The sequence below is a fragment of the Vitis vinifera genome, chromosome 1 (assembly GCF_030704535.1).
Source record: "Vitis vinifera cultivar Pinot Noir 40024 chromosome 1, ASM3070453v1".
NCBI classification, from domain to species: domain Eukaryota; kingdom Viridiplantae; phylum Streptophyta; class Magnoliopsida; order Vitales; family Vitaceae; genus Vitis; species Vitis vinifera.
The window spans coordinates 12,781,721-12,853,809 of record NC_081805.1 but is presented as its reverse complement, the minus strand read 5'-3'; the positions used below and the strand labels follow the sequence as shown (position 1 = coordinate 12,853,809).

Genomic DNA, 72,089 nt, shown 5'->3' with positions numbered 1-72,089 from the left:
TTTAAAATTTGATTGTTTTAGATTGAATTGTTTTTTTTTTTTTTTTCTCGATTTGAACTCATTGTCATTTTCATCTTTTATCATGATTGTCACATTTTCACTTGATTACACTCTTTTCTTTCTTCCCATTCAAGTCTTTTTATTATGATTAATCCATCCTAGTGGATAATACCTAAGACTACTATACTACCGTAGCTTTTGCTAAAAACCATTTTTGATCAGGTAAAAGTTACCTTAACATAGTTGAATTAGGTTTAAAATTTTGCTTTAATTTGATAAAAAAAAAAAAAAATCCATTGATCAATGGGTGTCTTAGAGTGCTTAGTGGATTTAAGGCCAAATTTCTTTTCTAACTCCCTAACATATTTAGACTGAGACAAAAAGATATCATCTTTAAGTTGCCTAATTTGCAACCCTAGGAAGAAGTTAAGTTCAACTACCATACTCATTTTGAATTCTGATTTTATTTCCTTGGCAAAGCTAAGGGCAAGATCACTTGAGGTGGCTCTAAAAACTATATCATTGACATATATTTGAGCCACTAAGAGTTGAGACTTAGTCTTATGAATGAAAAGAGTACGATCATCCCCCTCTCTCAAAATCTTTCTCCAAAAGATAAGAAGTAAGCCTCCCATACCAAGCTCTAGGAGCTTGTTTTAGATCATAGAGGGCTTTCTTCAATTTATACACATGATTGGGGAATTTACGATTCTCGAAACCCTTAGGTCGTTTTACATATACTTCCTCACTAAGAATCCCATTTAGAAAAGCATGTTGAACATCCATTTGAAATAGTTTCATTCTCAATGAGCATGCAATGGCTAAGAGGATTCTAATAGATTCTAACCTAGCTACAGGTACAAAAGTTTCCTCAAAATTAGTCCTTTCAATTTGAGAATCCTTTGGCTACTAGTCTAGCTTTGCTTCTCACAATGACCCCATTTGCATCCTACTTATTCTTAAAAATTCATTTAGTATCTATCACATATTTATCTTTAGGCCTAGGGACTAAGTACCATACATCATTCCTAACAAATTGATTTAATTCTTCTTGAAGTGCGGTAGTCCAAGATTCATCTCTTATGCTTCCTTCACATTCTTTGGCTTTAATGGGAAGGTATAGCAAACAAAGCCTATCTCATTTTTTTTTAAAATTGTTTCCTTGTGACCATGGAATAATCTATGTTAACTATTACATTTGAGATAGGGTGATTTTTGGGTATTCTAAATTTGTGTTTATTTCCCATTTCACTTGATTTAGAAATTTTGAGAGCCTCTTTATCCTTGTCAATCACCTTTTTAGGGATATTGTCTAAGCTATCCACATTTTTAGGATTATCTTCAATTGATTACGAGTCTAAATTTTCAGAGTCAACCACTTCCTAATCATACCTAAAGTCATTTATAACCACATTTGAAGATTCATAGATAACTTTCGAACTCAAATTGTAAACCCTAAAGCTTTACTTTTATTGGAATAACTTAGGAATATAGCACTCATTGCTAATGGTCCTAAAATAGTTAACAGAAGGTTTTCTCTGTGTCCATAATTCATAGGATTTTTCTTTCTTCCAAACCTAAGGAAAACCTTTTGGCAAAATAGCAAGTTGTGTTAATTACTTTAGTCTAAAAATGTACAGGGGTATCGTGAATGTAAAACATGACTTTGACCATTTCTTGAAGAACTAGGTTCTTTCTTTCAACCACTCTATTCGGTTAAGGACTTCTAGGGGCTGAATATTTGTGTTTAAACCCATTTGAACCACAAAATAGATCAACTTCTATGTTGTCAAACTCTTTTCCCTATCATTCCTAATCTTAACAATGGGATGCCCTATTTCCACCTAAATTCTAGTACACAAGGACTTAAAGTGCTCAATGGTTTCAATTTTTTCCCTTAGAAAACAAAGAAATACTTGGAAAAGTCATCCACTATGACAAGAACATATCTTTTTTGACCTTCACTCTCAATGTGCATGGGACCCATGAGATCCCTATGGAAGAGGTCTAAAGGCCTAGCAGTGTTAATCTCTTGAATCTTTTTATGTGAGTTTTTTAGTTGCTTATTTTTCATGCACTCACCATAAAGAGTTTTGGGTTGACCACTTAACACAGGGATTCCTCTAACTCTATCTTTATTCATGATGTGAACAAGACCCCTATAGTTAATGTGACCTAACCTTTTGTGCCAAAGTTTAGTGATATCTAGCTTAGCCTTGCTACAAACTAGAGATGTTTTAGAATTAAGATTAATTGCATAGTAATTATCTATAGTTCTATGCCCTATGAAAATGATTTCTCTTTCTTAGTTGATCACTTCACACAAGTCCTAAGAGAAACTAACCTTAAAGTTATTGTCACAAATTTGGCTGATACTGAGGGGATTAGCCTTGAGTCCATCAACATAAAGGATTTCATCTAGCTATGGGCATCCAAGGATAGAAATATTGCCCCTGCCTCTCACCTAGGCTACACTACCATTCCTAAAGGTGATGTTTCTTCCATTAAAATCCTCAAGAGAGGTTAATAAGGACTTATTGTCTATCAAATGCTTGGACTACCCACTATCAAAATACCATTCACTAGAGGCTCTAGCTCTAAGGGTTGTGAAAAAAATTTGACTTTTAGACCTTTCTTTTCTCATCCAAACTTGTTTTACTTTTGGTGGTGACTTAGAAGAGCTTTGCTGAGTCTTAAACTTTGGATTAATTTTCTTCCATTTTCTAATGTTTAGAATATTGTTCTTTAGAGAATTAAAATAATTCAAAAGCCTATTTAGATGAGGCTCTTATCTCTTAAGAAATCTAGTGTGACACCTATTTTGAGTATGTTCATACTTCTTATAGTGAGTGCAAAATGAGGAAGTGCAAGAAGGTGTTGCTTAGCTAGAGGTTTCTTCCTCATCTTTAATAAAAATTATGTCTCCACTACTAGGAGTTTCAGTCCGGTTAACATACCCCATGCCTCTCTTATCTCCATGGGACTTGTATTTTTCAAGGATTTCATCTAACATTTTAGTCCCAAGGTGAAAAACCTCATTGATAGGAGAAGATGATTTAATTTTCTCAATTTTTATTTTTATTTTTATTTTTTGAGTTAGAATTGTTTATCTTAAGGAGAAATTGATGTTAAAACTTAAGAAATTGAGTTTTTTCAAGATAATTAGTCATTTTTTCATTAAGCAATTCAATTTTAGCTTTGTGTGAGTCAAGAATATCATGATTTCTTAAATATTTTTTAATTAGATTTTGATATTCAACAGAAAGATTATCAATAAGAGCATAATTCTACTCAATAGTATATTCACACTCACTATCACTATCATGCACAAAACAATAGATGCAATAATAGTCAAATAACCATTTTGTTCATACCTTGCATTTTCAAAAGTTGTGGAGCCACTGTCTTTAGAATCTATGTCACACCAAGTGGCTTGCATGGATTTTTTAATGTCTTTAGGACTAGGATAGTCAGTAAAAAAAAATCACAAACTTCCACAATTAAAACACTATGTTTTTTTACCTTTGGAGAATCCTTTGTCTTTTTCTTTAGAAGATTTATTATTCGTTTTCCCTTTCTTTTAGTTTCATGGTTTGTTTAATTTGTTTAGCCATATAAGTTCATCCCTATTTAAAATCTTAGGATTTTCAATTTCTTTTTCCTCATTCTCAAAAACCCTAGGCCTAAGACTCTCTGGAAAGGATCTTAAAATTTTCTTATCACTTTAGAATTAGAGATTTGTTTCCTAGGTTAAAAGAAGAGTTGACAATGTTGTTTAACTTTGCATAGGATGTAGATAAATTCTTATTCTCTTGCATTTTAAGGCTTTCAAATTTAGAAGTGAGCATTTTTAATTTAGACAACTTCACAACATAAGTGACTTTATAAGTAACTTAGAGAATGTCCCAAGCTTTCTTAGCACATGTACAATTTGCTATCCTATGAAATTCATCAGGACTTGCCCCATAACATATGCTAAAGAGAGCATGAGCATTGGTCTCACTTCTTTTATTATCTAATTTATCCTATTTTAGTTTGGGTTTTAATTCACCAATAGATTTTTCATTCACATCTAGTTTCAATGGGAGTCCTTATCTATATTCCATTGAATTCTAAAACCTTTTTTCCTTGTTTTTTTAGAAAAAATTTCATTCGGGCCTTCCATTAGGGAAAATTACTCCCACCAAAGTATGATGGATTGTTTAGGGGAACCTTAAATCTCTTTTTTTTCCATACTAGATTTGTAGGATCAATAAAAATTTGATTTTTATTTTGAAAAGTCTACTCTGATACCAATTGAAAAACTGTTGTCCAATAGGGTAACACCTAAAGGGAGGTGAATGGGTATATTTAAAAAGATTATAATTTAAGAGTTAAATTATTAACCCAAATTAATTCTAGGATGATATTAGGGATAAACAAAATAACCAAAATCAAACAAATAAGCAAGAAATATATGAAATTTTGACATGGAAAACCCTCACACTAACTATGAAGATAAAAAAATTATGAGGCTTAAGACCTCTAATCTAAAATCCACTATTTGAGATCAAGTCATACAAAATTACCTCTCGAGAGATTGGGAATGGTAGGACAAGTTAGGCTAAACTTCGCTGCAAGTGTTCCCCTTAAAAAGGGGTTATAGAAAGGTTTATATATAAGCCTTAAGAGATTGATATCTCAAATTCTTTAAATACAATATTTATGAATTTTCAAAAAATATTATGCCACATTCTAGTAGATTCAAGATGAGCACTCGAGCACACTTACCCACTACTTGAGTGCCTCGAGAACTTAAGCTTTGGATAAGCTCTTAAGCATTGTTTCCACCACTCGAGCATTTCCTGTTTTTCCAAAACAACAATTTAAGCATTTTTAATTTATCGAAAATATACTGATCCACTTTTAACCCTTTAGTTACCTAACTCGCCACCAACCATACCTTTTTAGACTTACGTGTGACTTTTCGGTTGAACCAAAAACAACGTTGGATCTTTAGTGGAGAGTAAGTCATTATCTAAAAAGTTTCCTAAGCTAGAATATAAATTGGAACAAAAAGGCCAACATATAAAGTACTAGGCTCATTCCTAACAAGTGGGATTTATACTTAAGGATTGGAGAGGTAACTTGATAGGTGATAACATTACCTTATTAGCTTACGGATATCAGCTCATGCGGGGTTTGCATGAAGTGGATAATAGGTCACCGACTCGAGTTTCATCTCATTGTTATTTACATAAGATACTAGAGTACAATTGATTATCTATAGTGGGATGTTGAATCAACTTCAAAATTGGATTATGAGAGAGCTAGTACTCTTATGGGTCATAGTAGTCCCCACTTTGAGCTCATATACCATGATGACACGGTTTATGAGGATTGGATTGACTCTAAGTTCACTCTTATGCATAAGGGTGTTTTGGTAATTACATAGAGTTGCACAGGGGATAGTGAGCAAGGTCTTTGGATTGGCTAATTGATTAATGAGATGACCCTTTATGTTTAATTAATTAATTAGGATCTAGCATGAGCTAGATTAAGTGATCTAAGTATGTATGGGCTCAAGTCACTTAAGCTAATAGGGAACCCTATAGATACCTTCTTAAGGGTTAAGGGTTAGGGTTTCTAAGGGACTTTTGTTGTACTATAATTTTCCACCTCTAGAGAAAGAACTAAAACTTCCTCTTTTCTAAAGCCTACCATTTGAAGTGTCAAGGTCATGGTCAAAATCATATGGTAGAAGACTTTGGGTATACGAGATCTCCACAAACTATAGATTTTTTCTTCACCATACGAATTTGATCTTGGAACATCTAGTTCCACGTATGAGTCTCTCAATATCTAGATTTTTATTTTAATATGGTTTTTGATATCATACTTTTCCACTACGTTAAATTTAGAGAACCCAAAGGATAAATGCATATGCTCTATGAGATCCAGGGCTTAGGAACAAAGTAATCTAAAATTCCCAAAAATTGGTATCAAAGCCCTAAGTTAGGATTTTACATATTAGATTTATTCCAAAGTGTGGTCATGTCTTTTTTTGTAGGGTTAGTTATTCATCCCATGGTCCAAATGGATGAATGTATTTTTTTATTTTTATTTTTACATTTCAAATATTCTAATGATTGTTCATATAATGAATCTATGGTTATTTGGTGGTTTTCATTATGTTGTTTTCTAGTTTGGGTTGTAAGTTCCATGATTAGGAGCTTAGGAATTTCTTTTTGGACGTAAAAGATTTTTCTTTTGGCTAGATTGATTGTAAACTCCCATTTTGAGGAGTATATGACTTTTGATTATGTAAAAGTTCAGGTTTTTGTCAATCTTATAACCTAAAGAGAGCAAGGAAGCATTCTGACCAATCAAAGGGGATCCATGGACATTCCCCAACCAGAAAAAAATGAGCCTTCTAAGCTTAAGGTGGCCAAAAAAAGTATAGAAGTAGCCTTGGGTGTGCAGCTCAGGGATGCAATGCTCAAGTGCTTAGATTAATGTCCGAGCACTTAGATTAATGCTCGAGAGTTATAGCATTTGAGCTGTTGTAACACTCAAGTGGCTAGATTGAAAATTTCCAAAATATTTATTAATATTTGATAGAAATAAATTTATTTGAAGTATTTCCTAGATAAAATATTTATTAATTGGATTTATGTAAAAGAAGGAGAATTTATGAAAATAGATTTTAAAATTTTGAGAGTATATATTTTGTCAAAATTTATTTTCGAAAAATACTCTCATGGAAATTTTAAATTTTTCATGTTGACATTATTTTATTATATTGTGTTTCCAATTAGAAAATAAATATTTTTAGAAATTCTCAAAGTAAATAATTTATTCATGAAGATAATTACTAATTATTTAAAATTCTTTTATTTATTTCACAAGATTAAGTAGAAGAGAGCCCTAGGCAAGCCCATGGACTCCATTATTGAGCCCATCTTGATTTGGGTTCAGCACCACCTCATCGATAAGTTATGTCCTAGGAATCAAGGGATATGGACTCTTCATTAGGATGAGACCACACATATCTATAGTGGGAGCAACCACCTCACCGGTGGGGTTCCTTACTTGGTGACATTGATAGTTCAAGGACAATGATTATACACTTATGATTCGAGCTAAAATATGTGCTCTAATGGCACAAATATGACATGATTTATGGAATATAAAAACTCAAATCATCCAACTTAAATCTCACTGATGCTAAGACCCTAGCTATGGATCTAACTTCTATTTTGATCATAATTTCAGGTTTAATAGGTGAAAGGAATGCTAAGTGCAAATTTCATTCTCAACTTAGGGAGTAAAAAAGGTTAAATATGAATAAATGAGAGACTCTGAACTTGTGAACCATGAAGAGTCCAAGAAAAGGCATAATGAGCAAGCCATAGGCATGAAATACTAGCAATGGATGTTATGAAGTGAGATAGAGGGCAAACAACCATAATGGACGAGGTTTGAAGCAAATGCAATCAAGTTCACATGGAAATTTGGAGCTCAAAATCTATCCATAACATATACTTTGATTTTGAGGTGAAATTTAAAGCCCTTCGTAATGTCATTTTTAGGCATGCTATATATCATTTCGAACTTCAAGAAGTCAAGAGTCCAAAGCATCAAATAGTGTGTAAATTAGAGGTGAAATGAGGAAGTTATGCACATTAGAAACCAAGTAGCAGTGGGTGAGTTTAAATTCATAGTGAACTTCGAACTCACTTCCTTAATTTCAAATTGAGAAATCTTCCTCCACTTATGAATTCAAAAATTTGGAACTCACCCTAATTTTTAACTCAACCACTAGTGATCGAGTTTTGAGTTACAAAACACGTCAAAACAAATTCCAAATGCCTTCATTCAATTCAAAATGCATGATACTCATTTAAAACTCATAATATTTTTAGTCGTTTAGGTTGTTTATGACTTTTCTTTGTAATAAGCTGCCAATGGAAGTGTGCCACATGTTAGGTTATTGAATTTATTATATAAACCCTTTTAGTTCTAGGTTTTTAAGAGAGAAGAAGAAAAATGAACAAAAAGAGGAAGATTGATCTCTTCTTTTGAAATTCATAATAAAGTTTTAGGTTTTATTTTTATTTTTTTTATTTCAATGTTTCTATTTTTTTTTCTTAGCAATCAAACATGGGTCATGAGGAGAAATCCTCCACCATGTTTGGCTAAACTTGAATTATCTAGAGATGCTAACATGAAGGTGAAGAATTCAAAGAAGAGTAGCAAGAATAAGGTAAAGCTATGGTTTTCTTTTATGTTTTCAAGAATTAATTGATAGGAATAATCCTCTTTTGTGAGATCACCCTAGATAAACTACAAAGGATTCTTATCAACATACTAGTGATTCTTGGGAAGACCTTGATCACTAGTTACTATAATTTGATCCTACTATTAATAACCCTAATAGTCAAATTTATAAAGATGGATATAGGCTTTTGATTGAATAAAATTGAAAATAAAAATTAACCATCACCTATCCTTGTGAGTTGTATTAAGGAAAGATATGATACATTTTTTGCCTGATACTAGTGATTCTTGGTAACTTTTGATCATTAGTTATCCTTGTATTCCCTATCGTTATTTGTCTCAAAGTAAAACTATAAGTAGAAAGAGTTAAAAAGTCAAACCTTTAACAATTAATTAATCTCATTCACTTAAAGGTTTTAGGAAGGAAAAATCTAAGTTTCAAATGTAATATTGGTCTTAAGATTCAATTTGATTACGAATTGACTTTGATCTTAAACATTAGATTTTATAATATTCTCTCTATTTCTTTAAAAAGTTGACACTAGATTGTAAACTCTTCGGAACATTCTCTCTTTGTTTGATTTATTTCATTAAATATTTTAGGAAATATTTATTCATATTTTATCCTCATGTATTTAATTTTAGATTTCAATATCTTTAGCAAATAGTTAATCCTTTTAATAAAAACAAAAAAAAAAACAAATAAACACATTGGATCTGATCCCAGAAGATGACAACCTAGAAAACTATAAAGTCATGGTAACTATATCTTTGGCCAGAGTTATTTTGTATTTAGGCTTTAGTATTTTATTATCAATAGAGATTTGTAGTTCGAGATCACTACATTTTTGTTAAATTAATTACCAATTGCCTTGAATACTCAATTATGTCATATGCATGGTTATTTTCTGTGTTACAGATATCATTTTAGTTTAGTTATCACTCTCTTTCTCACTTTAGACCAAGCCTAACTATTCTTTAGGACTGATTTGAATATAGTAACTAATTACATAGAAGCTAGTTTAGGTAGAACTAGTTATTCTTGATAAACTAACCTAACAAAAAAAATAGTGGTATATCAAAGGTGGCATTAGATGGATCCAAAGACCAAGTGCTTAATACTTGGATCTTTGAATAATGTGTTGCAATAGCAACATATGTCTATTACTAAGGACTTCGGTATTCTCTTTCAACTCTGTAACGGTTATTTGGTGATAAGGGCAGGTCAACTTAGACAAGTTGCCCTTAGGACTATTATGAATACCAAAGTTCATATGATCTTAAAAACTTTGTCAACTTTCTTTAGGATAGCTAAGGGAATTCTCAAATACCATAAGGGTGTTTATATGAGAGTTAAGGGTTTTTCGAGTTCTTTTACCAAGAAGAAGAAAAACAACATCAAATAAAGAAAGTTCAGAAAAAGGAACAAGAGAGCAAGGTTAAGGGCAAGTGATTCCTTCGTGACCTTTTAGGACACTAGAAAATGAATACCTGGTTCATCTAAGTAAAAAAATGAAAGTACACATCACATTCTCATTATAGAATGTGTAGTTGTGGATTTCACCATTTATGGTGGATAGATTCTTGGCCCATTATTTGTAAGTCCTTATAAGGTATTCAACAAGTGAGAAGGTTACATGATGAGATTGTACTTACCTTAGCTTCAATTGCAAGGCTAGTTATGCATGTTAGTGGAAGTTATCACTTTTTCTTTTATGTGTGCCCATTATCACTTTACTAAGTAATAAGAATAGTTAGATCTCAAGATTAAACCTAACACTAATCAAACATTTAGTATCTATACTTAGGTCATATTAATCTAAATAAGATTCAAAGACTACTCATGTTTGGACTTTGTGATTTTATAAGATCTTTTGGTTTGTGAATCCTGTATAGATGGTAAAATGACTAAGAGGTCATAGTGCTAAGGAGTGTTTGGAGTTTGTGCATATTGATGGGTATGGTCATTTTTATGTTTATACATGGAAAGTGTGGGTATTTCATCATTTTACTAATGAGTACTCTAGGTTTGAATATGTGTATAGAAAATTGATGCCTTGGATAAATTCTTTAAATTTAAGGTCGAATTAGATAACCTATTAGTAAACATATCAAACACTTAGGTTAGATCGAGGAGGTATCTCTAATATGTTTGATTCTTTTCTTAGGAGCATGAGATTGTTTCCAAGTTGTGTGCACCAAGAGTTCCATTACAAAATGGAGTAATGGAAAAAAGATATTGAACTTTGATAGAGATAGTGAGATAAGTGATTGAATTCTCATTACTTCTCATATTGTTTTGAGGGTATGTCTTAGAAACTATGTAATACCTTCTTTTTTTTCTTAAGAGGTATATCAATTTATAAGATATGTAAAAGGATTTTTGGGTTATTACCTTAGAGCCATGACCATTAAAAGATATTTGTTAGCACAAATTTCATATTTCTGATAAAGACTTATGATAACGAATAAGACAAAGAGTGATATAGATTAGAGGGTACATTAGAAGACAATTTCACTTTTGCACAAGATACTATGGATTTAGAGAGTTAGAGATATACCATTCCTATGATTTCTCGGACACCAATACCTCATCGTAGTAAAAGGTTTATATCCTATAGATTATGATGTGGTGAGTAGTGTTTGTGCTCATTTTAGGAAAAAATGTATGAAGACACAATTAGAATCTTTGTATTCTAACATATTTGGGTCTTATAGAAGCACTTGAAGGGATAAAACTCATAAGTTGGTTTACAAGATGAACAAAGGAGTATGTGGAAAGCTTAAGTTTTATATGGCTAATCTGTAGTTAAGGGTTACGATTTGAAACTTTATTTCAATTATAGAAAACCTTTCCAACAATAGTCCTACTCAAATCTATCAAAGTAATCATAACAACTGAACATTTTCATAGCAAATGGCCTTATGTGTATAAGAAGATGCAAGGAAGCATGGTAGTGATCTAAAATCTTACAGGGAAATGACAATCTACTCATTGGGAATGATGTAGAGACATTATCATCATTCAAGATCTTCTCTTCTACTTAGTTTAAATGAAAATCTAGAAGTGGTGCAATATATGCTTGGGTTTAAGGTTCTTTGGGACTACAAAAATAAGGAAATTGTAATATATTACCTACATTAACGAGCATTTGGTCAAGTGTATGATGCCAAACTTCAAGAAGGGTTTGACACCCTTTAGGTTTGGAATTGTCTTTCTTAGGATCAATGTTCTTAGATATTTGAGAAAAGAAATCACATTAAGGCAATACCTTATGTATTTGCTATGGATAGCTTTATGTATGTGATGATATGTACTAGATCGGATATTTGCTTTATTGTAGGAATGGTGAGTAGATATTAGTCCAATTTAGGATTAAAGTTTTTGGAGGATGTCAAACATATACTCAAGTATACTTGGAGAATGAGGAATAATATGTTTACGAGTCTCTACGATGAATTGGTATTCATTAGGTATCAGGAATTAGACCTTCAATTTGATGAGGAATCTTGTAGGTCTACCTCTAGATATGTGTATATTGTAAGTGGTTTTTGTTCCTTCTAAAACAACAAAGGAAACCATTTGGCTTAAGGGTAGTTTCCTTGGTTGTATTGTCCAAGATCCTATTTTTTATAATAGTGGGATGGTGGCACAATATAAAGAAACAAGGTACCACTAGTAGAGAAAACACATAAAAATGAAGTACTACTTACTTTGCTAGATAGTTAAAAGAAGTGATGTGACTATGGAGCAAATTCTTTCTACGGTGCCTAGTTTAATTTTGTTGTTGGTAGGAATTTGTTAGAATTAAGCCCTTAAAAGCAAAACATGATGTAATAAAGTTAGACTTCACTATCCCAAGTTTATCTCTTTTACGCATTGACATTGATTTGAGCATTCAAATGACATATGATCATATAATATGTGGTCGTAATAATTACTTAATGGAATTTGATATATGCTCCTTAGAGCTAGAATATGTCAATTGATCACATAATAAGTGAGATCTATAACTCAAATATTTGAAAAGTAATCTTGATAGGTGATAACATTATTTTGTTAGATTACGAATATTAATTCATGGGGAGTTTGCATGTAATGGATAGTTGATTACTACTCAAAAAGTGCTATTTTGTAGCTTGTAATTAACTCTTTTAAACACTCTTGAGTAGTAATTATTACCTTTTAACTCAATTGACATGTTAAGGACCCTTGCAATCGTTTCTAATCAAATTGTGTTAAGTTTTGGTGTTTTTGATAGCTTTTAGCTACACCAAAGCAATCCAAGAATGAGGGAGAGCTATATATAGTTCATGGCAAAGCTTTTGGAAGCTCAAATTCATGAAGAACCAAGCTTTGGAGCTCCATAGCCCTTTGCCAAATTCGTTCAAAGTATGCAAGGAAAGAACAACGGAGAGAGGAAAAACAGAGTGAAGAAAACAGAGACAGCAGCTGCAGTCTTCTTTTGCACTTTTGGAGCACTTCCTGAAGTCCATTTTCTACATGCTATATACCATTTCAAAGCTCAGGAAGTCAAGAATCCAACACTTCAAATGGTGTACGAATTGGAGCTGAAATGAGGAAGATATGGCCTTCGCAAGACAACTGCATCCAGCTGAAGGACAAATTCGCATCTTGCGAATTTGGAACTCCAATGTGCGAAATTAAAGCCTACCTTGCGAAATGGAAATGGAATACAACCGCACAGTCACAGAGAAGCCCAACTTGAGAAAGTGATTTTGCAACTTGCGAACTTGGAGCTCAACTTGCGAAAATGGATTCCAAGTTGCGAAATCAACTTGCGAGATTTTCGCAAGTCACCATGCAACGTGCGAAATCTACATGCGAATTGGGATATTTGTGCACCAACTCTTTTAGATATTTTCTTCAGATATTTTTGTATAAATTTCCATTCTTCTCCTTGTAATCCACCAACCATAAGATTTCTTAGCTAGGAAGGTTGGAAAAACTTCTCTATATATATTCTCTTGCATCCATTGTAAAAATATAGAGATATAGAAGTATGTAGAATCGATCAATATATAGAATATACAGAGCCTTGCTCTGTTTTTCCTTCTCTTTCATTTTCATTTTCTTGCTAGCCAAACATTCTCTGAGATATTTTCTCAGAGGATGAGTGGCTAGGCTTTTTGTTTCTTGGGTGAAGGAAGCTAAGTAAGGTTCCGACTACATAAGTGTGAGATTTTGTTGTTTCCGTTTTTAATGAAGAGAAAGTGTGATCCATTTTTGGTTTTTACATTTTTAGTTAACTAGGATTACCATGAATAGTCAATACTTGGTAAGCTTTCGGATTCCATGGATTCTTATTGCTTGCAATCTTGCTCCATGGAGGTCTAATTGTTATCTCTTGTTCGCTTGTGAAGGATGATCCGATGGTAAGGATCACCTTGAATGGCAAATACTAGGTGAGAGGTACGAGCCATTGCAAGGTGTATCAGTGAGAGGAATTTAGCGTTGAAACCATTAATGGCAAGCATCTGTATCACACCGGTTCGGGAAATAACTATAGGTTAAAATTCCGAATGCGAGGAAAAGATTCAAGTGACCGGAATCTCCCTCTTTGTAGTTGGCACCTGATCCTAGTAACCTGAAATCCCAAGAAACATCTTTCTTTCTAATTTCTTTCTAGTTAATTTTAGTTACTTTATGTTAGGTTAGCTTAATACCATCTGTTTTCATTCAAACTTATGTCTTCTTTTAAAGCTAACAAAGAGAAGAAAAAGCACCAATTCAGTTTTTGAACTAATATCAATTGTGAAGTGAAAACCCATCTCTATGAACGATCCTAGAGCCACTATACTATGCTAGCTAAATGCTACCCCGGTATATGATGAAATAGGTTTATAAATTTTGTTGATTACTCTCGTATGAGGATTCAGATCAAAACACATCAATTGAGTTGAATCAATTAGAACACCAATCGGGCACGAATCAAATGGCGCCGTTGCCGGGGATGGTGCCACTTTGCAGTGATATGATATTTTGAGAACACTTGTGATCTTCATCACAAGTTTGGTGATTTTACTTTTCTTTTACTAATTCTTTTTAATTGTTCTTTTTCTTTATTTATGTTTTAGTTTACCTTTCAGCTAGTTTTAGTTAGTCTTAATTTTTTTTAGAATTGTTTTTCTTTTGTTTTCTCTGTTTTTAATTCACAAATTGCTAGTTGTGCATGTCATATTGAATACGAGATAGTAGAGGAAGCCATGAACTTCTTGAGTTATGTGGCTGAACTTTCAAGAGGATGAGATGAACCAAATGCTAGAGATATGGGAAGAATGACATCTCAACCTAATGCTAAGGCTGAGATGTATATTTTGAAGGAAGAAATCAACATGAAGGCAAAGATTGCAGCTATGGCAAGGAGATTGGAAGAGCTAGAAATGAAAAAAATGCAAGAAATGCAAGCCATCTCTCAAACACCATTGCAAGTTATGACTTGGGCCATTTGTCTATCTTATGAGCACTTGGTGGAAGAGTGTCCTACCATTCCAATGGTGAGGGAAATGTTTGGTGATTACAACACCTACAATTCCAATTGGAGGGGCCATCCAAATTTCTCTTGGAAACCACAACCACCTCAATACCAGCAACCTGCTCAAGCACCTCAGCAAGCCTCGAACCTTGAACAAGCTATAGTGAATCTTAGCAAGGTCGGGGGAGACTTTGTTGGAGCTCAGAAATCCATCAATGTTCAGCTCAGTCAAAGAATTGACAGTGTAGAGAGTTCATTGAATAAAAGGATGGATGAAATACAAAATGATCTATCTCAAAAGATAGATAATCTCCAATACTCAATCTCAAGGCTCACTAATCTCAAGGCTCATAAGAGAGAATTGATTACTATTCAAAAAGTGCTCTTTGGTAGCTTGTATTAAACCCTTTTAAACACTTTTGAGTAGTATTTTTGGCCTTTTAACTCAATTGGCATGTTAAGGACCCTTGAAAGCAATTTTAATCACTTTGTGTAAGTTTTGGTGTTTTTGTTAGTAATTTGATCACCAAAGCAATCCAAGATTGAGGAGAGTTATGAGGAATCTTGGGCAAAGCTTGGAAGTCATTTGCCAAGAGTAAATCCGGAATGCAAGGAGAAGAAGTAAAGAGAATTTGCCATGAAGTATATTCTTGATGATAGTTGTGGCAGCCACTTTTGGAGCACTTTCTGAAGTCCAATTGATGCATGCTATATACCATTTCAAAGCACAGGAAGTCAACAATCCAATGCTTCAAACGGTGCACAATTCGGAGTTGAAACGAAGAAGTTACAGCCATTGCAAATCAATTACTCCAAGCTGAAGGAAGCATTTTGCAAAGTGTTGCGAAATCACCCTTTTGTTGCGAAGTGATTTCACAGCCTTTTTGTACAGTGTGGTGTATTTCCTCCTGAAGTTGCCCGATATATGCCGCAAGTGGGAAGCTGAGAACCTCAAGGTGGAAGCCAACTTCGTAGCCCTGCGAGAATAACCTTTTGCTGCGAAGTGATTTCGCAGCCCTTTTGTGTGTTTGCGAAATCTCGCAGACATCATTTTCGCTTGCGAAATGGTCCGTAGTGCTTCCCGATATTTGCTACCGACATTGGGAGATATTTTCCATCAGATTTTTGTTGTCTAAATCCCAAAATACTCCTTGTAAGCCACCAATTACAAGATTCCTTAGCTTTTAAGTTAGTAAAAAGAGAAAATATCTATATAATAATTAGTTTTGTATTATGTTCATATATACCTCTAGAGAGCCTGTTCTCAAAGAAGGAACCTTTTTGTAAAAGTTTGGAAGCAAGTAAAGTTCAAGCCCTTTGTTTTGCCTTACCTTCTCACTTTGTATTTTTATTTTCTTACTAAGTTATGCACTCTCTGAGGAATTTTCCCCAGAGAATGAGTAACTAAAACCTTTAGTTCCTTGAAGCTAAGGTTGCCGGGGAAGGTTCCAAGTGCAAGAATGCAAAGCTTTGTGGTTTCATCCATCAATGAAGAGGAAGTGAAATCCTTTAGTGATTTCTATGTTTTTAGTTAACTTAAAACACCTTAGAGTCACCTGGGCCAACACTTGGTAAGGCAAGTGATCTCCAACCAAGGAGATGCACTAGTTTACCCCTTGCGAGCCTCTGGGAGGTGACTTTAAGGTAGGATTTTTTGGAATTGCCAACACTTGGTAAGCTTTTGGACTCCAAGGAGACATCTATTAGTTATCTCTTGCGAGCTTGAGAAGGGAATTCCAAGGTTAAAGATCACCTTGAATGGTTAAGGCTTAGTGAGAGGCTTGAACCATTGCAAGTTGCATCAGTGAGAGAATTAAAGTTGAAATCTAATTAAAGGATGTATCTGTACAACATCGGTTAGATAATTGATTATATGTTGAATCTCTAACGCGAGGAAATGAACCATCTGACCGGAGCTAGGTCTTTTGCATGATGAACCACCCCAGTGAACCTGACCCTCCAAGGAATGTTTTTCTTCCTAAGTTATTCCCATTACTTGTTTTGTAGTTAGTTTAAATCTAAATCTTTACCAATTAAAGTTTGTGTTTTATTTCTTAAGCTAACCTTGAAATGAAACAAGACCAATTCACTTTGAATTGGTATCATTGATAATTTGCTAATCCTTCCCAGTGAACGATCCTAGAGCCGCTATACTATAATAGCTTTTTCTTTGCTACCCTAGTATATGGTGTAATAGGTTATAAATTTTGTTGATTACTCCCTCATCCAAGGAGCACCAGCTGGACATGAATCAGCTGAGACACCAATTGGGCATGAATCAAGAATCTTCACAAGTGAGAGACGTTAAAGCCGTGATCACTCTAAGGAGTGGTAAAGAGTTTGATTTGGCCACATCCAAATAAGAGCATGAAATAGAGAAAAAGAAGAGGGAGGAAATAAAAGGAAAGAGAAAGGGAATTGTTTCCATTGCCATCATACAATGCAAATCTCTAATGAAGGATGCTAACTTCATATGGGATCCGGGCAAGCTGAAACAGGACAACATTTTTTTGATGGACTTAGTCTTTCTAAATACTAGCTAGTCCATATCTTTTTGCTTTATTACTTGTTTTAATTTTGATTTCAATGCTTTAATTTTAATTAGTTTTGATTTAACATAAGTTTTTGGATGATCATTGCAGGAGGGACTGCAAAACAGTTGGGTGTACTGTCAAAAAAAAAATGATGAAAGAAAAGGAAGAGAAGAGAGAATTCTGGCCATTGGTTCTATTGCCACTTTGGGACATATTTGGAGCACTTACTTGAGTCCATTTTATACATACTATATACTGTTTTGAAGCTCGGGAAGTCAGGAGTCCAACGCTTCAAACGATGTCTAAATCAGAGTTGAAACAAAAAAGTTATGGTCATTGCAATAAAACTGCGATGAGTTGAAAGAAAATTTCGCACAGTGCGAATCAAGGTGCGAAAGTTTCGCACTGTGCGAATCAAGGTGCGAAACACCCTCCTGGCACACGAGTGGCATTTCGCACAGCCCAAACCAATTTTCGCACTGTGCGAAACAACTTGCAAAATTTTTTTTTTCAGCGAAACAACTTCCAAAAGTGGGGGAACTTGTGAAACAACTTCTGAAAAGGCAAATCAACTTGCGAAAATCCATCCAAGTTGCGAAAATCCAAAATCCAAATTCGCATGGCTACTGTTCCTGGTGCGAAAAATTTCGCACAGTGCGAAACCACCTGCTGCCACACGAGTGCCATCACCTCAAGTAGCGAAACTGTTTCGCACGGTGCGAAACAAGGTGCGAAAAATTTCGCACGGTGCGAATTCGAGTGCGAAAATCAAAACATGGTGTGAAAATTTCGCACCTTGAAATCCAAAGTGCAAAAAATCCTTTCCAAGGTGCGAAATTTTTTTTTTTAAAGTGCGAAAATGACCAACTGTCTTTTAAACTTATTTTTAAACACCCAAGACTCTGTTTTTCATTCCTAAAAGCCATTTTCGACTTCCGAAAGAGTTTTTAAACGTGTGACCATCCAAATTCCGCCTCTCCCTCTCTATTTGAAGCCTCAGGAACATGCATTAGAGGAGATAACACCCCCGTGCACCATTTGAGAACTCTTTGGAAATCATGAACAACCATCTCTCTCCATTTCAGCCATGGCCAAGACTAGAGGAGAACCCCGTGCACCCTGGGATCACACACCTGAAGCCTCTCACTCCATTTTTGACCTCCCTAAACCATCACAACCCATAACTCCAGCTGAGAGCTCCAGTTGAGAAGACTACGCCACCATAGAGCCATTATCTCCACAGGACCCTACCACTACTTGATCATCTCTTCAATTTTTGTATTTGCTTATTATATTAATATAGATAATTCCATGTTTTGATGTTTTATATTCTGGGATTGGATGTATTGCATGATCATATATTATATTCTATTTTCTCAGATTAATATATAGACATCATTTTTGTTTAAACTTGGCATTTTTCTATTTCCTCTACTCACTGAATCTTTTGTTTTTTTTTTAACATGTGGTTTCTCCTATACGACCCAGACTCCATGCCACTCAGGAGGTACCACTTCCCCCCTTTATTTTTTTAATCGCTCTTGAAACATTGAGGACAATGTTCAGCTTGGTTGGGCGGAGAGTTGAGGAAGGAAGTTTTGTTATTAATGCTAAGTTATTTTGGTAATTTAGTTGCTTTTTGCTTAATTTTTAAAATTTTTTAAAAGTTTTTTAACTACTCTCCATGGTTATTAAGGAAAAAAAATTCAAAATGAAATGGGAGAAATTAAATTTTTGTCTTTTTACTTGAAACTTAGAGTTTGTATTATGTTTATTAAAGTTGATGAATTATTGAACTCCTATTGATTCACTCCCCCCAACCGACATATTGCTAGTCCCTTAGCAATGAAGGAGAGAAAAAATAAAAATAAAAGTAATAAATTTACAAAATCATGCTGATCACTCCAAAAAATGTTTAAGTGGCATGACTGATCAAACTCTCACATGGAACATGAAAGAAATAAAACTCAAACTTCAATAGGAGCTATCAAATAATTTGTCTAGTCACAATTCATAAAGAGTAGGCATTATGCAAATTTAAGCTTCAAAATAATTTCCACTCCCAAAGGTCCAATCCTTACTCTTCCACAAAAATCTATGTGTTATTTATTAGTTTCCGGATATAGTATTGTGGACCCCGCATTTCGGCTCATGCGTTTCCCACTCGATAGCGAGCTCGATTTTTATTTGAAAAAATGATTTTTATTTGATTAAGAAAAATGACTTGGAGTCGCCACTTATTTTTGTTTTATTTTTAAAAGGGTAAACAAAATAAGAAAGAAAAACCCTAAGTGTGACTCCTTATTTTGGAAAAGGTGATCTACGAAAAACCGGATCGGGTTCGGGGGTTAAGTTACTTATCGGGAAGGTACGGCAAAAACCGTAGCACCCCTCTAAGCCCCTGAAGTCGGGTCTCTACTAATAAAATGAAGCTGACATGGCAATTAATGAGAAAGTCAATGGATACCTAAGTCAAATCATGCATATGAGAATCGGAACATGCGTAGAGAATGATCAAGATGAAAGTGCATGCGTACCTGGGCCACGAGCCAGAATGCGCTATCAAGAAACGGGATTAGTACACAATTAATGAATGCAAAATACAGTTCATGCATATTGGAATGCAAAACGAAGATCAAGCAAAATACATTAAGCACAACAGTTGACAATCGAAAGAGATCAAACATAAGGCCCCCACCAAAGCCCAATTTATTACTCATGAACTAGTCTCACAAATTCTATGTTTTAGAATTATGAAAAATTCACTATTACTTATGTAAAATCAAGAAGAATAGAGGATTATTTAGGAACCGAAATGGAATTAAAACTATTTGAGTGAATTTGTTTGAAAATTGGGGGCCTTGGGAATTAAATTTATGAGTTGGAATTTTGGGAATTAAATTAGAAAAAAATTAGAATTTTGGAAATTGGAAATTAAGTTCGGAAATTGGAATTTTCAAGAATTGTTTAAAATGGAATTTCAGAATAAATAAGTAAGGTAATAATAATTAAATGGATTAATGTGAATATTGAAATTTTGGAATTTAGAAATTAAATCGGAAGTCGGAAATTTTAATGAATTGTTTAAGATGAAATTTTAGAATAAATAAGTAAAAATAATAATAATTAAATAGATTAATGTGAATGTTGGGATTTGTGGAATTAGAAATTAAAATCAGAAGTCAGAAATTTTAATGAATTGTTTAAAGTGAAATTTTAGAATAAATAAATAAAATAATAATTAAATAGATTAATGTAACTATCGGAATTTTCAGAAATAGAAATTTTATTCGGAAATCGGAAGTTTTAAATGAATTGTTTAAAATGGAATTTTAGAATAAATAAATAAAGTAATAATAATTAAATATATTAATGTGAAAATTGAGATTTCAGAAAATTATTTGAGAATGAAATTTTTAACAATTATTTGAAAATTGGAATAGAAATGGGATTGTTCGTGAAATCGGAATTTTGAGAATCATTTAAAAAGAATTTACGAAAATCAGACATTTGATACCAAACTTTGACACATGAAAAAAAAAATAATAATAAATAAATAAAAGAATAAATAATAAAATCCACCATGGAGCCACAACTGGGCCATGCCACTACCACTAATTCATTCAAAAAGAAAACATATGCCCAGCCACTTATGAGAAATACCATGCCACCATGCCACCATGCCACCATTGACTTTTCATTTATTTAAACTTAGTGGATGGCCACTAATGAAGCCCCATTTCTCCATTGAAGCAACAGCCCGCAGCCCATGTACACTCGGCAACGCACAAGTCACCATGCGGAACCTCATTCCACCTCCTAAAAGGCAGCAAGAGACTCGTGACGCGCTTAAAACATCATGAACGAAATGGGCATGAGCATGGAATGAGCAAGATGCAGCCATGCATGGCCACGCAGTGATGGGTTCAAAGGATAGGTGAACAACGAGGAAGCTGGATAGAGATGTGGGCATAAATGGTGATCAGTCCAAGTGGTCTTGGGTGTGTGCGTGGTGTAGTGAGAGGAAATGTGAGGGATGAAAAATGGGTGTGGAGATGGGTCCGGTTTGCATGGGGCCTTCATGTATGCGGAAATGATGACAATGAACGGGTGGGGGGGTGAACGGCATGAGGAGAAGTGGATATAGTGGTTGGGGTGGCCATGCGGAGGTAGAGGGATGAGAGGTGGTGATGTGTAGAAAATGGGTATGAATAAATCTAGAGAGAGAGAAATGGATGTAGGTGTGGAATGGAGAGACGGGTATGAAACTAAAAAAAAGGTGATGAGCAGGGGGGCGTGCTTGGGAACCATGGTGCATGGATTGGGTGAAGGTGAGTGGTGTACGTGGTGTAGAGAGAGGAATGCATGGGGAAAACATGGATATTGATTAGTTGGATGAGTGGCAGTGTAGTGATAGAAGGAGATCTGATGGGCCTCATAGACGTGGATAAGTGAGTTTCATGATCTGAATGGCTGCCCGTCATGGTCCTCCAGTTACGAAGAAACATCCTAGACTGCTCCTCATCAACCTCCACAAACTAGGAGAGCTCTTCTCGCTTAGAGAACAAATTTGGAATCTCTCCTTCCCCTCCTCTCTCTCTGGTTTTCTCTGGCCATCTTCTTCCTCATATATCTAACAGACACAGTAAATCGTTTCTTTCTACTGGTGATTCTGCATTCGCGGTCCTCAGACCTCATCACAAGACTTCAAGTCTATAGTGTGCTGGAAGTTTTCCATCTCAAGAGGTCCATCGACAAAACCAAACCAAGTCACGCCACTCTCATGTCCCATTCAATTCAGAACAGAGGAAAACGTGAAAAAAAAAAACCTTTAAAAAAACAGAGTATAAAAACAGAAAATTAATGAGTGAAACCCTGTTTCATTTTTCATCCACGGGCCTACAGGAGGATTGGGGGACTATGGGTTCATACAAAACAGGGGAATAAAATCTGAGATATCTCGCAATGAAGCTAGAAACAGATTCAAGTTGCTTTTCAGCTAAGCCAAGAAGAGAAAATGATACAGTAATATCAACCAACCCATGGTTGATTCAGAGATCATTGAAAGCTAAAAATACAACCTGGAAAGACATACCTAAAACGAGAAATGATATCCAGAAACAAAACAAAGAAGATAACCAACAGGATCCATACCTGAAAAAAACCTCCTCACAAGCGAAAGCTCGCCTGACTTCAAGCTCTCATGAAAACTCTCCAAGCTACCTCCGAAAAATCCATCTGCTTGAAAAACTCCCCCAAAGGTTCTCTCTCTCAGGTGTCTTTCCCTCTAGCCTGCCTCAAAAGCACCCCAAAACCTTCCTCAAGCTCTGGAAGTATTTTCCCCCGCAAAGACTAACTCCACCCCCATAGTTTTTCTCCAGATCCCAGAAAAAAAAACCCCTCTGCCGATATCCCCCTCTCTCTTTCCTTTTTCTCTTTTCTTTTTAGCTTCTCCTCCAAGCCATCTCCGTACCCCATCCCATCTGCCGCCCAAAAACCGCCCACTTGAGTCCCCTCTCTGCCCCAAAAACCAGCCCTCCCATCATGTCGAGCGGCTCGGGAAGAAAAAGGTAGGAAAAATAAAAATAAATAAATAATAATAATAATAACTAAAAAAAACTGTCTGCCTTCGGGGGTCTACAAGTATGTCAAACTAATCTCTCCCCTCAACCTAGTTCTTTTCAAAGCTTAGCAAACTAATCAACCTCCAATAGGCTAAGAACGCACCTCTTTTCTTTCACAATTTTTTCTTGTAGGAGTTCAAAGCTTAAAGGCATTCTTTTCTAAATTGTCCATGTAACGGGGGTCCATCAATGACTCCCAACCAATCAAGGTTTAGGGCATCAAGCTTTAAGGATTTTTCAACCACTAACTCCTCGGATTTCACCCCGGACTTTTGAGAATGAATTTTTAATACCCAAGCACCTACAATATGTTAAACTCCACCTATTCACCCATGTAACGAGCATTGAGGTCGGTGACTCCCAACCATTGAAGGCTTAGGGCACCAGGTTTTAAAGATTTTCACCATATACCCCTCAGACCTTGCTTGGGTTTCAAGGCAAGTAAAACATTTTTTTTTCTTTCTTTCTTTTTCCAAAGGCTCATTGGCCTTTTATAAGGTGTCTCAACACTATTAAAATGAGGTCAAATGTACCAAGTCTAAATTTTCCTAAGTCAAGGGGGAAAATAGTTTTTCATCTTATAAACGGAACCTAGTGTGCACGGTGTGTGATAAGCTTAAAGTGGAAGAAATAAGGTTGAAATCAATAGTAGGTCACAAACCCAAACTTCGTCTCGTTCTTTGTATTGGGTATTAGAGTACAGTTGATTCTCTGTAGTAAGATGTTAAATCAACTTATTTCTATGGGTCTCAATGGTCCCCGCTTTGATTTCATACACCATGATGATATGTTTTATGAGGTTAGATTGGCTCTAGGTTCACTCTTGTGCATAAAGACATTTTGGTAATTACACATGGTTGCATAGGGGATAGTGAACAAGGTCTTTGGATTGGGTACATTGATTAGTAGATGACCCTATGTGGTTAATTAATCAATTAAGACTAGATTTGAGCTAGATTAAGTAACCCAAGCCCATATGGGCTCAAGCCACTTAAGCTTAGTAGAGGAACCTCATAAATACCCCTTTAAGGATTGGACTTTTGGTATGACTAATATATAGTAATATCAAAGTTATACATGAATTAAATTTATTTATTGTATTTGTGTAATATGTAGTGCTCCACCTACCTTGTTTCCTTCCTCAAGTGTATTATGTGACACATTATGCGATGCTACGATGCAATCAAGAGGTTTTACATCATGGTGTGCTAAAACTGAGTACATGCATTTGGAATAGAATTGGTACTATGATGCAATACTAGGGTCAGGCTGTACATTTAAAAATGTAGAGGAGTTCTATAATGCAATATACTTGATGTCATTATATGAGAGGTTTCAATACACGGACATGAAGAATTCATCGAAACATGTGTTAGTAAAGTGTTTGGTTGAGGATTATCTTTAAAAGATAACAACTCAATTGAAGTGGGGAATAAAATTTTGTGTGTACATACTTACTAAGTTAGTCATGATTGCTTTGCTCAAAATGATTATTCATCTCAAGTGGGAGTTAGTTCAAAGAGGGATGTCATTGTTGTTGAAGAAGTGTTTAGGACAACTCTAGATTATCTTCCTCGCCAAATATGCAAGGATTTTACCCATGAGCATGGAGTATATTGACATATAACCAAGCATGACACTTTAAAGAGAAGGCGAAGGAGCGTATTTATGGTGTTTCACGTGACTCCTACACCTTTTTGCCTTCATTGTACCAAAGGCTAATGGAAATTAACACATGTATTAATGTAGATTATACTTCAAATAAAAGGTATTTTATGCACTTGTTTAGTACCCATGCATTTTCAATTCAATCATCATGGGATGTCAGTTGGTATTAGCTATTGATTTTTGCCACCTCAGTAACCCATATAAGGGAGCTCTTTTTTCAACCATTGCATATTATACAGATGGTGGAATGTTTCATTTAGTACTTGGTGTTGTAATTTCAAAAAATTATTAGGACTAGTATTGGTTCTTGGAGAAGTTAATATTTGAATTGAGCCCTTAAAAGCATAAAATGATGTAAAAGATTAAGATTTATTTATGGTTCTTGGTTTCATTTTATCCCATTTGCATTTATAAGCTATTTGAGCATACACCTATATCTCTTACATTGTACATGACTTAGGTGCATTAGGAGTTGCACAGAGGATACAAGTCATGGGTTTCTTGTAAGTAGATAATTTGTCCATAGTCAGTTCATGGATTTAGACAATCCAATAGAAACTGTAGTGCATTGCCTCCTAATTTAAGGGATGACTTGTCTTAGCCATTGGGATGGGTTTCCCATGGTGAGTGCACTAGTGTGTATGGTTACACTTTGGACAGGACCTACGATGAATCATAATGTAAGGCTATCACTTGTCATGACTCATTAAATCTACTATACTGTATAAACTCTCAACCTTGAGAGGATATTGAGTCTATTCCAAAGTCAACGGGAGACTTTGATGTTTGGGTGAGACCCTAAGGTGGTCACATATACTTATGGATTGGGTTAGTGTTGATGGAAGTTGGTGACAACAAGTATTCTTAATAAAGGCACCATGATATCCCATGAAATTGAGAAAGAGTGTCATCTTAGGTGATCCAAAGGACGTGATCTAAAATACTATAGTCATAGTATTTTCTTTAGTGAAATTTAACCTATGCTTCTTGTAAGTTGAGTATGTCAATTGATCACAGCATAAGTGGGATTTGTAACTCAAAGATTGGAAAGATAATCTGGATAGGTGATAACACTACCATGCTAGATTATGAACACTAGTTCATGGGGAGTCTACATGTAGTGGGTAATAGGTCACGAACCTGAATTTTTTCTCATTGTTATTTACATAAAGTACTGGAGTGTAGTTGATTCTCTATAGTGGGATGTTGAATCAACTTTAAAATTGGATTATAAGGGAACTAGTACTCCTATAGGTCCTAATGGTCCTCTTTTTGAGCTCATTAACCCTGATGGCATAGATTATAAGGGTTGGATTAGCTTTATGTTCACTCTTGTGTATAAGGGCATTTTGGTAAATACGTATGGTTGTATAGTGAACAAGGTCTCTAGATTGGGCTAATTGATTAATTAGATGTCCATGTGTGGTTATGCAATCCGTTAGGATCTATATTGGGTTAGATTAAGTAACTCACACCTTGGTTGGCTTAAGTGACTTAAGCCTAGTAAGGAAACCCTATAAATTCTCCTTAGGGGTTAGGGTTTCTAAGGCTTTTTTATTGTCATCTTCCACATCCATGGAATAAAGAAAGAGTTAAGGCGTCCTCCTTCCAAAGTTTACTATTTGGAGTGTCAAGGCTGTGGTTCAAGTCATTGGTAAAAGACTTCAGGTGTACGAGACCTCCAGAGTATTCAAACATCTTCTTCACCACAATGAATTAATTTACGAACATCTAGATCCAAGTATGAATGTTTTTTTTGTCTAGTTTTATTAAACTAAATGGTTTTTAAAAACCATGTTTTCTCTAAGACTAGTTTCTAAAGAAACCTAGGATAGATTTGCATGTACCCATTTGATCCAAGGTTAGGGAAATGAGAAATCTAGGGTTTCCATAAGTTAAAAGGGGTCCTTAATGGAAAAAAAATGTTGTCATTATATCAAATAGGCATCAAAGAATTTTGTGTGGTGTTTCAAAGTTGTTTGGAATGGAAAATCATGCATATTGTTACCGTCATTTGAAGGAGAACTTTACTAGCTTCTTCAATTCGCAAAACATTAAAGAAAAGAAATTGAGGGAAAATGTTTGGAATAGCATTGCATATGCTATATTAGCTAATGATCATAATGAGGTATTTTCAAAACATTTTGTAGACCCCCATTTTGGGAGTCATTCTGCAGCTTGCTTTTAGCCAGGTGTCGCACTCCTAAGCACCCACGTGTCAATCCCTGATTGGCCATCATGGAATCAGAGTAGTGCTTTTGAAGGCCAATCCGGGGTCGACATGTGTCATCATGGAATCAGACAAAAATCTTTTTGGCTGTTATTTGAGGGAGAAAAGCCAGCTGCATGGGGAGGTCGTCTGGCCGTTGGAGGAATGCTTTTTGGAAGGCTGCAGAGTAGTGGGGTTGGAAGGTGGTTGTCTCTGCAAATATGGTTAGAAGGGCAAATCCGGGAGAAAAGAAATAGGGATATTTTTGGATAGCAGGTTGCTTTTTTAAAGGGGGGTTTTTTTCATTGGAGACGAGGTCGCTTTAGGGAGGGGAAGCGAGGAAGAAACAGGGGATGTCTCTGAAGAGAGGAGACAGGGCATATTTCAGAGGGGCTTGAGAGGAGAAAGAAGCTTAGAAGGGGAGGGTACGACTTGAGAGCAAGAAAGAGAGAGTGGTGTATTTGGAGAGTATAGGAAGCTCGGCTGTTTCATTAGTTCCTCGGGGTTTTAGAGGAGGATTTAAGGTGTTTGAGGCCGGGTATTATCTGACTGGAAGAGGATACTCTCAGGTATGAATGTAATATTGTTTATGGTTTGATTTGGATTCCTATTACTCTTCTATGTTTCTTGTTGATATCTGAATGTTGATTAGCTTGTTTGGGTGGATAAATGAAGGCCACTTATTGCCTGTTGAGATAAAATTCTGAGTTCATGCCCAACATTATTAATCTTGATGTGCCATGTCTCTTTTGTTAAATACCCAAGAATCATTCTAATGTTCATATTTGATGCTGATTTTCTCACCCAATAAGGAGGTTCACTGATGACCCATGATGTGAAGCCTTCTTTGAGGACGTTTTTTTGTATTTGTTTCCTGCTATGCTATGTTTTCATACATTTTTTATTGTCGAGACCGCATCTGTTTTTTGGTTCTGGTTCCATGCATGGGGTTGGAGAGGTAATGAAATTCACCACAATGAGATCATGTCTGGAGGTCATCAATGTTCCGTGAAGTGGGTTTCTTGAGATAGAGAATTTTCTGCACCTGGATAGGTATTGTGGAGCTTTTTGAACGTGGTCCGGTAAGAAACTGGGTAGCATCACCTGCTGAGTCCCAACAAGCACTGACCTCCTAGAGATGATGATTTTCCACTTTCCCTCGTCTGCCACGGATTCTAAGATATCATCTGGATAATGTGTATAAAAGACCCTTGGGTGATACCCACGCCGCCTACTATTGGAAACTCTGATCCTGAAGGTCTTCCTATGCTCTATGTCTCTAAGTCGATTCACGTTTTTGACAAGGGAAGATTCTTTGTTTTTGGATGTGTTTTCTCTGGTAAAGCTTTCAATCGGTTTGAGGGTGAGAGTCAAGAGGTTTAAACTATGCCTCTGGTGAGAAGAAGAATCAGAGTGTCAAGAATGTACCGAGGACCGTTATTAGAACGAGAAAGAAGCATGAAACTGTTGAGGGAGCACGCTGTTGAAGCCATTGTTTCCCTCACCTTTGCATGCCAGCATACTTCACCTCATACCCATTCCCCTTCATTGCTCATCAACCTGGGTCCCCATGCGAACCTATCACCTTATATGCTCACCATACCCCAAAATCACCCATATCCTTCAATACCCATCCTTCATGTTCCTCTATACCCATATCTTTAAACCTCCTCACGCCCATCAAACCTGTTACTCACTTCCCATGCACATGACGGCTTCTATCTCATTTCTCATTAACCTTCACACCCATATCTGTGCCCACACTCCCATAACCATATCATACCTACCATTCATCACCAAAACCTCCCCCCATCTAACCTATCGTCCTGCCCGTCACCCCACCTCTCATCTCTATCTTCCATTCCGTCACCAAACTCATTTCTTCCATCACCCTGTGAACCCATTTCCTTCATCCATCACTCGCACTCTCATTCACCAGGCCCTCATAAGCCAATCCTCCATACCCGCATCCCAATCCTTAGATGCGTTTTTCCAGGCTCATGCCCAAAGTCAGCAGCTGCAATCATGGAAAGAGCCTTCAAGGTTCATGAACTTAATGGTCTTGAGATCCTGACTTGGGAAGATGCCGAAATAAGAGAATCGAATGAGGGTGAGATCTGCGTGAAGAATCAGGCCATCGAGGTTAGCTTCATTGATATCTGCCACGACAAAGGAGTTTGTAGAGCCGCTACAATACCATTTACCCCAAGCATGAAGGCTGTTAGAACGGTGACAGCCGTGGGATCCCAAAGATGAGTAGGGTCCCACAATGCTATTTTCCAGACCAAATGACTATCCTAGCACCTCCTCCCATCACATGGGCTGCTTTGACCTTGGAATTTTTGTGGAAATGAACCAACGTTCTAGGAAGTGTCTTGCGGAGAAGATGTAGCTGAGATACCAGTGAGGACTGATGGTTGTTGGCATGTAAAACCTGAGAATGAATATGGGATTTCTAGCATAGTGATGCCAGGCTGATGACTGCAAGAAAGGTTCAAAGACCCTGATTATCAAGTTATCTCTATAGCAAAGGTTTGGGATACCAAGTGAGTTGAGGATCAAGTCTACATGGCCGAGGTGTTGATGCAAGAGAAGCCATTGTTATTAGCCTTCAACAACCGAAGAGGCTACTTTGAATCAGTCACTTCACCATCAAAACTGATGCTGTTTCGGTGTTGGAGACTGTTTTCAGGTCACTTCATCATCAATGTCTTCCTGACAAAGGCAAGGGCAAAATTGTTTGGAGGCCCAAGATGTAAGTGGAGTTCGATCACAGCCGTGCTTGCTTGAATTGATGGAGGAGCATAGTTTGATGCTGCATGGAGTTACTGGGTATGCTGAGCCTGGTAGGATCATGGCTGTTGTGGGTCCCTCTGGCTCCACTCTGAACTTGGACTTGTTTGGTATGGGACTTCATAGCTATCAAATCTGGTTAGGGAGAACGCTTCATCAAATCCTCATTAACGAGGATCTTGCATGGTCACCTTTGGTGGGCCACCCCTGAAACCCACGTGGCATACCCCTACATTCCAGTGCATTGTTTTCAAAAACAATTGATTTTCAAATAAAATCCTTTTCAAAGGTTTAAATCCTTCAAGTTTTCTTTCTTTATCTTAAATAAATCCATTTTTACCCTTTTCCATTCGTCAAACATCTTTTACTTTTTATTTTTATTTATTTTTATTATTATTATTATTATTATCTTCTTTGTCATTATTGTTATTTTATCTTTGTTGTTCTTAAAATAATCCCTCAAATCCCGATTTTCAAATAGTTTTCCAATTTTTAAAATTCTTCAAATAATTTTAACTTCTTAAACTTTTCATCCTTAGACATTTTTTCTTAGGTTCTAAATACCTCATTCTTTAAATAAAATTTGCCGCCATTTTTTTTTTCTTTTTTCTTTCTTTTTCTTTTCTTTTCTTTTTCTTTCTTTTCTTCCCGGCGAGCCACTTTCGAATTTTTCATGATTTTAAAAGTTTTAAAATAAACCTGAATTTAAATTCCGTAATTCCGAGTGATGGAATTTACGGAATTAATTCATGCAAATATAAACGGTCTTTGGTGGGGGCCCCACATATGTGAATTGACGATTGATTGATTGTTTGATTGAGTTACTTATCGTGCGTATTTGATTTATTTTGTTCCATGATATGCGCTTAATTATATCTTGTTCATTGCTCACTAACCCTGTTTCATGATAGCGCATTCGAGATTGCTGCCCAGGTACGCATCTATCCGTATTTTGCTCATTCTTTATACATGCTTTGCTTATCATATTGTGCATGATCGATTTGAGTATTCATCGATTTCCTCATTGATCGCCACGTCAGCTTCAGTCTATTAGTAGAGACCCGACTTTAGGGACTTAGAGGTGTGCTACGGTCTTTACCGTACCTTCCTGATAAGTAACCTGACCCCCGAGCCCAATCCGGTTTTTCGTAGATTGCCTTTTCTAAAATAAGGAGTCACACTTAGGGTTTTTCTTTCTTATTTTGTTTACCCTTTAAAAATAAAACAAAAATAAGTGGCGACTCCAAGTCATTTTCTTAATCAATAAAAATCAATTTTTCAAATAAAATAAAGATCGAGCTCGCCATCGAGTGGGAAACGCATTGAGCGAGCCGAAATGCGAGGTCCACACATATCCACTTAAATAAGCTAGGTGGTTTGTGAATAACGATCTTGAACATTAATGGGCGATGCCAAAGTTCCCTAAAAAACATTGGTAAAATTATCACTAATATTATGAAGTCCTTTAATGCATGGTTAAGGAAGGAGCTCCACTAAACAATTTATACCTTGTTGATGAGGCACATGAATAAGCTTGTGGCCATATTAGACACCCTTTTTGGTGGGACAAAAAAATGGAAGAGCATGGTTGGATCGAAAACAAAAGAAAAGCTAATGTCAACTATTATGAGGTTTGGTCTGAATGCTATCATGTCATATTTTGGATGGGAGGGCGACATTTAAGGTGTTTATTGGGGAGGTTTATGTGGTTGTGGACATAAACCAACATTTTGTACTTGTATGGCATGACAAATGTCTGATTTATCATGTGCCCATGCATGTGTTGTTATTCACATGATGGACAAGATATGGATGGGTATGTCAATACATGTTACAAGGTCTTTACTCAATATTTGATTTACTTAAGTTAGTTCCTACCATTTCCAACACAAAACATGCCCAAAGTAAATGCATATATGAGTGTGCAAGATGGAGGAGACAATTCATTTCCTACTCTTTAATCCTTGCAAGTGAGACGCCCTCCTAGAATACCCCAACAATGGTGCATTGAGTCACAATTTAGCTATAAGAGAACTATTCATTACTCTTAATGCCATGGCATTGGACACAGTCACTCCAAATGTACTACTCATTTGCCACAATAAACTCATTTTATTATTATAATATTTTTATGGGTTGTTTGTTTCCCAGTTATTCTATCACATAGATTTTTTTTTTTTTTTTTAGTTATTATGTATTATCGTGGTTATATGTACGACATGCTACATTTTCATTTTGTGGATTTGGACTTGCTTTAAGCATTGTCATTGATGGGAGCAAGGACTTTATAGTGCTATATTTTTACTTATTGGCTTCCTATATTATATTTAGGTATTATAACCTTATTTTTTAAAAAATCAATATTATTTTGAATTCACTATTATTCAAATTAATATATAAGTTTATCATGATTAAATATATTTTCATATGAATTAAAAAAAATTCTAGCAAATAGAAGGCTTTTCTTTTATATTCATTTGTCATTTTTGAATTAACTAGGATGAAGCTTAGTATTCTATAGATTGGAACCTTTCCATCACATAGGTTGATGATATTTTCATTAGAGCAAGGATTGAGAGAGTATGAGAAATGCTATTGTGGTCACTAATTCTAATAATGGTAGACAATGTTCTATATTGCCCACTTAATGCTCCATATAAAGTGAAGAAGGTTGTTGGACAATTAAGACAATTAGTTATCTGTTTTATTTGTTGGAATTATATTCATGTTTTATGGATTGGTAAGTAAAATAATAGTTGATATCATGACTAGTCTTACCACTAGAAAGGTTTGTTCTATGGACTTACCAGAGAAGTAGTGGTGATGTTTGTAAAAAGTGCATACTTTTGTGAATAGAAATATTTCTCCTTTGGAGTTACCTAACAATCTAGTGATGCAGCCTATAAAGGATTCTATGTTTGTAATTTATTTCATTAATTTTGGTTAATAAATGCTTACCTAAAAAACAAAACCTAATAAAACATTTAAGGATCTTTCTTTGGATCTGCCTTATACCTTTGTCAAGCTTGATTGAGTCATCACACAAGATAAAACGGACCCATGACTTAAATAGGACTACAATTGTAGCTTACCTTTACTCAACATTTTCTCACATTCAAGTTACAAAATAGAGTGCATTTACAATGTTTTTTATCACCTGCAATTAAGGTGTTGGGGCTAGGCACAAGATAGGGACCTAGTACTTAACCACCTCATGGAAAAAACCATTTTAATTACATACAAAATGCTCTTCTAATGCATTTAAAGTTTTCTCACCTTTTGTTGATTTTATGAAAAGTTTCAATATCTAAAACCTAAAACCCATGCTTAAACATCATGTTACAAAAGCTTTTTTACATTGTCTTTAATTTATTCACAAGATCTACGATTTTTTGTTAATTTGAAACTCTTGTTATGGGTTCTACCCCTCAGGGACTTACCTGAATGCTAACTTAAAGATACCATAATACATAGCTAATAGTGCTATATTGAATTTCTACTTAGTAAGCATTAAGGGGTTGGTCCATGATTGATGAACTTAGTCTTGACTCTTTTTTTTCTTACTTCATCACTTTTCATGAAAATCTCTCTATTTCATTTGTTAGTAAGGTGGCAATTTTAATCAAGAATTAGCATAATAACTAAGTACTTTATTCAAACTAAGATAGGATATAATGCACAAGGATTCTTTTACTAGTTTATCTAATTTTGTAGGTTCTTTAATCATCTTTATTACATTATAGGTTTGACCTCAACATGCGACGAAATTTGAGGTGTAGTACTAGTGCACGACCTATATAGTAGTTCATTACTCTTATTTTGTTATGCACCCTTGAGATGATCTACCTAAAGATTATTTTTGAATTCTACTTAAACACACACAATATTACATGCATTTAGAGGAGATAACCTTATTTTTTAATTTTCTTTTTGCAATTTTTTTTCAAGAGTCATATCTTCATGATTCATGCTCATAAACTCATTAATAAGTTATTCCAAGTATCTAAATGTGCTCAAGTGTGCATGTATTGTGTGTGTTCAAGCAAAATTTAGAAATACCCTTTAAGGTAAAGAGTTTTAATCCTATTTTTGAATTAGGCCCAATCACCTTAGTTTTATTCAAAATGAAAAACTCACCTTGACTCATTTGGTGACTCAATTTCATATCAACGAGCAACGATCTCTTCACACTAGACAATGAAATATCATATACTCATGAAAACAAAAAAATTAGTTAGTTAATCAACATTATCACAAATCTCCTATTATTCCTCTACTTTGTGTTCTCTAAATTGCACAAATTTCATATTATCAGTGACATCTCTTATCTCTAGAAAGATCTACTTGAGGTCTTTACCTAGAGATTTTGAGCTTCACTATTTATTAGATTTTCATGTTCACATATTTCTTTATACATGATTATCTTTGTTTAGTTTTCTAGAAGTGCTTTATTTACTATGCTTAGAAACACAAATGAGACATGCCTTGATCCTAATTTAATGGATCATATGTTTGTATTTGAACTCAGTTTTTACTATAGAGATGAAAAATCCCAACCATAATTTGATGAACAAAGCGTTGAGGTCTCAGTATGGCTTGATAACATCCCCTTAAATGTGGAATTTGGTTTTAAAGTTTTTTAAGGATTCGTCTTTAATCAAATTGCAATTTTTTAGAAACCTATCCTCTCATACTCCATCAACTATAGTTTGAAGTCACTATTATAACTTATGTGATACCTTGTAGTGACCTAAAGGAGTTTTACCCTATAGAAAACTAATCATGCAGTAATAAATAAAATTTGCAGTCACCAATGTGGCCACTTTTTCATCTGTTGAATCTAGGTTCAATCTTTCTCCAATAAGTGCTCAGCTACCAAATTTCTTAAACTATGTATCAAATTATTGGATGATAAACTATAATCCAAAAGGGACCTCTAGTTTGGAGGTCTCCTCTCCATTCAATGCCATGAGTCGCACCACAACCTTTTCATATGGTTGATCCAACATTTTAACATTGAATTTAGGAGGCTAGATATAAGTCATGACAAACCAATCAAGGTGGCAGCAGCTGCTGTTGAGAACATATTTGGTCTGCCAACATGTGGTTAAAGACTCCACATAGGCTTCACCATATCCAAGCATCCATTTGGCATCATTTGAAGGTACAAGGAATAACTCGTTTCTTGACCTATAGGAGAGAAGTTTCGAAGGCCCTTCATATTTTATGCTTGTGCCACAATACTAGCGCTGACATCTAGGATTGATGGATGTCAAGACACCTATGACGCATAATACATGAAGACGCATTCCACAACAATGTCAATTAGGGGTAATTCATGGTGGATGAACTAGTTGAGGAAATAAGATAGTTTCAGCAATCCAAAACATCATGGTTTCATGGATGCCTACTCTTCTTATAGGTATTCTACTCATTTTCAATTTATTTCCTTGTTTTTTCTTTTCTATCATTAAGAGCTAATTCATATGTTGTAATATTCCATTACTTTATGCAATTGCTCTATCTAATGAAATTAAGAATCCCTTTTTTTGAAGTCCTACTCATGGTGCCCTATGCCACCGCTTAGAATGGTGACCTGATTAACCACCGAGTAGTAGCTAATCTTAAGGACTTTGGATGTTTTAGACAAGGAGAGGTACATAATACATTGCTCACCTAATTATTTTTAGATGGGGATGAGGTTTAGTTCATTTACATTCAATTGAAATATGATTAATTGTATCAATTTTTAAAAATGAATGGTTGAGGACTCAATGGATTAAGTAGCACTTCCAAAGCCAACAAATAATGATGTAAGTATGGCTTAGCAGTGAATCCTATCATAGGTAGAAATTTATATAGAAAGAAAAACCTATAACACTTGTGCCTAAGTTTTGTTTTATCATTATATATCTGCTTATTAAGTAAAAATGGTGGAAGATGTAAAAATAAAAATTTCCCTCAAACATCATTAGTAGAGTAAGTATTCAAATTTTTATGTGCGACTTAAATGAAGTGTATGAGATGAGTGTTTGATGGAGGAATCTATGACATGAGAGTGCAATATTTGGATTAAAAAAAATGGGTTGTTCAAAATCGATTGAAGTCCTTCACAAATGATAGCATTGTACACGCTTTATGTAGTTAGTACATTTGCCTTGTATAGTTAATATAACACTCTTGTAGCCCAGTTGGGTGATTGACCATCCTTGAGATGTGATCTATTAGTCTTTGGTTGAATGGTCTTTGATTTTTGTTTTATATTCTTCAACTATGGTATAATATAATTTTCCATATATAAGTAAAAAAAATTATAAGTACTCATTTGTAATAGATGCTAAACCTTCATTTAGGTTATATTTGATTCCCAAAAAATTATTAAGAAAATTTATTTATTTTTTTCACTATTTTTATCATAAAATATATAAAAGAAAATCAGCTGCAATTAAAAATTAGCTAAACATTTATATATTTTTAAATTATATAATCTTTATATAGAAAAATAAATAAATAAAATGAATTAAAAGAGCCATACAAAAATAATTTATTAACCTTAAATTTGTTTAGTTTTTTTTCCCCCTCTAATATTCATAAACCAAATATAGCATTAGTAAATGACTTATTTAATTAAAAAGGTTATTGAAAACCCAATTTTGGAAATCTAACCCTTCATTATTTTTTTGGCATCATTTAAAAAAAAAAACCTCTCATTTTTGTTCTTATAAAAATAATTATTTCTTTTAAAGCATTCATGTAAATACTTAAAATAATCAAGGGTATTTATATATATAAAAAAATGAGTTACTCTTCAAATATAAGAATTATTTTCATCATTTTTAACTAATTAGGTTTTAATAAATTGAGTAAATCTCAAGATAGTTTTAATACTCGAACTTTCGTTTGAATTAGAATTGCCAAGTAGTTACTCACTAACGATAATCACCAATGTTACAACATAATTTCAAAGCGTCTTATCTTACAAGATATTAAAATAAATTAATTTTCTTTTCCTAGTTGTCCACTTTATTTTTTATGCTAATAATTTTTTTTAAAAAATCAATAAGGAGAAAAATTGACATTTGACATATAATTAGTCAAATAGTATTGAGTAAAATTATCATCAAAATCTTTTATAATATTATTATTGAGTGATATCATGAGCTCTGAAATGTTACATTGTCTGGTTGAATAAATGTTTTATATTTTATATAAAATTTTGTATAATGCTACAAAATATAAAGTACAAGAAATTGTATTGAATACTTTAAAAATATCACTCAATTTTCTATTAGTATAAATAAATTTACATTATATTAGTGACAAAAAATTTCCCTATTACTCAATTACATTAATACTATTTTGCAAAATTAAATTACATTAGAAAATTAATAATTATTAAATCAAATAATCATAAATGATTTAATAATACGGAATGAAGGCTATGCATTTATATGGTAAATTACATTTATATTTGAATCAATCTTACTTCATTATATCATGTAGATTTTTTATTTTATAATATTCTACAATTAAATTACAATAGGAAATCAATAATTATCAAAAAAAAACTTTTTTAAAATATTTTTTTTATAAAAATATTCATTTATTTAACTATTATTTATTTTAATTAAAAAAAACATATAAATAAGTGGAAACAAAAGATGATTAACTTAGGTGAGATCGTGTTTATTGCTTTTTTAGTAGAATTTATTTTTATATGGTAACAATATAAAACAATAGGTGAGTGGAAAATTGAATATTATAATTCTTATATATATGTGTTTATATGTACTTATTTTGAAAAGTAAGTTGTTTTCTTTTTATACATGGTTAGGTTAAAATTTCAAAATGACTTCAAAACATGATATTGGTTGGGAGTATGCAGAACCTATTGGTGGTAGTAGAAGAACCACAAAGTGTAAATATTGTGGGAAATTTATACATGGCAGTATAACAAGATTAAAGCAACACATCGCACATATATCCGAACAAGTGGAAAGATGTCCACGTGTACCGGTAGAAGTGTCACATAGTGTTAGACAACATATGTCTGATACTTCAAAAGAAAAAGCATAGTTAAAGAAAAAAAAAACGACTTTTGAGTTCCTTAAATAGAGAAAAATTCTATGAAATTGATGAGGGTGATTCTGATGATGAAATTGAGGAAGTTGCTATGACTAATTATGAAAGAAGACAAATGAAACAAGCAATGAAAGAAAGTCGTCAAATTTTTTAAGAAGGTGGACAAGAGCATCAGAAGGGTGGTAGCTCCTCACAACCTTCTAATACTAGGATTAAGCACAGACTGACACATAGCTTCAGTGTAAGAGAAGGAGCTAGCATACCTCCAAAAGGAATTGATCCCTACATGTTCCCATCAAAGCAGAAATCAATAAAAAGCTTGTTTTCTACTGAAGACGTGAAGAAAGTGGGTAAAGCTATTTCTAAATTCTTTCTCTTTAATGCAATACCCTTTAATGCAGCTGACAATGGGCCTTACTATCAATCAATGATTGATACCATAGCGGAAGCAAGTTCAGGCATTAAAGGTCCCACGGGATACCAAATTGGAAATACATTTTTGGAAGAGGAGGTGCAAGAGCTTGAGGTATACATAACAACATTGAAGGCTAAATGGCTTATATATGGGTGCACAATCATGTGTGATGGTTGGAGTTCTAGGACTAGAAAGCCTATCATTAAATTCGTGATTTATTATGATAGAAGTATGATATACCATTCTTCAGTTGACACTACCAACATACCTAAGACAACATACTACATCTTTTCTCTTATGGATAAAGTTGTAGAGGAGGTTGGGGAGAAAAATGTTGTTCAAGTAGTCACTGATAATGAGGCAAGTTTTAAAGCAGTCGATATGTTGTTGATGGAGAAGCAGAAGCATTTGTTTTGGTCTCCTTGTGCAGCCCACTGTATTGATTTAATACTTGAAGATATTGCAAGCATGAAGCAAATTAAGGAGACATTAGATCAAGCTAAGATAACCCGTTTTGCCACTGAATTCATTTCACGTGAGAGTCTTATACGTTATGAGGCTGATTTGAAGAGAATGTGCACAACAAATGAGTGGCGTGAATTCAATAAAGATAGGAGCATAAAAATTCTAAGAGATAAGGTATCCAACCTTATCTTAACTGATCGATTTTGGAATAAGGTAGGGGAAGTTCAAACCATCATGGAACCTCTCATCAAAGTATTGAAATTGGTTGATCAAGATAAAAAGCCCACACTATCAATCATTTATGAAGCAATGGATAGAGCTAAATTGGCTATCAAGGCATCAGTCAAGTAATGGGAAAAGTATTGGGAAGTCATTGATAGAAGGTGGGAATGTCAATTACATAGACATTTGCATGTTGCAGGTAATAAAAAAATTATTTATATATTGTTATTATTATTTTTCAAGTATAAATTATTATAAATTGATCATTATTTAACTTATGGTAGTATATTTTTTAAATCCAATGTTCCAATATTCAAAGCATTTCTCCAACCATCCGGAAATTAAAGTTGGATTAAAGAAGGTTATCAAGAGATTAGAGTCAGATTTGGATAGACAAGCAAAAACTATTAATGAGGTATAATAATAGTTTGTGACCTTTATATAATGCATTTTGTATATGTAATGTGCATTAACAAAAAAAATGTTAATGATGTAGGTGAAATTATTTGTTGATGGCCAAGGAGAATTTGGAAGTGCACTTACAAAGAAAGCAATAAATCAATCTCTTCCAAGTACTCAATACATTTACGTCTATTACAAATAAGAAATTATCATCATTTTTTGTTAAATACATTGATTACTACTCAAAAAGTGCTATTTGATAGCTTGTAATTAACTCTTTTAAACACTTTTGAGTAGTAGTTATCACCTTTTAACCCAATTAACATATTAAGGACCCTTGCAATCAATTATATGTAATGTGCATTAACAAAAAAAATGTTAATGATGTAGGTGAAATTATTTGTTGATGGCCAAGGAGAATTTGGAAGTGCACTTACAAAGAAAGCAATAAATCAATCTCTTCCAAGTACTCAATACATTTACATCTATTACAAATAAGAAATTATCATCATTTTTTGTTAAATACATTGATTACTACTCAAAAAGTGCTATTTGATAGCTTGTAATTAACTCTTTTAAACACTTTTGAGTAGTAGTTATCACCTTTTAACCCAATTAACATATTAAGGACCCTTGCAATCAATTCTAATCAAATTGTGTTAAATTTTGGTGTTTTGATAGCTTTTTTATCACCAAAGCAATCCGAGATTGAGGGGAGTTTCTTTGGAATCCATGGCAAAAGATGTCCGGACAAGGCATCCGGACACACCATTGGAGGGCAGCAGAACGTGAGCTATGGCAGGTTGTCGGAATGACGTAGCAAGGCTTGCTCACTTTAGTCAATGTTTTCCATCCGGACAACATATTCGAATAGGATATGCTATCGTCCGGAGTGTGATGTTCACGAGTGTCGTGTGCTTCTCCCTCAGGGAGTCCGGATAGCATGGCGGCGCGTGTCCTCTTGGGGAATCCGGATGGAGTTGCGCCGGATAGCAATGCGCGCTCCGTGTCATCAGGGGGAGGGGTCCCTACACCTTGTACACGCAAACGATACCCCTTGCGACGCGCGGATATCTCACTCCCGGAATTCTGTCCGGTCAGACATGTCCGGATCCTCTGATCAGATATTTCACATCCGGATGTCTCACAGCCGGATGGGAGAGGAGGACGTTTCAACTTCCCCGGACAGACGTATCCGGATCTTTTGATAGCGCTTACCCGGAATGTTTTTCTCTCAGTATACAATGCCGCAGTGTTCTCCTGAAGCTTCTTGATATTTCCGACCGACATCTTGAGATATTTTGCTTTAGATATTTGTTGTCTAAATCCCCAAACTCTCCTTGTAACCCACCTATCATAGGATTCTTTAGTCTTTAAGTAAGAACAAAGGGTGAATAACTTCATATATATAGTTTGTAATTTTCTTTTACAAAACAATTATTATGTAATCAGTGGAAGAAAGAAATATATTTTACAGAGCACTTGCTCTGTTTTTCCTTGATATTTTTGTTTTCTCGTTAGTTTTCTTTCTAGCCAAACAAGTTCTAAGGAAGTTTCCTCAGAGAATGAGTGGCTAGACTTTTAGTTCCTTGGAGCTAAGGTTGCCGAGAAAGGTTCCAAGTGCAAGAATTTATAGCTTTGTGGTTCCAGCCATTAATGAAGAGAAAGTGTGTTCCTTTAATGATTTCTATGTTTTTAGTTAACTTAAAACACCTTCAATTCACTTGAGTGAACACTTGGTAAGGCAAGTGATCTCCGTCCATGGAGATGCACTAGTTTACCTCTTGCGAGCTTTTGGGAAGTGACTTAAAGGTAGGATTTTCTAGAATTGCCAATACTTGGTAAGCTTTTGGACTCCAAGGAGACATCCATTAGTTATCTCTTACGAGCTTGAGAAGGGAAATCCAAAGTTAAAGATCACCTTGAATGGCAAATGCTAGGTGAGAGGCACGAGCCATTGCAAGTTGCATCAATGAGAGGGAATTAGAGCTTAAATCCATTTAAAGGATACATTTGTACAACACCGGTTAGAGAATTGACTATATGTTAATTCTCTAATGCGAGGAAATGAACCAAATGACCGGAGCTCTGTTTTTGCATAAGGAACCTCCCCTGTGAACCCAAACCTCCAAGGAATGTTTTTCTTCATAAGTAATTTCCATTACTTTCTTTTTAGTTAGCTTGAAACAAAACCTCGTTTAACCAAAGTTTGTGTTTTATTTCTTAAGCTAAACTTGAAATGAAAAAGCACCAATTTAACTTTGAATTGGTATTAGTTGTGAGTTGAAAACCTTTCCCAGTGAACGATCCTAGAGCTACTATGCTATATTAGCTAAAGCTATCCTAATGCATGGTGATATAGGTTATAAATTTTGTTAATTACTCTCTTAATCAAAAAGCACCAGCTGGACATGAATCAGCTGAGACACCAATTGGGAACGAATCATACATCATAGTGATTAATAAGTATGCATTTTCTTTATTATAGCTGAATGGTGGAAAAACTATGGCGAGGAAGGTCCACATCTACAAAAGATTGCTGTTAAAATTTTAAGTCAAACTTGTTCTTCATCAGGTTGTGAAAGAAATTGGAGCACATGGTCATTGATTCACACAAAGTTGCGCAACCGTTTGGCAATGAAAAAGTTGCATAAGTTAGTTTATGTGCACTACAATATGTGACTCGAGTTAAGAATTTGATGCAAGAGCGAAGCAATGAAGATTTATACAATCCAATTGATATGAATCATATCTTTATTGATGATGATATATTAGATGAGTGGATACGAGGAGATGAGCCTATTTTATCATCTGATAATTTGGATTGGTTAGATAAAGGTCTTCCCACTAATGAAGAAGATAGAGAAAGAGATGTTGATTCCCGTCGTAAAGATAAGGCTTCTAGAACAATTTCTTCAAGTTCTAGTAGTGATGATGGTGACAATGGGGGCAGTAGGTGGGGTGGTGGCATTAGTGGGGGCAATAGAGGAGTTGGTGGCACTAGTGAAAGTATTAGAGGAGATGGTAGGACTGGGGGCGATTATGTTAGTCAAGTAGATCCTGGCATGTCATGGGCACAAGGAGATGAAAATTACTATGTCACACAAGATACAGATCATGGATATCGACCAATGATATGGGAACAATGAAAGCATTTGGAAAGACTAACTACATTTCCCAGCGATGATGATTACTCTAGTGGGCATGATTATCATAGATCAAATTATCACCGTATTGATGAGCACTTACAAAATTTGGGTATAGGATCAAGGCTGTATTTTAGAGGGGTAGATGATAGATCATATCACAACTTTAGAGACCGTGATAGCTCTTCCAGTACTTTTAGTAGAAATTATTTTGATCAATTTCCAATGATGCATCCAGAGGGATATTCAAATACTAGAACACGAGCTAGTGACTCATATGGATATGATCAATCTTCTAGTAGCAGTAGCATTGCTTATCGAGGTTTTGGATACTATCAATATGGTGTTGATCCCAAACAGCCTTCGAAACCATATTTTCCTGATTATGGATCATCAAGCCAATCATCTCACCCAACATATTCAAGTTATGAACAACTCTTTCAACCATATCCTCACTATGGGAATTGCCACCCTAATTTGTCGTAGGACTGATGATGATGATTTTGAACCCCCTCGTCATTCAACATGGAATTGATTATTGTATTGTATGTTTGTTAATAAAAATGTTATTATATTAGAAATAAAATAACTTTCTTTTATTAGCATTATCATAAATAACTTTGAGCATATACTTTTATAACTATTTAAATAATGTTAAATATGAGACAATTTTATTTTATTAATTTTTTGAGCTTATTTAATTATATATATATTTTTGATGATTTACATAATATTTTTATATTTTTTTTAATTTTCTAATTAACTTATTTTACGTATCGCCTGATACCAAACCGATACACCGAGACCGATACGCCTCGGGACCCTCCGAGTCGGTGACCAATACCGCAACTTTGAACCATGTAGAGCACTTGACATGCAAGACTCTGCTCTGCAAAGGTAGAATCTTGCTCAGTCTCCATAGATAGTCTTTGGCATTAGACTTCTTCAAATTAGCTCTTCTTGATCCTGAGGATAGCTTGAAATCTGAACCCTTAATGGGTACTTGAAGTCTGTAGAGATGCAAGGAACTTAAGTATCAGTCAAGGACTAGAGCTTTTGACCCATGTGATTGGGTCGTAAATGGGTTTCGCGGAAAGTTTCCAGAACTGGCAGAGCAACATTGGTGCAGTAGGGATTAGGAAGTCTAGATTAGTGGGCATGGTTTGTTTGGAACAAAGAACATCGATGCAGGGACTATAGTCTTGGTCACCAAGGCAATTGCTACTGAAAGGTGTATTTTACAGGAGCAGAATGATGATTCGGGGGACAAAGTAGAATTAGTGATGTGGAAGAATTTTTATTGATTAAGTTGTTGGATCAGCTTCAAAATGCAGGAGAGTCCATTTGATTTGATTTAAGATGAGGATGTGCTTGCGATTGCTGATTTGAGTCTCCTCAGGCCTGAGATACAGGAGAGTGGACTTGATACGGGCAAAATTTTTAACATGTTGGATGTGAATTAATTCCCTAGCTGAGGATGCGAGCTCAGCAAAAGTTTTGGGGAAGAATGGTGAATACTATGGTGTGGGATTATGGATACTATTTGCATTCATCAACCATTCATGTGATCTAAAATGTGAGGCGCTTGTATGTGGGGGAAGAGATCACATTCCCTTGCCTGGATGTGCACTCGCCATGAAGCAAGCGCAAGGATATGAGGCTGTGGTAAGTGCTGCGAGGGTTCCCAAGGCAGCGGCCTTTGTGGCTGAACTGAAGAGAAGTGGAGGCGGAGCAGTGGAATCGGAGAGCAATTTAAGTGTTTACAGGAGGATTCCTCCTGTGCTTGGCGATCATGAGAGAAGCCATCAGCTAATAGCATTGACCCAGATTTTGGTGTTTGGTTATAGCTTTCTTGACATTAACATTGCACCAGCTACTAGCTCTGCAAAATTTTCCCTTGTTTTTTTTTGGGTATACTTTCTAATCCAATGGCTCAATGGCAAGCAAGGATTTCCACATTGGCACCTGTTGCATCAAACATGCTTGCTCCAAAACTTTTCACCAAGAGAATAAATGACGAAAGGAACAAAGAAAAAAGAAAGAATTACAACCAACAAAAAGCTTTTGATTAGTTATCTCTAAATTCCTTGGACGGGAAAGCCATTAGAAAAGAACTTGTTAATTACACAGACATGAAGATGAAGGATTCCGGGATGAATTAAAGGACCTTTTCAGTAAGCCAGCAGTTTTGGCTGGAAATCTGTAACCTTCAGCCTCAGGCGTTCAGTAATGAAGGATGATGCAAGCTCCTGGCTATGGCAGTTTTAAGAATTGCAACCATACAGGGCTTCTGAATCTCAAGTTATTAAAGACAGAAAAATGCTGAAAAGTGCTGGAGAAACGACCATAAAGTTTTGCTTATTAAAAACTTGCCCACGTAGTACATTCTGCTGAGAAGGAAATAAAGATATAATTCAATGGCAAAAACCAAAAATATGTGTTAAACCATAGCTGAAAAGTACAAAATATATAAATTCATGTCCTTTCATGATCCTAAAGGGGAAGAGTTCTCTAAATCTTGATATAAAAGATCCTTCTAGTCACCCTCAAATGTTGGACATTCTCACCAGCTTATTGTAAAGAATGCGATCATCCCTTCCAGTGTTGCTCTCTAAGAGTGCACTTTGCACAAGTTCCTGATGCAGCAAACTATTTAAATCACCAAACCATTGATGGCAAGAGAACACAGAAAGAAAGTAAAAGTGAAAAAGGAAAATAAAATGAAGCCAACTATAGTTCACAAAAAACTTCATAGAAAATAGATTATATCACCTTTACATCCCTGTGAGACAGGAAGTTCCCAAGGTTGTGAACAATCAACCTCATATCTTCCACCTGAAAAGGCAAGCAAATTACTGTAAAACCCTTCACCACCCTAACCACTGTAAGCACTACAATAGAAGTTTCAAACATTACCCTAATGTAGCCCACTCGGTTCCGGTCAAAAAACCTGAAAGCCTGTATAAATTAAGAAAAGTGGCATCAATGAGTGATGACAGTGTGCAATCTACATTTCCAAAAGGAAGGGGGGGAAAGCAACAGTTCCTTGTCAACAGCCACCTTATCCAAAAGGAAGAGTGGAATGTTTCTAGGAATTTACCTGCAGCAGCTCCTTGTCAACAGCCACCTTATTAATGATAGGAGCTTCTTTCCTCTCTTCTCCAAGATTTGTCCCTTCATTTGTTCCTGAAGTTTTATTGTTAGTTTTCTCCTTACCAAATTCCTCAGCTTCTTCCTTTCCCATCCCTGCCACTTTTTCAGGCTCAGTATCCCCACTGGCCTTTGCCTCCCCTTCATTATTCTGTATATTTAGCTCTTCATTATTCTGCATAGAATATAAAATTAGATGAAAAATGTAACTAAATATATGATATAGAAGAGCATATGACCATGCAAGAATAGAAAATACAAATTAACTGTCCACTATTAAAGGCATAATTGCAGCTTCTAATTCAGCCCCACTGGTCATAGTGGATTCAACAACAACAGGACACAATTTGGAAGATAAGGTTGACTTAAAGACTTGGTTGTCTCCAGCAGAAGTAGCAACACAATTGAGTTCTGGCGTACCAAATTTTTGTGTTGATTTGGTAGGCTTGTCTAGAAAAAATTGTGATTTAAAAAACGAAAATAAAAAAATTAATACCTCTTAAGAGACTGTAAAATAACAATCTTCAATTCTCAAGTATTTTTAAGAGTGTGTTTAACAGTGTTTCAACTTAGTGTTTTTAATGGAAGTATTTTTAGAAGAATCACCACCTATCAAGTATTTCTTTAGAAAACACTACAAGTAATTTTTCAGATTTTTAAAAGTGTTACCTAAAGTTTGCTAAACATCTAATTTTCTTTCAAAAGCACTTCTTAGGCTACAAGCTCTTCTTAGAATCACTGTCAAATGGACTATAAGTATCAATTGATGCTCTGCAAATTAGCAGACAAATAATAGCATTGAGTTTTATGGGCAGCATATTGACTGATAAGGTTGGGGAAAAATGTTAGAAGTGTTTTCTTCTGAGTAATAAAAAGTAAAATATAAAAAAAAAACAAAGACAGTTTCCATCATAAACAAGAAATTGAATAACAAAAAAAAAGGCAAGAGGAAATCTTGCCTCATCTTGAGGGTTTGCATCCTGCATTTCCTCATCTTCCATTGGCTCCTCCTCGGGATCCTCCTCTGGATCTTCATCGTAATCGGTTTCATCATCTAGTTTTTCCATTTCTACCCCTTCATCTTCCAGCCTTTCTGGTTCAACCCCTTCCTCTTTTGGCTTTTCTAATTTTACCACATCAACAGATGTACTCTTGCCCTTGGTTGCAGGTTTTTCATCATTTGGATGAGCTGCATCCAGCATTTCAGATTCAGTAGATTTCATTCCCATGGAGGGCTCGGCAATCTTTTGACGCTTTGTTGATGATCTTTTGTCACTGCCCTTCTCTGAGGTTTCTTCCCATTGTCTTTTCCGTTGATTTCTTTTCATCACAAATTTTATACGCAGTTTCTACACAAAAAATAAATGCATAAAGGAAAACCCCAAACCAATAACTGAGAATCAAGTAATTAATACGCTAGAAGCCACATAGAGCAATACAACCATCCAAAACTAACCTGGAGAAATGTTAAAAGACGACAACCCATTTGATACTGAAGCATTTCATATAGTGTTTCAGCAAATAATGAAAGCTGCGAAAAGGTAGAACAAAATAAGATGCAGTATCACTCAAGTACATTAACACTTGCACTAACTGACTACAACCAAAGAGTATCACTACAATGCCACAGCATTTAGATAAGAAATGATAGAAGTTAGATAAAAGGAAATCAAACCTCGAATGTTGGTTCCTCAATATCTTTGTCAGTGTAACCCAAGAGCGAATCCAGTGAAAGGGACAATGAACGCAGCTGTAGCAGAATATAGCCGAATTAGATAGGAAGTACACACAGGGTATAATGGAAACACACGCTGGATACCTTTGATACAAACTATGGTACACAATCATAAACTGTCTATCAAAAGAAATGCTGTGCTATTGTGAAATCCAACTTACTTTAGAGTCCTTGCTCCATTTTGTCTGTAGAAGCAATCCAGGGTGCCTTGGAGGCTCTTCAAGATTTTTCTTCTCTTTTGCCTCTTTATCAGGTTTGTTGCCCCGAGAATCATATTTCCCATCTTTCTCTTTTTTCTCTTTTTCATCTTTTAACTTTTCTTGATCTTTTGATTTGTCTCTGTTGCCATTCTGACTATCCTTCTGAGGAACTTTTTGCTTCTCAGCCTCAATTTCAACTTTGGTTCCAGAGACAATTTTCTCATCTTGCTTGCTGAAGTTTGCTGTTTTTGACTTAATTTCAACTTTAGTCCCAGAGCCAGTTTTCTCATCTTGCTTGCTGAAGGTTGCTGTTTTTGACTTTGTTTTAGGTGTCATTTTCTTCTCTAATATCTTAGGCTCACAAACTGGGTTGCCTGCTTCTACTTTTTGCTCTGACACATCTTTGGTTTCAGTCCCTTGTTGAACTACCTTTTTCTCATCATTATCATCATCTTTTTTGCTTTCAGCAGACGCAATATTGGTCCCTACTCCAGTGACCTTTCTTTTGGGTATTCTCTTGATGATTTTCTTCTTTATAGTTGTTTTCACACCAGTCCCTTGCACTGAAGCAGCAATGCTTGGATCTGACTTAATCTCACTTTTATCTTCAGAACATTGTGCCTCATTCTCAATTTTTACCTCAGGTTGCACGCTTTCATCCTGAGTGGTTTTGCCCTCCGTGACCTTTTTCCCAACTTTTTTCCTTATAAAAGTTTTGACACCGGGATCAGCAGAAGGTTCCTGCTGTTGGCTTTTGGTTTCCAATTTTGCATTCTTCTCCCCTACATCCTTGTCATCCAGCTTATCATTTTCTTCATTTTCTGTGTTCTCTGTACCAGCTTTCTTATCAGCAACCTTCTGTTTTACAACCTTTTTTACAAGTTTCTTCTTCCCAGATTTTGCATTGCCTGATGTCTGAGAACCAGCAGTTCCTCCTGATTCCTTTTTCTCTATAGTTTTGCCATCCTGACTCATTTCAACCACATCTTTTTTCACAACATTTTTATCACTATTTCCATTGCCTTCTTTATCAGCTTCATCACCTTTTGGTTGACTCCCATTTTTCTCTTTTTTGTTAACATCTGCCTGTCCAGAGGATGCAGAATCTTTTGTTTTTGCTGATTTGTCTACTTGTTTAACTGCTTTTGTAGAATCAATTTCCTTATCTGTATTAGCAAGAATATCTAGGGAATATCAGTCCAGTCATTGATGAAATCATAGAAAAGAAATTAAGACAATATGAACTTAAATATTCCATTACCTTTCAGCCCTTCCTTCTTCTCTTTAGATTTCTACAGAATAAGAAAATATATTAGTCTAGAAGAAAACATTAATCCATCATATTCATTTGTTTAGCCATTAACAATAAAAGCTGCACAGGACTAACTTGTTATGAAATCCAATTTTGTGTTATTTTTCTTCTAGTTGTTAAATATTTGCAAAATAGTAGTAAACAAATTAAAAAGAAAAAAAGGAAAGCAATCCGATGTTTAGAACACATTCAGTTTACTTGAGGTGGTGGACCAACTCGATGGTGCCCAAATTCTTTCTCAAGGCTAACAAAACATGATCCCAAATAACAGCAATCAGATAATGTTTCCCATTCTTTTTTATGCTGCTCAGAGATAATGGGTCTATGTTGTATGTAATAGACAAGAATATCCAATAATTATACAGGTGTATGATTATTGGAATTTGACAATGTGAACTGAGAAAATCGTTTAGAGATTGCTGCAAAAGTGAGTGTGTGTGGGTGTGTGTGTTTAAAATAAAATAGCAAACAGTAGACCTCTCTTTTCAAAGAAAGTTGGCACGTTCTCTCAGCAACAGCCTTCTTGTGTGCAAGCCATTGGTCTCGCCATGTATCTAATGAAGGGAGACACCCTGATAAATCAGGAACAAACAGTACAGTGACCTCTTTATGGCTAAAGAATCCATCCTCGCCAATTCTATCATAGTGTATCTGCAATAGACAAATAAAGGTCAATTAGCTTCTTGACATCACAAAATGCCAGCAAAGGATGATAACTAATGCACATCACAAAATGTGTGCAAAAAATCAAAGATAATTTCTTTTTCAAATACAACAGTGGAGCAACCCTACAAGCTTAAGAAGACAACTGTGTGCTCATGTGATACATGCCTATCTAGTATAAATGCATATAACTAACTTGATATTGTGTAAATCCTATTTTTAGTAGATATGCAATTCAAATTAGAAAAGCTTGGATTCATTTACAATGTTACCATTGGGCGGGCTGCAATGACAATGTGATAAAGCATGGCAATAAAGAAACAAACGAGCAACCATACAAGAATTTATGTGGTTCCACAGTGTGCCTACATCCATGAAGTGAAGAAGATCAATATCAATATGAAACAAAGAATGAAGATCATAAGAAGTTGTCATCCACTCAACTCTCAACCAAAAATCCCAAATTTTCAAAGCAATCCTGGATGAAGTTAATGTGCATCTCAGAAACACCAAAAAAAGGATGTGGGAACCTCCAAACCATCAGTTCTTGAGTGCCATCATGATCCTGTAGCTAGACTTTTAGCTTAAGACCCCTCCAAAGATATCTAATGGAATTTACGTGGGGATATGACGAATCAGGAAGTAAAATTTCTTACTACTTAGTCTAGGAAGAGGAAGCAAAATGCCTTAACAAAAGCAAAGCAAGGAACAAGGAGGTGCAAGGCATTTCGTTTGAGCATAGTATCCCTGCAGTCAAGTTCGTCCGAGCAAACTTCTGGTTCAGAACAGAATGGGCAACTGCGCCCAATGACGTCACTCAAGCTTCACCTGGGCATAGGTGGCATAGCCATTGAACAAGCAGAACTTGCCCAAGCAGACATCGCTCTTGCTTGAGTACACATAGCCACTTCCTAAGCAAATATGAATTTCACCCAAGAGAAGTCCTACCATGCTCACCTAGGTTAGGCTACCCTAAGCGAAATTGCAATGGAGGGCAATGCTCAAGACAACCATGCCCACTTAGTTTGCACCAGGGTAATGCACAAGGCAACCACGCCCACTTAGTTTGCACCAGGGTAATGCACAAGGCAACCACGCCCACGTGGTTCGCCCACTAACCAATTTCGCCACAGCAAACTCAGGAAGGTTACTTCCCTTGGCAGCTTCACCCACTGGGATGACCTACACCTACCCAATTCAAACACCAAGACCAGTGCTTCCATGTTTGCAAACTATGCCCAACTTGAGAAAATAAGGCCACACTCACCACCCCAAGACCTTCCCTCCCAAGAAACCCCAGCTTAAAAAGGTTTAATGAAAGGTACCTTCTTTATCCAAGGACAAAAGCGGATTTTCCAGCTACCTTGAGAAGACTCCATTCTTCCTTTGCTGCCATAGTCATGACAGGTTGACCGTCCTGGAATGGGAAATCCCATCCATCCTTTCAGCCATAGGGAAGGTTGACTCTTTCCCCAAGCAAAGAACTAAACACAGAGACAAAGAGAGACAGAAAAGGCAATACATCGATGGAAAGAATTGAGAGGGGAAGAGTGTGAAGTGAGAGTGAGTGCTAGTGTGGAGAGACAAAATTGCAGGAAGTGTGGGCTTTGAATTTGTTGTAATGCATTGTCTTCTTGTTTCTTGAAAATAGATGAGAAAGAGCCCCTAGTTAAGGCAAAAGAAGGCATGAATCTGACCTCTAACTGATGAGTTATGGACCTATCGTACTACTTCAAAACATCCTTAACAATGTCACCTTATTGTTTGGTATATGGTAAAGCTTGCTACCTACCTATGGAAGTTGAGCACAAGGCCTATTGGGCTGTCAAGAAATTGAATATGTATAACCAATAGGCCGGTATTGGGAGGAAACAGTAGTTGAATGAACTTGAAGAGATAAGAAATGAAGCATTTGAGAGTACAAAGCTTTACAAGGAAAGCATCAAGGCCATGCATGACAAAGCAATTTTGCAAAGAACCTTTCTGGACAGAAAGTGCTCTTGTTCAACTCCCGTCTCCGCATGTTCCTTGGAAAGCTACGAACTAGATGGATGAAACCATACATTGTCCAAACAATGTCCTCGTGTGGAGCAATAGAAGTCAAAAATCCAAAGACTGGAGAGGCATTTAAGGTGAATGGTCAAAGATTGAAACCTTTGCTTGAGAACCTCAGGAACAAGTAGGAGGATCCTTCACTTGCCATGAGATAATCGACTCTCTTAGGGTTGCATTTTACATAAATAAACACACATCAAAGAGGGAAGAATAAATGGCAGTTTGCTTGGCAAGAGAACATAAGCAACCTTGAACGAGAGAGTTTCGCTCAACAAGATCAACTCCAGTTGGGTGAATTTAGTAAGCATCCTGAGTTCACCTGAGTGAACACATGCTTTCCTGGACTAGGAGACCATGCACAACTAGACTTTGCTCGAGTAAGCAAGGTTCACCCAAATGAAACCCTAATGCTATACTTAAAACTAGGCACTCAAATTAGAGGTTATTCAACTTCATCCTTTTGAGAGGATCTTGCTAGAAAGCCCTTCCAAGCAAAGAGTGCTATTGATCTTCAATCCAGCAACCATTTCCACATCCAAGTATCTTTGTTAGGTTCACCATTTGGATTAGGATGTAACATCATCACAACTCAGAATTGTTGTTCTGCTCCAAAAGATTAGACTTGTAGATGTTTGATTAATGCCTGATTAGCAACTAAATAAGTTCCTCCCTTATTGCAGGGAAATGATTAGAATGAAAAGGTTTAGGCAAGGCCCAGCCTCCCAAGAGCCATCCAGAAAGTGGGGAAAGTGTCAAGTAGCTGAGCCTCCCCCACCTGCACCTGAACTCCCTGAATAGCACATGCCAGTGGGCAAGGAATACACTTCACTAGAAGAAAATCTTAGAAAAAACAATTGATGTGATTGAATTTATGGCTGAACCAACCTGCCAAAAAAGGATAGAGCATTGCCTCAAGCAAGGGATCAATACATTGCAGAAAAAGTCAGAGCTTTCTACCGCACCTTGTAGGTCAAAAAGGAGAATCAGGAATCCTAGAGGTCCACTTTTCAATTGATGGGAGGGACTATTGTTGGAACGCAAGAACTCTGGCCGCTGCCACAAACACAATCCTCCAAGCAAAAGAAGGCCCTGGACGGGCAGAGCCAATGAGCCCCCTTATGATGAAATTCTGGAGAAACTATCCAGCAAAGGAAAGACAAAGAAGTACCTTGTACAAGGTTGGTTGGAGGAATCATATTGGCTGGCTGATTTGATCTTCCATTTCAATTTATGCCCCCACGGACCATCATTAGGAATGCAGATTGTTTAAGTGAGATCCCCTAGAAGCTTCTTCAGGGACCTGTGTGCCCCCCATATGATGCTACAAAATCTAGAGTAATGTCACCATGGCTGAAAGGTTCTTTGTACTGAGAAGAGTCTTAAAGTGAAGTTGATGTATACTAGGCTCATATCCCATTACTTGGGACAACAGAACCAACCCATTGAAGATGAAGAGGAGAGAAATAACAGTGGTAGAAAAATATGGGGTTGCTCAGTGGACTATCAGCTATAACTCTACACAGCCAGACAAGGAAGAGAGAAAAATGACCAAAACCCAACAGAAGAAGAGGGGCAAGGCCCAAGAGGAAAACCAGGAGGAGGAACACGGAAGCAAAAGAGCTTGGCCCAGCAGCACCAGTCCAGCCTGCAGAAATGCCTCACATGACACAACAGAAGCCCATCTGTACTGAAGGTGTCCTGTCAGAAGCAACACCTGAAATTGTACAGCCCATTCCAGTAACTGAACCCCATGAGCAAACGGCAGAACTTGAGGAAGAACCAGCAGTCACCCCATCAAGAGTGCCACCAGTTCCTCCTCAGCAGTCAAATGACATTAAAGGGCATCTTGCTCATGCAAACAAGAAAAGTGGCCTCAGTAGAAGGGGGAGGTGAAGGCTATGAGACGGGAGCTGCAAGATTACAACACTACTCAGGAAGTGGTGCTGCAAGAATGCACAGCAAATTCAATAGCCAATTGCAAACGATCATTTGATGATCTAATGGCACAGCCCTGCACCACCAGCTCTGCCTGCTGCTGATGATGATAACAGAGTTTATGACTTTGATCCTGACACCTGGGGAGAATTTGAAGCACCCTTGGGCAGTGAGACAAGGCCAATTGAGCTCTAAGAGAAGCCAGAATAATCCCCAAAGGGCAAAGCAACAAGCAGCCAACCCAAAATGAATACATGCCAGAACCAGTACTAGCAAAAGGCCAAAATGAAGAAAATAAGGATGAAACTATGGAAACCCCATCTAATCCAATTGAGCAAGACAATCGAAAGGCTAACACAATGGCAGTAGTACACAGTGAGGCATAATTCCTGACAGCACTGGTGAGGCAGCTACACAAACATTGGACCCAGAGGCAAGACAAGGGAAGGGATCAGTGCCTAACTCCACCAATGCACCCACAGGCAAAGACTTTGAATTAACAAGGCAAACACAGAGCAACTGGGCTGCAGTGGTCCAATAATGCTCATCCAAGCAGAAGAACAGGAGCAACTGCAAGCCATGAGGCTCCAGTGGGCAAAGGTTGTAAAAGAAATGCACGATAAGGCAGCCCTGAGGAACGCCTGGGCGACTGTCACCCAGGAGAATCAAGAAGGACCATGGCTACCAGAGACAAAGTTGATACCCATCGAGAGCAGACAACCCCACTCCAGGCCAGGAGTAAGCAAACTCTCTAATTGAAAGAAATCAAAGCTATGAAAGCCACTGAAGCCCTCACTTAGAGCACAGAGCAGAAACAGAAGAAACAACAGCAATATCCCAATCAGGATCAGAGGATCCACAGTAGCCAGATGAGGTGACTGAATTAAATGAGTTAAAATGAAATGAGCAAGCACAGGTGGCAAGGGACTCAACTGCTAAGGCCCAGGAGCAAGCATTGCAGTTGAAATAGAAGCAAATGACATAAAGATACTGTTACTCAAGCTGCAGTTGGGGCCACAGGTATGGAGCTTGTTGTCATGAGCCCCTCACACTGTTGGAATGAAGAAAATTTGACAAACGCAGCACTATCACTTCTGCCTGAGCTGGATGTAGCTTCCATACAAAACCAAGCTCAGGAAGAGTTGTACCATAGATTGCCCCCGTCTCCCCTTATCTGAAAGGATCATCCCAACTGAAAGAAGGCTAAGGCAGGCAGACCTAGAAACACAATGTGGAAAAGATTAAAAACTGTACCCAATGGGTCCAGTGTCCACCCCATTGCCCTCTCTTCTGATAGATCTCATAGCTCAGATGCATCATTGTATGGAAGACCAACCCACTGACTGATGAAGAGGTACATCCAAAAACCCCAGAGCCATTAACGACTATCCAGAATATCAGGAAAGGGGACTCCTAATGGAGATGAGCTTGAGGGTATGGCCCAACTGATCAGTTACTCTAGTAAATTAGTGTTGCAACTCCCTGATATTGCTCTGCCAAGGTTAGTGAAGACATACTATCAAGACATTGTGATTATCTATTCTAGGGATGAAATTAAATTTATGACCACTGTGGAATAGTTCCAATATGAATTGACAATTGAAGCCATTGCCTCAGCCCTCAAAATTCCCTATCCCTATCATGCCAATGCTTCAAGAACACCCACCACCCCACGATTACAACATGTGCATAGTGGTACATGATCTTTCACCCTAGTAACACAAAGGCTGGGAGTCAAAGTGAAGGTATATCATGGATTCTGAACTTCCTCATCATCCAAGGCTCCAAAATCTGACACTAACTCTAAATTTCCGTCAATATGACCCATAGATTAAAAGAAAAGGGACCTGCCTATGCCTGCTCCACCACTTCAGCAAAGGAGAATATTTCTACATGCCTGAGGTCATTTTTGAAGCTTTCATGACCGCCTCCGCAGAAAGGCATCAAGAAGAAGCAAGCGTCTCCATCTACCCTTTCCTAAACTAATCACACAGCTTCTCATAAACCGGAACCACCCAATTTGTGAGAATGAGGAGCAGACTTGGATGGGTGATGAAGGGTTTGGCACAAAGAAATTTGCTGCTTAGTAACACTTAACGAAAATGTGCAGAGCAATGAATGGCCCATCAAATGCAGACCATGGGATTTCCCTATACCTGTAATGTCACATCCCCACTAGACCCCACTGCAGACACAGATACTGGCAGTAGTGCAGATGAAGAACCAAATGCTTGGGGTAAATGCTCTACCCCTACCCTTTACCAATTTTTGAAAAACCTGCACTGTAATGAACTTACACAATGAAAATTAAGTCCATATGTTGTCTTCAATTCTGAACTATTTGAGTAACACCAGCACGAACCATATCTTAAAGGAAGGGGGGAGGGGGGTAATTCTTTCCATTCTACTAATGAATAATCTATGATAATTTGCAAATCCAGATTAGCTAATTGGTAAAGGACTTCAACCTCACTGGGCATGATGAAAAGCTCTCACCAGAATTGTGCTTCCAGGTCAATTGAATTAACATTTCCTTGTGATGGCTGAGAAGCATTCTAAAGACTTTTCAACAAGGAGGGCAAATGGCAAAACAATTTTTAACACTCAACTCCTACTCACACTAGTACACGCACTGTCTCCCTAGACCCTCAGAGTAAAGGAAGGCCCACCTAAGGCTGAATAAATAAAAGGAAGTATTCCATTGGAGAAATAAATATCTGAAAAGAAAAAGAAAAAGGAAAAAAAGAGAAGAGTAAATAAGAAGAAAAAAGTGTAAAAGATAAAAACAGAAACAAGAAATGTGAGAAACAAAATGTGTCCAAAGAGGGAGTCTTAACCAAGGGGGCCTGAACAATAACCAGAAGGGTGATCTTAAAAAGGTCCTTGAAAGCCTGGTACCCTGAGCCGACTGGCTGGGAGCTACCCGTTACCCAGCTCACTACATGAGCCAACAAAGGACTACCTTCTTAGCTGGTATTATAGGCCTCTGCTAAAGTTCGAGGTGAAGCCTAAGGGGTGACCTCTGACAGGTCCTTGCATACCTAATTTCATGAGCCAATTGACCAAGAGTTATTAGTAATTCTTGTTATATGACACTAAGGTATAAGTTGTAAGCCTGAAACATTCAGCCCTCACTAAAAAAAAAAAGGAGAAAAGAGAAAAAAAGAAAAAGAAAAAGAAAAAGAAAAAGAAAAAGAAAAAGAAAAAAAAAGGCAAAAAGAGAAACAGAAAATACGATGGCTCCACTCAAAGGAAGTGCTTCCCAAAACTAAATCCTATGGTAAATCAACCGCTATTCTGGGAGTCTAACAAGATGACATGCAAGGATGAGTAGGAAAGAGTTGGTAAAAGGGAAAAAAAGGTGACAACAAACCTAGTGAAGTATGACCAATTTCCTTTCAACAAGTGATGGGACATGAAAAAGCAATTCAGTATTACACCATATGGCATGACAACATTCTCACTTTACTTACCCTCAGGACCAACTAAGAGTTGGCGAGGGGATGTGATTTGCATCTCAAAGACACCAAAAAGGCCCCAATCTGCTGGTTCTTGAGTGCCATCACTGTCCAGCAGCTGGACTTTTAGCTTAAGACCCTTTTCCAGATATCAAATGGAATTTGAGTGTAGATGTGCTGAATTAGGAAGTAAAGATTGCTTACTACTTACTCCAGGAAAAGCGGGCAAGTCTTGATGAAAGCAAAGCAAGGAACAAGAATGTGCAAGGCATCTTGCTTGAAGTTCCCCCAAGCAAATTTTGGGTTAAGAAAAGAAAGGGGAAACTGTGGTCAATGACTTTGCTCAAGCAAACATCCCTTTCGCTTTCATTCAAGGAACAAACAGACTTCACTCAAGAGGGGATATCACTTTCACTTAAGTGCACATCACTGTTTCTTGAGCACACATAGCCATTGGCCAAGCATATACAGATTTCACTCAAGCCAAGTCCTTCTACAGTCACCTAGGTTAGTTAGGGTACCCTGAGCAAAATCACAATGGAGGGCAATGCTTGAGACAACCACAGCCACTTAGTTACCTAAATGAACTTGGGAAGGTTATTTCCCTTCACTCACTGGGATTGCCTACGCCCACCCGATTTGCTTGCTTGGGCCAATGCTTCCAACCGAGCAAATTGCTCCTGAAATGAGAAAAGAAGGCCAAGCTTGCCTCCCCAAGGTGCACCAGGCCTTCACTCCCAAGCAACCCAGCTGAAAAAGGTTTCTGAAATGTCCCATCCTCTGCCAAGGACAAAAGAGGATTTTCCAACTGTCTTGAGAAGACTCCATACTTCCCCTGCTGCCATAGAGTGATAGGTCAACTATCTTGGGATGAGAAGTCCCATCCATCCTTTCAACCAATGGCAAGGTTGACTTTCCCCCTCTGTATAAACCAGAGCACCAGCAACTGAGATGGAGAAAGAAAAAGCAATACAATAGTTGAAATAATTGAGCATGGAAGAGTGTGAAGTGAGAGTGACCACTAGTGTTGAGAGAAAAAATTCCAGGAAGTATTGGCTTTGAATTTATTGTTGTGCATGATCTTCCTTTTCCATGAAAAGAGATGAGAGAGAGCATCTAATTGAGGTAAAGGAAGCCACAGGCTTGAGCTCTAAATGAGCAATAATGAAGGCTTCAGGGCAACAATTCTTGATTGCTGGAGTTGGGGTCCGAGCTTGAGAACAGTAGAGCGATGGTTGTGTGAGCTCCGCCATTATCGCATTCTTGTCTACTTGGAAAAGCCTTAAGGCTGAGTACTAGTGGTAAGAAGGGTGGTGCTGCACTTAGTGAGCCTCTGCATAGTGTACCTTGAGATGGATTAACAAGGATGAGTAATCTTGAATTGTCTCTAGACCAACAGGACTCACAGACTTTGCAACTGATTCTTGGTCTTGTTAGATAGCAACAAGGTGAGTGTAAGGGACAGATAAAACTTGATTGAGCTCCAATTTGGAGTGGGCTTTGCTTTGATCACTCTCCACTTCACCCAAATTCAATTGTATACACAGGGTTGGTTTGAAATTTTGAAAGCAAAAGTTGTTCTAAACTCATTTCCCTTGGGTTTAACAGACTGAAGTTCTTGAGCTTGGGGACTCGACACAAAAACTGTTCTCTGAAAGTATACCTTCAGCCTACAAGCAGAACTCCAAAAGAGTGCTTATTTCCAATCCAATGACAAAAACACCCCAATACATTTTCAAACTACAGATCTATCTATCAACTCTCCAAGGTATGAGAGGTTCATTGGATTTTAAAAACAAAACATCCAGAGAAAAAATTAGCAAAAAATGTAAACATGCCTAGATAATTATAGTGTTAAAGTCATTGTACCATGCCACTATGTTGGTCTAATTTCATAACATGTAGAAAAGTGGTGAATGAGAATGTGGAATTGAGAATTGGAGTGGATAATTCCTATAGAATTACTGAAGATATAGGTATCCAATGAATAAAAACAAAATTAATCAGAAAATATTTTAAAAATATGAAACAAAGTTTGAAGTTTTCAATCTATAGGAACATAAACATGATGAACCTGTCAAGAGGTGTTATGAGAGTTAAATTCCAAGCAAAATAAAGGAAAGCTTCAATCAAATGGGAAGTGTTGTACAAAGCATAATAATAGACAATCCAACATTTGAAAAGGCTCACGAGAACATCTGAGGTGTCCCTAATAATGTTATAAATAAACAATCCACCTAAGATTAGAATGTCAAGGTAAATGAGAACAAATGTTTATCAACAAATGTTAGGAACCCGTTATGAGGACAACTAAGGTGCCCCTAATAATGTTATAAATAAACAATGCACCCAAGATTAGAATGCCAAGGTAAATGAGAACAAATGTTAGGACCCTGTTATCAACAAGTGTTAGGAACCTGTATCTTCTTCTTCTTCCTCTTCTTCTTTTTGGAGATACGTAACTTTTTCTTTGTACCTATTTTTTTTGGAGATAGGTAACTTTTTCTTTGTACCCATTGAGACTTGAACTTGGAGCCTTCCCCCGCCCTACCCTTAACCCCTTACTACTTGGGCCGGATCTCTTGGGCAAATATGACAAGATAATACAAAATGAGTACCAATTAAAAAATCCATTTGGTAGGATGGAAGTTGATTTGCAAGCCAAAGAGGATAAGAGGTTAAATATTTTAGAAGGTTAGGGTTGTTCAACGAGGCCTTATTAAATAAGTGCCTTTACCATCTCATAGGACTTAAGTTGGTTTGCTAGCCAAATAAAAGGATAAATGTTTAAGAAGGTTGGGATTGTCCAACAAAGCCTTGTTGAATAAAAAGCCTTCAGAGATTTGTGGTGGAGAATGGTAAATTGTGGTGAAAGGTAATGGAAATAGAGGAAGGACAAGAGGATATAGATCTCAAAGGAAATATGAGTCTGTGTAGTAAACACTTTCAAAGAGGAGTTGTGTCCATGTTGAACAAGACACTCCTTACACTTTTGGGCACATGTTGAACACAAAATATTAAAATAATTTTTTCACATTGTAAGCATAGCCAACACACTTTTTCAAAAATAACATGATTTTGAAGAAAAATTATGATGATAACAAATGAGTATCACAAATATTATTTAAAATAGTTATATGCATCAAATTTCTCAAGATGCATCATCAAAGCTCTACAATGTTGCTATGAAAATTTAGAAAAGTTAATTAAACTTATATATATGTCATTTTACATAGTTTTTCAGAAAAGTTAATTAAACTTATATATATGTCATTTTACATAGTTTTACATAAAAGAACACATACTTGTTTATTTTCTGCCCTCGTGGCGTATTACTCTTTCAGAATTTTCCCACACAGCATCATAATTGTGTCATGTGATGTCCAGTGACCATGCTACATGTGTGATGCCCTTAGGGGTAAGTTTATGGAAAGGCTCTAGAAAAGGTTGCCAAAGTTCTGATGAGCACATCTTCTTTTCCACTCACAGTGTGAATCAAGTTGGGTTTCCACTGGGCCTTTGATGTGAGCAAAATTTCTAAAGAAAGTGCATCTAAACATTCATTCTGTGGAAAGGAGGAAAGGGTGGCAGAGTACAAGGGAAAAATGAGGGATGGTCATTCTTTAGGGTTCAAGCTTCATTAAACATTTCAAGACAGGAAACTAGGGATGGTGAATGAATCAGTGCCACCTTCACAGCAAGCAGGGGAATGAGGTGTTTGGTGGTTGAATAGCATAAGATGGATTGATACTAGTGATGGAAAGTTCACAGTGAACTCATTTTACGAGGAACATATTAAGAGTCTTTTATTTTATAAGAACATAAAAGAGTTAAGGTGCACTTTTCCTTGGAAGGAGGAATGATATGATTGGGCACCAATAGTCAAAAGCTGTGTTATGTGAAGTGATCAAACATTGAACTCCTTGCAAACTGTGAGATGGAATATAAGATTTGAAGTCTTCATGCGCTACATTTCCAAATGGAACCCAACTGCATCTTTGAATAATAATATTAAGACATCATTGAATTGAATTGAATTAATGGAAAAAATATAGTTAGAGAAGGAATTTCCACATGATCAACACTGAAAAATTGCCCTAAAATTGTCTGATGACAATTTAAAAAGGCAGTAAAAGGGACATTGAAATCACTAATAAAACAACAATATAAATAAAGCAAAGACTAGAGTAAGCAAATGTTATAGAGTTTTCAAGAGTTTTCCATGAACCCATATAATTTGCATTAACCATGCATGGATAAAAGAATGACTAATGTATATGATTAAAGTTCAATGCCACTAAATAGTTTACAGGTAGATGGAGTTAATGAACCCTGAGAACAGGAGAATGCAAATTGAAAGGAAAAAAAAAAAAAAAAGCACATAAAAGATGGTGCAGAAACAACTGATGAAAAGAGAAACTAGGGAAAATCAAGAGGAAGATAAGAGGAGGCAAGAATAGAAATGTGAAACAATGAGTAAGAAACAGCAAAAAGCTGATCAAGAAGGAAAATAAGATGAGACTCAAATAAATCAGTGAACCTGCTAGAGCACTCCATCCTTAATTCTTCAGAATTCTTACAAATTCAATGACATGAGCATTCAATCAGTATCACTTCATGACAATCATAGGTCAGATGTAAATAGAAATTATTGATCAGTCAATCACTAAAGAAAGTTAGAGACAGACAATTATTAAAGCAAAAAGATTCATACATGTCAATCAGGACAATAATGATAAGAAACTATAAAAGCAAGAATGAAATAAAGGATGATAATGCACAATTACAATAATCAACTAGGAAAGCAAAAAAAGAGATACATAGAAGTCCGTGAGTGCAACCATGAAGGAACCATGACCATATCTCATACCAATGCTATAATAAGGGGGTAATGCATCCATAAGATCCATTTGATTGAGCTTACATTTCCAACAGAATGAAGAAGTTTAAGCACTAGAAAGAAAAGGATTACCTCAAGGAAACGGTTCCAATTCTGGCAGTTCTCCAAATCAAGTTGAGTCACATCCTTTGCATATCTAAAAAATTAAATTACTTTAGGTCAGTTGACTGCACCATACAGGAATACAGGCAACAGTATAAGCACAAACCTAAGAATTGTTTGAACCAATGAGTCATCATCAACTGAAGGATCTCCTCCATCAGCAACATCCCATGGGCCTCCAATTGCCATAAATGAACGGTCCTTTTTAAGAACAGCAAACCTAAGGATATTGCAAATATGAGGTATGCGGTCATCATGGCTTTTTTCAGATGACAGATCCTCCAGAGCATTCCTGCTGAGTCCACTCATCAAGATCATCTGAACCAGGGAGACAATGACATACATCAATCACACAACGAACTTTTTTTTAACATCACTAAACTGGGGAATATTTTAGATCTTCAACCGAGTCAACTCGGAATCTCGACCAAGTTAACTGAGTTTAACCCATTTTGGGGCGAGTTTGTGATTAAGATGGTATCAGGCATTGGACTCGATGTGGAAAATACCAAGGCAAATACGACTTGGTTGAGTTGTACAGGACTCGGTCGATACTTTGAACCTTGGGTGCAATAGCCTTCTAGAGACAACGATATAACCATATTATAGATGCTTAATATAATCTGATGCCAAAGAACAGAACTTTCCCTAAGAAACCTCCAAAGCAACTTCTCTAAAAGGGCATATTTCCTTAGAGAAATCTTCTCAAACCCCAATCCCCCTTCCACTTTAGGCTTGCACACTAAGTCTCAACTAATGAGATGATCTTTCTTACCCTCCCCAACACCTAACCAACAAAATCCTTTTGCAATTTCTCAATCTTTGAAGCCACTGATGATGGAATCTTGAAAAGAGAGGAAATAGTTAGGAATTTGAGACAAGCATGACTGAATTAGACTTATTCTTCCCCCTAATGACAAAATGGTTTTTTTCATCCACCCAATATGTACAAAATTATATCAATCATTGGATCCCAAAAATCTCTTGCCTTTGGGTTCCCCTCTAATGGTAGACCCAAGTAGGATATGGGTCAATCAGAGCCTTTGAATTCAAGCATCAAAGCCAACCAAGTGATTTAATCCTGACTCATGTTGATACTAAAGAGACTACTTTTGTCTAAATTGATCTCAAGTATTCAAGCTGACAACTTGCTTATGTGCAGTTACCTATGCATCTATAACTTCCAAATCAGTTTATATAAGATCATTAAAAGTTAAGCTGGAGTTACATTAGCACCCACAGAATGAAGATGGATTTGTTTTCAAATCGAACATGTAAGAAGTTGTAAGCATGAATCTAAAATTAAAAAGATTACAAATAACCTACCTTTGCATTCCACACTGTACTTCCTTGTTTTGATTCTACAGGTTCTTCAGCCAACTGCTTGGTAGATACCTCTTTCTGTTCAGGGGAACTCTCTTCTTCAACAAAATCATGCTCAAAACTGTATCAAAAGAGACAGTGCTCAACTATTATTATTTACTTATTTCTCTGTTCTTCAAATGTGTGGTTTATGTGCAACCAATAAATAAAGAACAAAGAACATTTGGAATCTTACAACAATTTGTAGTTGCAATAATTTCTACTAAATTCCCAATTTTTAATAGGTATCAGATTCTAAATTTTCTGTCCACTTCTGACAATCAACATTAAAGGTGAAATATCAATGGAGATGTTTCCACAATGACAGTTAAAAACTTCATGAATGAATGAGTAGTATTCCCTCTCCAGTTGAAACAACAGAAAAATAAAAATAAATAAATAAACAAAAATGTCCAAGCTACTGAATGACCAATTTAAGCATACAATAAAAAGAATTAAAACTTAGGCAATCCATGTAAAATAAAAGCATTTCCAAGAAAGTACCTGACAGGAGTATTGAAAGAAAGTTGAAGGTTTCCCTTGGGCCAGTTCACAACAACCTAAATAGAGATGGAAGGACAATGTCAAAAACAAATATCAAACCATTTCAAGTCATTACTCTTCAATTTCAAATAAAATTAAAATAACAAACCTTAGAGAACTCTGGAGATATGAAAAGTTTGGGATAACGCTTATCCATGGACAAATAGTCCCTCTCAATATCTACCAAACTGGATGAGTAAACCTATAAATGGAAAGCATTAAGTACCAACATCATTGGAATTAATAAATAAATTTCAGTTGTACACAAGGATAGTGATATGCATCAAATAAATAATCCAGTAAACACATAAAAGTAATAATAATCTTATATGACAACCTAAAGACTTGAACTTTCCAGTGTTTAGTCACTTCTCCAGCTCTAAAGGAAAAACTCAAGCTCACAAAAACTGAACAGCCTCCAACAAAAAATTAGAAAATACAATACCACATACAAGTAAAAGTTTCTAGTTTCAGGCTTAAGGTCTCAAATAGGAACCTGGAAAACTAAGAGCACAGCAAAATTATCACAGGATAGAAATTAAGCCTGGGTGATAAAGAAGGAAAAATGAAAAAAGAGGACAAATGAATCTTAAGGATACAAGATCCAGAGAGGAGAAACTAAGCGAAAACAAAGGAGTGAAGCAGGAAACAAGGCAGTTAACAATGAAATCCAGAAACAGAAGTAAGTCAACTGGGAGCAATATAACATGGAAGAAAGCCACAAAACCGAAGCCAATAATAGGAACAAGAAAAGCCAGAAACAAAAGTCCACCAGAAGCAATATAACATGGAAGAAAGCTACAAAACTGAAGCCAAGGAACAAGACTGAATCCTAAGAAGCCTTCAACTCCAGGTCCCTATAGAAAAACGAGCAGATCTTCTCGAAGGAAAATGTTCTGATAATGACTGAAGACTAATATTTTGGATTGTTTTTTTCTTTTTACCTTGCAGGCATATTCTCTCCGTTTTTCTTTAACAGGTGTATGACGCCTTCAGCATAACAGAAGAACAAGTTAGTTATGGTGGGCCCAGGATATACAAGCAGCTATATATAGAGAACTAGAGCAGGACGCAAAATTAAACATCAAGATCCACCTATGCAATGCTTCATGACGTGGAGATTCTCGTCGTATTGATCTTTCATCCTTCACCAAAGAGGATCCACGGCGGTCCTTAGAGATCCTTAGTGGAGTTCGTTCACGCTTAACTTCAGCTGCACGTTTGCGCTCTCGTTCTCTCTCCTTTTCCCGCCGTTCGAAAATGCGTTTCCTTTCACGTTCTCTTTCCCTTTCCTTTTCCCTTTCCCTTTCTCTTTCTCTTTCCCTTTCTCGTTCACGTTCTCGTTCTTTTTCCCTTTCTCTGTCTTTCTCTCTCTCACGAAAATGCTCTCTACGCCGTTCCTCCTCCCTTAGCTCAAGCTCTCGAACATATGCACCCCTGTCATCTTTACGCTCATTGATCCTTGTATGACCACCACGTGATAGAAAATCAGGCTCAAGAGATGTGCCATGAAGTCCCTTTCCTGTGGCATAGTCCCTACCTGGAGGAAGGCTCACTCCATAACCTGGATTTGAAGAACTTTGAGCATACATGAGATCGTCCACATTTCTTCGTGGAGCAGCCCCCAAAATAGAGGGTGCATGTTGTGCACCATATGAAGAACCACTAAGCATCGATAGATTGCGAGGATCACCATCCAATCTTCCACTATATGGCATAAGATCTTGGGTTGAATGACGAATAGTTGCACTCCTTGCTGCAAGATAATCAGTTTGTCTGCCAGAAATGCGTTGCTACTCAGTGTGGTGAGAAATATGGTATCATCTAATATTTCTGTTTACAGCTGGTACACTATCACTCTCAAGGATAGGTCCATCATATCAATAATACGAGCAAGGATGACCCACTGTTTCTTAAAGGGTTGGAAACATAATAACACTAATACCATTTTCTATTGAACACATCACTTAATTACTTAAGTGTGCCAAACAGTAAACACTCATCAAAGAAAAATACCTGGCACCCCCATCAAGAGAAGTAGATTGCAGTGATTGAGCTTTAAGCATTTGTTCTTGTCGAAGAAGTGATGCCTGATCAACACGATCATAAATCTCAGGCTGCCACAGAAGTTGCATGATATACATAGAAAAATTAGACCATCATGGTGAAAGAATTAAACCATCACAAAGAAAGGAGGAAAAAGCAAATTAATTTTGAGCAGCAGGGAGAGGATGAACAATATGTGTGTGAGTATTGTTGGAAAAATACAACACCTGATGTTGATGACTAAACCCAACAGGATCAGCATAGCGTCCACTTGATTCACTCTGCAATTCCCTCCCTCCTACATAGGCACTCTGTCGCTCACCATATTGCCGCCTCTCCATAGATGGATAATCAGAAAGCTTCTCTGAAAAAAACTGATCACCTTTTTGACCATATCCATGTGTTGATGATGAGACAAAGTCACTTGAAGTAAACTTAGGTGACTCAGGCATAGCTGATGCATAGCCACTGCGAGATTCCAAAGTTGATGGTCCCACTCCTTTGGCACTTGCTGGAACCTGTACAGAGAAGATAATATATGAATTTGTAGGTAAAGTTATATACGATGCCAGCCAATTAACCTAAAACTAGATGGTCAAAAAAGTCAAAACAGATCAACCAAGGATTTATAGTCAAACTAAATGGACAGATGCAATAAAAGATAATGTATGTAAATATGAGAGAGATGTACTACAATAGTAATTTCAAGTGTGTGTGTGTGTGTGTGTGTGTGAGCAAGAGTGAGGAAGAGAGGCGGCATTTGGAGCAGAGGCAATAAAGGCACATAAAACACAAACAAAAACAAAAAAATTAAACAAGAAATAATATTGTAAAAGAAGCAATCATTATGAGTATCATGTCACAACAATTTCATTTTGAAGGTGATCATGAGGCCAATACAGATGACCATCCAGTCTCACCAAGCCACTTGCCTAATTGACTATGTCTATTTAAAGCATGCCACTTCACTTGCTTCATTAATCTTGTTATAAACAAACTACTAACATCATCAAACAGGTAACCAAACATAAAGAATCCTGACACTAAGGTCATTAAAAATATCCTCTGCATACTTAGGTGCAACAGCTCCACAGAGTTGATCTTATATATTAAAAGTGTAGCATTTTTCTCTTGTGTGTGTATACAAACATAGTTGTCAACTTGTAAAATATATCGTATATCGTTTTTCTCTTTTGTAGTATCGTGTACCATATATCATTTTTCTGTTTTTTAGTATCATGTATTGTATTATATCGTATATTGTAAGTTTTTTTAAAAAGTGAAAAATAAATAGAAAAAATATATATATGTGTGTGCATCTCTATTTAAAGTATGGAGTATAGAGTAATATACAACCAATTTTATGGAAGATAGTACGATCTAAAGAGTTAAAGTATACCCATCAAATCAAAGCATTGAATGTTAAGGTTTTGACAAGTTCAAATTAACAAAATATAACTTCAATATATAGATTCATTCCATAATCCACAAAGATAAACTTCTTCAATTTTTAGTTACAAATTCTAACTAGGCATATTTTAATACACATATTGAAAGTTAATTGATACACACGCACATACGTATGTATGACTTTATGTGTCATCTTCAAAATTCTAGCTCTTTAGGTTTGTTATCATTCCTTTTCCACAAAAAAAGAAATTAAAAAAACTAATATATTAAGTGCAAACTTTTATTCACTAACCACCATCATTTTCATTGTCAACGTTCAAACTATTCAAATGAAAATTTTCCAATATTCATTATAAAAATAATGACTTCTAATATAGAATATGACAACAAGAATGTAAATTTTCATATTAAGATTATTTAACTTATTTCTCATTTTTATGATCGATTTTAAATTTTTTTAGTATATTTTGGACAATAATACAATAAATTCTTTTAACAAAAAAATAATAATAATTTGATTTTTTTTAAATTATAGAAAATAGTTGAAGATGTATGTCTCGTTGTATCGTAATATCACGTATTATATCATGTATCGTAAGATACATTTTAAAATAAGATACAAATTGCGATATGTATTGATTTCTATAAAAAAAATGTATCGTATCATTGTATCGTATCGTGTATCGTAAGTTTTTAACTATGTATATAAACACACAAGAGAATGTACATACAAGAATGATTAAATCCATGTGACTAACCCAAAAATTGATGAGATAAGGCTTTTGAGTTGAAATGAGATAATTATGTAGAAGTTGCTTGAAATTCTTGTGGAGAAAATCAAATGAAATCCACTAACCTGTTGAGAACTGCTCAAAGCAGAGCTATACAAAGAACTATATTGTCCCCCATAATGACCAGCAGCTGAGGGATGAGCTCTATATCCACCAATTTCGGCTTCTTGAGAACCACCTAACATTGACGAATGCCGAGAAGCCACGGAAAGTTGAGTACCCCCATCAGGTCCTCCAATGGAACTTCCAGAATAAGCAGATCCCAGCTACAAGGATATAAAAGATAACGGCAAAATGAGATTCACTCAAGAAACATTCTGTGCATCCACATCCCTTAATACTAAACAATCGGTAATGCACCATCCAGTAAGGTTCTAAGCACAAGTGTAGGTATGAAATTTTCACATTGAAGACATTATATTAATAATAAATTTACACTCACATTTTGTCCATATCCAGATTGTGCAGCATATGGTTGCTGTCCATATGTATTGCTTCCCCGAGAGGGAAACATGCCTGCAACCTGCAGAACGGAAAAGGCTGAAGAAAAACATGTCAACATAAACAATATCAGATAAGTAATCAAATTATGTAATCACCATGCTTACAACACTTTCAGTGACACAATGATATGGAATGCATATGACACGATTAAATTTGAGATAACTTCTAGAAGATCAAAACCTCAACTCTTACAGTCCCTTTAGCAATGAATAAGGACTTTGAAACATGTTAACAGATGTAAAATGGGGAAGTGACTAAGCAACCAGGAAATCCACTGATTAGTTCACTAAACAAATCTTTAATAGGTTTAGAACTTACAATAAGCAAGTTCTATATGCATGGAAATAACTTTCTATACAAAGTTTTCAACATAAATGATAAATGGAGATCAAAAAGCATATAAAAATAAGTATTATATAGAGATAAATGGGCACAACAGGAAAAAGGCAAGGTAAAATTGAAATTGTTGACCTGCCATCAACATATGCTTGAAAACACATTCTAGCAGATCTCTTGTAGGGTGGGCACAAGACAAACGTCCTTCAGAGTATCATATTTTTCACTACTTATTGACTTATCTATCAACATAGGTGCAAATAAAAACTGTTCTTTGAAGAAAACAAATGCCATGTAGAACTTGGTTTGAAGAAAAAATATTAGTCTTGACACAAAACACAACCTAAGCTTTCATATTAAATATTTTCTTACAGGTAAGACATATGTATCTATATCTATAGATCATTACCATCTATATCGATGTCTATACCATATATAAAATTACGTAGAGTTTGTATACTTTTGTTTCCAAAATGCCCCTATTATATCACTTTTCCCCTCATATCCCACAACTTTATTATTTACTATCCATATCGATGCTAGTACTATATATAAAAGTACGAAGAGTTTGTATACCTTTTGTCTCCATAAACACCCCTATTATATCGTTTTTCCCCTCATATCCCACAGCTTTATTATTTGACCATAAATATCATAAGAAATTAAAATCATTTTACTTGGTGTCTGTTTGGATATGTTTACAAAAAGTAAAGATTTATCTTATGTCTTTAAATTCAGAAATTTTAAAATTTGAAATGGTAAAAAATTTTTAATACCTCAATTTTTCTTAAAACCATTACTTTTTCAATGTACGCCTTTAAGAATTCTTATATCTTATATAAAAGTTACTGTTATTTTTTATTTTAAAATAGAAACAGGAAATGTATCCAATTTAGCACTTTAAAGTTCTCCGTTTTCTTCTTTTAAGATAAGAAGTTTTTACTTTCTCTTTTTGTTGCTCCCCTTTTTTCCAAGAGCTTCCATTTACACTGGGAATCATTGGCAGAAGTGGGAACCATTTAAGTTTCCATATGGTAAAATTATTGAACATTAATTCAAGCCAAATATTTTTGCATATAATTGTACAGATAATGTTCCCATATGGTTAATTTTGAGTTGTAGACCAAAATAAAATCCTAGCATTCAAAATTTTCAGCAATAGCATAGAAGATAGAAACATTTAAACACAAACCCTAGCCCTCTGTTGAGTTTCCCAAAAAATAAAAAAAAATAAAAAAGGAAAACAGCATCTTCATTGCTATGCTATATCTCATCTTTTTGTTTTAAGAAATGCAGCATTTCCCATTTTCCCCAATTCTCGGTGGTGAAAATTTTAATAATCAAAATTGTAAATCCTCTCATCATATTTTTCTCCGCATCTAAAATAGATCAAAATTAACATGCAATAGTTCCATGGCTGTTGAAAGAGAAACCCTATAATGCAGAACTTCCAGCAATAGCGCTCCTAAGTTATAAAGCAATAAGAGTGAAATCCGACTCTCTAAAAACTTAAAAGAAAACCATATTTTAATTCATACGTTATCTTCCTACTTTCTTCGCTGCCAAAGCGTCAGATCAACCTATCCAAAGAATCACATAATTTTTACGTAACGAAACATTTCCTACGTTATCGAGCCCTAGATGACGAATATTTATCATCCAAAATTTTCTTGGCATCCAAACTAATGCCTCTAACATAGAAGTAGATTGATTGAATAGACATAAACAATGGAGAGATACCTTGAGCTTAGAGTTTGGATCGAAAAGCAGCGTCTGGAGAGGAAATTATCGGAATGCTTTAGGTGTAAACAGAGGTCGGAACTTCTTGCGCTGCAAGCATACCCTAATGTGGTGCACAACGTGCCTTAAGGATTGATCATATAGTAATGGGCTGAGAGCCTAGGCCGGCCCAATTTTCAAACGATTGGACTTGTAGTGGGCTGATGTTTAATACATGAGGCAACCCTCAGGAGTCAAAACTCAAATTCAACTCAATTTTAATTCATCTAGAAGATTTTCAATTCATGGGTTATAATTTGGTTCAAAGCTTCACGAATTTAATAAATATTTTTTAAATTTATATTACTCATATTCATTAATATATAATCTTATAATTAATTAATTAAGTATTCTGAGAAGTTTGAAGAAAATATTCATGTAGTATTCATTAATATATTTTTTAAACCTCTATCTCCTGATAAACATGACAATTGATGAATCGCCCATTCCTTCATGCAACAAACCAGAATCTTTCTAACATGGTTGATGTGATGTTTTTGTAAAAAAACACATGTAACTAATATTTTGTATTAAAGATCCCACTAAGTTATGCTTAGTGCAATCAATTGAATCTCCATATTTTGATGATTATGTAACTAATTGATGCTTTTGAAGTTTTTTTTATGATTTTCAAGTCTTGAAGACACTAATAGAGGAGGTAAAGCATGGAGAAATATTGCAAGTTGTGGAAGAAGTTTTCATAAAGAAAGTAGCATCAAAGCTAGTGATATCTAAAGCTGATTCCTTTCACACTCATGTCTTCTTGGATTTGAAGAATACCTTACCAATTGTAATATCCTCTTTTACTTTCTCAAACTTGGGAAATTAAATTACTAAAGCTCATGAAGGGCTATAAAAATGCCCTAGGTTAGACCATTTCTGATTTACATGGGATTAGTCCTTCAATGTGTACACATAGGAGGTTCTTAGAAACGAACGCCTAGGCAGATGAAAAAAGCCTTAATTGATACTCATCATCCCATAACGAGTCTTTTTGGTATGGGTTCTCCCTTCTCATTTATCATCACTCCTCTTAGGCACAACTTAAGTATGACTCACCTGATGGGATAAACGCAAACAATGCACAACCAGATTTTATCCCCTCTTGTGAGAACCTAATAGGAATCAATTTAATAGAGTAACAACAATTCACCCAATGCAACAAGAATATGAACACCAACAATTTTTAGCGTGGAAAACCTTCCCAAATGTGAGAAGTAAAAACCACGGGACCCTTAGGCCACTTAAACCCTCCACTAATATAATCAATGGGTTACACAATTCTTTCTAGATGAAACTAGAGGTTTCCATCAGTCATATCTCAAGACAATTAGTCTTGGCAAATACAAAACAACTTGCATAAAACAATAGAGAGATCTTACCAAAACAGAGTCACTGTTCCTGGACACAAATCACCACTGTTCCAAACTCCAAATCCAATCTCCACCGTTCAAAATGAAGATCAATGAGTTAAGAACGTGCTAGCCAAAAA

The 72,089-nt window shown here is 35.9% G+C and overlaps 1 protein-coding gene across 2 annotated transcripts; it reads right to left on the bottom strand.

Moving 5' to 3' along the window:
• Positions 1-44,646: 44,646 nt before the first annotated feature.
• LOC100260241 (protein SHORT ROOT IN SALT MEDIUM 1) lies at positions 44,647-70,686 on the bottom strand. 2 transcript variants are annotated; one of them, XM_010653548.3, is made up of 22 exons: positions 70,559-70,686; positions 68,421-68,518; positions 68,044-68,244; positions 66,005-66,295; positions 65,748-65,848; positions 64,827-65,507; positions 64,676-64,721; positions 63,841-63,933; positions 63,693-63,748; positions 63,153-63,270; positions 61,933-62,144; positions 61,797-61,860; positions 49,191-49,364; positions 48,663-48,693; positions 47,363-48,567; positions 47,142-47,216; positions 46,923-46,997; positions 46,426-46,815; positions 45,417-45,641; positions 45,233-45,274; positions 45,089-45,151; positions 44,647-44,952 (listed from the first exon to the last, which is right to left on the bottom strand). In XM_010653548.3, the coding sequence occupies exons 2-22, from the start codon at positions 68,490-68,492 to the stop codon at positions 44,863-44,865; spliced, it is 4,305 nt and encodes a 1,434-aa protein (XP_010651850.1). In that variant the 5' UTR covers positions 68,493-68,518; positions 70,559-70,686; the 3' UTR covers positions 44,647-44,862. The 2 variants fall into 2 exon arrangements, with proteins under 2 accessions (XP_010651850.1, XP_010651856.1); XM_010653554.3 differs by having other exon boundaries at positions 68,421-68,501; positions 70,559-70,671.
• Between the last annotated feature and the right edge of the window lie 1,403 nt (positions 70,687-72,089).

What these genes read in the sequence shown, in the direction of transcription:
- LOC100260241 (XM_010653548.3), bottom strand. Translation starts at nt 68,492, where the DNA reads ATGTTTCCCTCTCGGGGAAGCAATACATATGGACAGCAACCATATGCT. An exon ending in GGAGAGAATATGCCTGCAAG is followed by an intron (nt 63,934 to 64,675) that starts GTAAAAAGAAAA and finishes TTCCATTTATAG; the next exon opens with GTTTACTCATCCAGTTTGGT. An exon ending in TTGACAAGGAGCTGCTGCAG is followed by an intron (nt 45,275 to 45,416) that starts GTAAATTCCTAG and finishes TAATTTATACAG; the next exon opens with GCTTTCAGGTTTTTTGACCG.